The sequence below is a fragment of the Aegilops tauschii genome, chromosome 5 (genome assembly GCF_002575655.3).
Source record: "Aegilops tauschii subsp. strangulata cultivar AL8/78 chromosome 5, Aet v6.0, whole genome shotgun sequence".
Lineage (NCBI taxonomy): Eukaryota > Viridiplantae > Streptophyta > Magnoliopsida > Poales > Poaceae > Aegilops > Aegilops tauschii.
In genome coordinates this window covers 294,830,853-294,902,618 of record NC_053039.3, presented here as the reverse complement: position 1 = coordinate 294,902,618, position 71,766 = coordinate 294,830,853, and the positions used below count along the sequence as shown (strand labels likewise).

General features: G+C 45.1%; 3 protein-coding genes across 3 annotated transcripts; all 3 read left to right on the top strand.

The window, feature by feature from the left end:
• The first annotated feature begins 34,596 nt into the window (after positions 1-34,596).
• On the top strand, positions 34,597-44,028 carry LOC109779848 (sodium/hydrogen exchanger 6). Its single transcript, XM_020338470.4, has 22 exons — positions 34,597-34,921; positions 35,679-35,730; positions 35,864-35,923; positions 36,085-36,109; positions 36,176-36,261; positions 36,339-36,450; positions 37,719-37,781; positions 37,876-37,895; positions 37,974-38,071; positions 39,536-39,564; positions 39,958-39,989; positions 40,084-40,131; positions 40,207-40,267; positions 40,359-40,456; positions 40,936-41,011; positions 41,096-41,115; positions 41,855-41,952; positions 42,047-42,156; positions 42,573-42,650; positions 42,987-43,084; positions 43,170-43,252; positions 43,436-44,028. The coding sequence occupies exons 1-22, from the start codon at positions 34,708-34,710 to the stop codon at positions 43,477-43,479; spliced, it is 1,605 nt and encodes a 534-aa protein (XP_020194059.1). The 5' UTR covers positions 34,597-34,707; the 3' UTR covers positions 43,480-44,028.
• Positions 44,029-45,825: 1,797 nt separating this feature from the next.
• Positions 45,826-49,242, top strand: LOC109779847 (uncharacterized). Its single transcript, XM_020338468.2, has 6 exons — positions 45,826-46,794; positions 46,893-47,012; positions 47,432-47,548; positions 47,646-47,735; positions 48,564-48,671; positions 48,788-49,242. Exons 1-6 carry the CDS (start codon positions 45,841-45,843, stop codon positions 48,833-48,835), a joined length of 1,437 nt encoding a protein of 478 aa, XP_020194057.1. The 5' UTR covers positions 45,826-45,840; the 3' UTR covers positions 48,836-49,242.
• A 2,148-nt stretch (positions 49,243-51,390) lies between these two features.
• LOC109779850 (uncharacterized) lies at positions 51,391-55,585 on the top strand. The gene is made up of 6 exons (XM_020338471.4): positions 51,391-51,739; positions 51,907-52,109; positions 53,072-53,181; positions 53,879-53,964; positions 54,965-55,075; positions 55,194-55,585. Exons 1-6 carry the CDS (start codon positions 51,630-51,632, stop codon positions 55,324-55,326), a joined length of 753 nt encoding a protein of 250 aa, XP_020194060.1. The 5' UTR covers positions 51,391-51,629; the 3' UTR covers positions 55,327-55,585.
• The last annotated feature ends 16,181 nt before the right edge of the window (positions 55,586-71,766 follow it).

The window sequence follows — 71,766 nt, the reverse complement described above, 5'->3', positions numbered from 1 at the left end:
TCTTTGAAGGACTCCGGTAGCGCTTTTCTTGTAGAGCTCTCCGTCGTGAACCTTGTAGGCCTTCGAACGCCGGACAATGCGGCGGGCCTCATTCTGATCCTCAGGGAGTTCTTTCCTATTAAGGTAGGCCAAGAAGGGTTCGGTCCATGGGGCAATGACTGCCATAATGAGATGGGCCGACGGTGTTATTTCGGTGGCTGAGCCCCCGAGGATATCGGTGTGTTCGGAATCTAGGGTTGTGTTCGAATCCGGGCTGGTGTTGCCGCTCTCCCCTTGCCACACCACGGATGGCTTAAAAAGCCTTTCTAGAAAGATGTTAGGTGGGACGGGGTCGTGCTTGGCACTGATGCGAGCAAGGACGTCCGCCGCTTGATTACTTTCTCGAGCCACGTGATGAAACTCGAGCCCCTCGAACCGAGCCGACATTTTCAGGACGGTGTTGCGATAAGCCGCCATCTTCGGATCTTTGGCGTCAAAATCTCCATTTATTTGAGATATTGCGAGGTTTGAGTCCCCGTGCACTTCCAGGCGTTGTATGCCCATGGAGACGGTCATCCGAAGACCATGCAATAAGGCCTCGTATTCGGCTGCGTTGTTGGAGTCTGTGTATAATATTTGGAGTACGTACTGGACTACGTCTCCAGTGGGGGACGTTAAAACGACGCCCACTCCTAATCCTGCCAGCATTTTGGAGCCATCGAAATACATAACCCAGTCGGAATATGTGCCGTACTCTTTACGGAGTTCGGCCTCTATCCATTCGGCGACGAAGTCCGCCAGTACTTGGGATTTAATGGCCCGACGCGGTTTGTATGTTATGTCGAATGGAAGGAGCTCAATGGCCCATTTGGCAATCCGACCCGTAGCATCGCAGTTGTTTATTATATCATTGAGTGGTACTTCGGAAGCCACCGTGATCGAACACTCTTGGAAGTAGTGTCGTAGCTTCCGGGATGCCATGAAGACTGCGTATGCTATTTTTTGATAATGGGGGTACCGGGATTTGCATGGTGTGAGGACAGTGGATACGTAATATACCGGCTTCTGAAGCGGGAATTTGTGTCCGTCCTGTTCTCGTTCTACGACGAGCACGGCGCTTACCACCTAGTGTGTTGCCGATATGTATAATAACATGGGTTCGCCGACGTTTGGCGCGGCCAGGATTGGGTTGCTTGCTAGAAGGGCCTTTATTTCTTCCAGCCCGGCCGTTGCCGCATCCGTCCACTCGAAGTGATCGGTGCGCCTTAGAAGGCGATAGGGTGGCAATGCCTTTTCTCCCAATCTGGAGATAAAAGCGGCTTAAAGCTGCCACGCAACCGGCGAGTTTTTGGACCTGTTTAAGGTCCGTTGGCGTAGCCAATTGTGACAAAGCTCGGATTTTGGCTGGATTTGCTTCAGTTCCTCTATTGGAAAAGATGAAGCCCAGCGGTTTTCCAGCAGGGACGCCGAAAACACACTTTTCCGGATTGAGCTTGATGTCATATGCACGGAGGTTGTTGAATGTGAGACGTAAATCGTCTATCAGTGACTCGACGTGCCTGGTTTTGATGACGACGTCATCCACATATGCTTCAACTGTCTTGCCGATCTGCTTCTCCAGGCATGTTTGAATCATGCGTTGGTAGGTGGCGCCAGCGTTTTTGAGCCCGAAAGGCATAGTGTTGAAGCAGAAAGGCCCATATGGGGTAATGAATGCCATTGCGGCTTGATCGGACTCCTTCATCTTGCTCTGATGGCATCCGGAGTACGCGTCGAGGAAACACAGTGAGTCGTGTCCTGCGGTTGCGTCAATAATCTGATCGATGCGAGGGAGGGGGAAGGGATCCTTAGGGCAAGCCTTGTTGAGGTCTTTGAAATCGACGCATAGGCGCCAGGATTTATCCTTCTTTGGTACCATCACCAGGTTTGCTAGCCAGTCCGGGTGTTTTATTTCTCTGATGAATCCGGCTTCGAGTAACTTGGCTAGCTCTTCTCCCATAGCTTGTCGTTTGGGTTCGGAAAAACGCCGCAGTGTTTGTTTGACCGGTTTATATCCTTTAAGATATTGAGGCTGTGTTCAGCTAGCCTGCGTGGGATTCCTGGCATGTCAGAAGGGTGCCAGGCGAATATGTCCCAGTTCTCACGCAGGAACTCTCATAGCGCGGCATCGACCGTTGGGTCGAGTTGTGCCCCGATAGATGCTGTCTTGTTGGGGTCCGTTGGATGGACTTGGAATTTGACTATTTCTTCTGCTGGTTTGAAGGAGGTGGACTTGGGTCGTTTGTCCAGGATTACATCGTCCCTATCCACCGTGGAGCGCAGTGCGGTTAACTCTTCGGCCGCGAGGGCTTCAGATAATGCCTCAAGGGCCAGGGATGCGGTTTTATTTTCGGCGTGGAGTGCTATGTCTAGATTACTGGCGAGAGTGCTTATGCCGTTGGGCCCGGGCATCTCGAGCTTCATATACCCGTAATGAGGTATGGCTTGGAAGCGTGTAAACGCATCTCGCCCCAATAGGGCGTGATATCCGCTGTTGAAAGGGGCCACTTGGAAGGTTATTTCTTCGGACCGATAGTTCTTCGGTGTGCCGAATACCACGTCAAGTGTGATTTTTCCCGCACACCGCGCCTCCCGACTGGGAATGATTCCTCGGAAGGTCGTGCTACTTTGCTTGCTGCGGCTCCTGTCTATTTCCATTTTGTGGAGTGTATCCTCGTAGATGAGGTTTAGTCCGCTGCCACCGTCCATGAGAACCTTGGTGAGCCGAAAGCCATCCACGATTGGACTGAGGACCAAGGCGGCTGGTGCTCGGACTGTCCTGTATTTTGGTTTGTCACCGGCATTAAAAGTTATAGCCGTGTCGTTCCAAGGGTTTATTGCTGCGATTTGGCAGACTTTGGCGAGTTCGCGGAGTGCCCTTTTGCGCCTATTGTTTGAAGCAAATGTCTCGAAGACCGTCAATACTCTAAGGTCATCGTCTTCTGGGGGGTGTTATTCTGGGGTATTCTTGGTGAGGATATCCTCGCCGCTTTTGGCCACTTGCCGGAGTATCCAACATGCTCTAAGGCTGTGGGTTGGTGTGTTATCCGGTGTTGTATGTATTTTGCATGGCCCATCGAGCCATCCTTCGAGAACGGTTCCGCGCCCCATAATGGGCCTATATTTCTTTACTGTTGGACCGGGCGTGCCACGAGGGTGCGCCCTTTTCGCCTGAATGAGGGGTTGAGTGGGGATAGATGGTTCCGAGTGGGCTGCCTGAGTTCTCTAGGCGCTTTCCATTGCATTGTACTTCTGTACCATAGTTGCCAAGTCAGCGAAGTGTAATATGCGACGGCGGTTGATGGCGTTGAGGATCGTCCGTGCATTTGTTGCGGAACACTGAGATCGCGTCTTCGTCGCGGCAATCTTTAATCTTGTCTTTGACAAGGAGGAATCTGGCCCAGAAGTGGCGGACCGTTTCGTGCGACTGCTGTTGTATGCTCATGAGAGTGCTCATATCTGGGTGGGTGGGTGGATTTAAATCCGAACCCTGACCCAATTTTGGATCCGGAGTTTGAAGATCTTCCGGACTTGACAGTTCGGGCTCCGGGATATCGACTGATTTTTTAGGCTCGTCGTCCGACTCTATGTTCGGAGGACAAGGCATGTCTTTCCGCCGGAGGGTGTCCGGCTCTTCGAGATCGCAGATCGGAACATAGTTCGCCCTCAATATAGAGGAAGAGTTGTCTTGCTCCTCAACTACCGCTATCTCGTGGGTGATCGGCGAAGTTTTAATTTCTCTCTGGTAGGGTTTAAGCCCAATCCGATCGTAGTCTATAGCAACCCCCAAGGCGGCAATGCGATCTAGGAGTTCGTTTAAAGACGATAACTCCGTCGGATCCATCCGTTTGGAGTATTCGGGATCAATGCGGAAGCGATTTTCGATGACTCGAGAGGTCATCGTCGGCTTAAGGGCCGAACAGGCGGTCATGACAAAGCCGCCCAGCCGGAGGGTTTGGCCTGGGGCCAGGGCTCCTCTGGAGGTGATATTTTCCCTGACGACAAGGTGAGCCGTCAACCCTTTTGACGACGGCACAGTGGAACTCTCAATGAAAGCACCAATGTCGGTGTCAAAACCGGCGGATCTCGGGTAGGGGGTCCCAAACTGTGCGTCTAAGGTTGATGGTAACAGGAGACAGGGCACACAATGTTTACCCAGGTTCGGGCCCTCTCTATGAAGGTAATACCCTACTTCCTGCTTGATTGATCTTGATGAATATGAGTATTACAAGAGTTGATCTACCACGAGATCGCAATGGCTAAAACCCTAGAAGTCTATCCTGTATGACTATGATTATGAGTCTTCGCCTGTACAGACCTAGCCCTCCGGTTTATATAGACACCGGAGGGATCTAGGGTTACATAAGGTCGGTTACAGAGAAAGGAATCTTCATATTCGGTCGCCAAGCTTGCCTTCCACGCCAAGGAGAGTCCCATCCGGACACGGGTAGAGTCTTCGGTCTTTGTATCTTCACAGCCCATCAGTCCGGCCCATGGCTAACAGGCCGGACGCCCGAGGACCCCTTAGTCCAGGACTCCCTCAACGGGCGCGCACGTCAGTGCACGCGCAGGCGCATGCACTGGCAGGTGCACGGGCACCGGCACGGGCGTGCGCATCAGTGCACACGCAGGCGCATGCGCTGGCAGGTGCACAGGCGCGTGAAAGTTAGCGGGGACCTCGTGGAATCCTGTGGCATCAAGCTCGGCTACAATGTGCGGCTCCCAACCCATCAATGCCACGGGGATGGGCGCTGGCACAGTCGGGGCGACGGGAGCCGGAACGGGAGCGGGGACAGGCGCGGCGTCTTCCCGCAAGGCCGGTTCAAGCTCGTCCCAAAGCGCCTTATGTTCTTGAGACTCCGGCTGGGTGTCTTCCTCAGGAAACTGGAAGACTAAGGGCAGACCATCGTGATGCGGCATGGCGTATGTTTATGTCAGGCTGGTTGGAGGTAGACGACAGGAGAATCGGAGAGGAAGAGAGAAGATTGTAGCGATACCGGGTAGTGTGGGGGTTGATTTTAAACTGCGGCGCTGGCAACATTAAAAGTGGGAGCAGTTGGGACGAAGGTGGGCGGCGGAACCTGGTCAAAGGGCTCACCTCCCGGTGAACCTGCGCAGCGGTCTGCTCGCACGCCTCCCTGTCAGCCGGCGCAGCGGTCTGCTCGCACACCTCCCGTCGACTCACACGCTTGCTCGGACGGCACCTGCCGATGAGAAGCGGGACTCGTGGCGGCACGTAAATGTCCACGGTTTCAATAGTGAAAGTGTTCGCCTTAACATGACAGGTCTTTGTTCCAAAATACCTTGGCTCTTCATTTGTGCAACTTGTCATAAGCAGCTTGTCTCAAATTGAAGAAAAAAATTACGAAGGAATATTTGTGCCATATCACGTGCCCATGCTCCGTTTCATGAATTTCTGGTCACTTTTGGATTTTCTGAAATTTAAAATCCAGGATTCGAAACAAGATCATAACATGCATCATGCAATAAATTTTCAAGCGATACATCTGTCCTGTTGTATTTCTTAAGAAAGGACTTGGTCAAACATTTTGCTTAGTTAGACTTCAGACAAGTTATATATGCAGAGTAAAAGGATAATCCGTCCGTACCAGTGCATTGCCTGATATATTAACTCTTTTTTTAGGGGTCCCTGATATATTAACTCAAGTAGTGCTAGGCACGAACAAACGGGATCAATTATGTGCTCATCCTGGTTTAGTAGTAGTAGTACTAGGCAATGCAGTTGACGGGTGACCTTGGGGAGCGGCGACCGAGGGAATTGAACCGTGCTCGGCACGGTAGGTAACGTTGTCTAGTTACTAAATCATCCCTCCATTGTTCATCGGTAGTCATTATGGACCGGGGACATGAGGGGAGTTTCCTAGGGCTGGAATTCTGGCCGCCAGATATTTCGACTCGAAACGCGGAGGCTCGACCGGTTGGGGTTGGCTAATGTGCGTACCACGCACGCCACCAGAAGGACACGAGACTGTTTTTTTTAGGATTAACACGAGCCAAGGTCTGGCTGGTACGCCGTTGGGTACAGTTCGAGAATACGAAAAGAATCTTTTAAATTGCCAAACAAATCTATGTGTATTACAATGCCCGTATTTTCCTTGCAAATAGTAATTTCGACGTGGTAATTGATTTATGACGAGTTCTTGAATTAGAGTGAGTTTGTGATATAGTGATCTCAATGTGGATTTCACATTTCATGGTATCCCTAGTAAGTTTTTCATTGCAAATTCAAATTTAAAAGATGAACAATATGGTGGTGAGAAAACTTTGTATGTATCAAGCATATGCCCACACACACACACGAACACAACAACAATCCAATAAGTATAGTGCATCTATTTTTCCAAACCATGCATGTATGACACGAATTCAAAAATACTCCTTCTGTTCCTAAATATTAGTCTTTTAGAGATTTCAACAAGTGACAAATACGGAGCAAAATGAGTGAATCTACACTCTAAAATATGTCTATATACATCCGTATGTGCCAGTCCATTTGAAATCTCTAAAAAGACTAATATTTAGGAACGAAGGGAGTAAAATGTAAGACATGCATGGTCCTCAATTCAATATTTAAAATGAACAGGAAACAGAAACATGAATATTAAGTCTAGTACTACAGTACATGCAAATGTTGTGTTTAGGCGGAGCTATGTAGATTGTCGGGGGTTAACCCCTCGACCTTAGATAAATTTGCGAAGCTCTGTTCAGGATTGTTTAGATTATATTTGTCCCCATCCTAGCTCCCAAACACCGATTGGTTGTGCACCCCCCTCCTCCCTGAGATAATATCATTTGCCCCCACACCTTAGATGCTATATGCTGATAGGAGTTGCTTGGAGCCTGTAGATCTGAGATATAGCAGCTCACGTGATGTCTTAGTATTTTTACAGGAAACCTTAATGATTTTGAGAATTGCACACAATTTGTACAAAAACTACTTAGATGCCCTTGGATCCCATATCCAACGACCTTGAAGCTCGTATCATCGTAGCATCTAAGATGAAGGAGGACATCATATTCTCCTGTATGTAAGAATATCATGTGCTACCACACCTTAGATTCTTTGGTGATAGAAGCTCTTCGGAGCCGTTGGATTTGTGACCCAACTCCTCGGTGGTTCGAATGGTTTTTTGCAGAAAAGCCCCCAAAGTGTTCGGCCATTGCTTACAAGCACAAAGACTGCTCAGATGCCATTGGATCTCAGATCAAACGACCTCGAAGCTCGTATCACCGTAGCATCCAAGCTGCGAGAGCACCTGATGTTTTCTTGCACGGGTGAATATGAGGTGCTCCCGCACCGTAGATTCTATGGTGATACGAGTTCACGGAGATCTAACGGCCCACAGTAGGAGGTTTGAATGTTTTTGCAATATACGACTGAGAGAGTTTGGGAATTGCGCAGAAAGTACAAGTACTACGCATGTGCCATCTGATCACAGATCATACGACCTAGATGCTCGTATCGCCGTAGCGGCTAATTAAGCTACGGGGAGCACCTAATATGAGCAATGGGGAGCCATTGGATCCAAGATGCAGCGGCACACACGAGGCCTGAATATTTTATTTGCAAAAAAACCTTTGGAGAGTTTGGAAATTGCGCATAATTACAAAGACTACTCCCAAGCCATTAGATCTCACTTCCAACGATGTAAAAACTCGTATCCAAGGTTGTTAGAATCGCGATTCTGTTATACGATTCTACGACTTTATGATCCAAACTTACCCATCTGATTCTACGATTTTAGTTCATAAAATCTACGTTTCTACGATCCTGGTAGTGAAGATTCTATGATTTACGATTCTACCATCAGAGCTCCGATCCGATTCAAAATCACGATTCTGACAACCTTGCTCGTATCACCATAGCATCTAAGCTGCGGGGTGGATGTGATATTCTATGTCGTTGTCATTTTTGTTTGTAAACTTGCAAAATACGTGTAACTCGTGCCGTTACTTGTCTAACCGCGCAAAGTGTTTGTTCAAAAAAACCATCCTACACTGAAATATCGGAACAACACACGGGGGTCCCACTTGTCATTGATCAAATTTGGACCTAAAACTAACAAATCTGAAAGACGAGATTCGAACTGGCAACCTGGACTACAAAGCGCAAGTCGATAGCCTAAACAACAACGGTTGTTGGCTTTGTCCCATAACTTGATTTTATACAGTATTACATTGAGTAGAGTAGAGGGAGTGCCTCGTCAACACGTGCATGACCGTTGACTCACTTACTGGTGGGTCCCAGGTCTGCGATCTCTCTCTCCTCTCCATCGTCTAACCTTTAGACGCACGGGCACACACGAAGAGCGGCGCTAGCTTGCCGTGGTGTTATTATAACTAAAAAAAGCTTGGAAAAATAGAAGAATCGCCTAGAACAAGAGACGTTGTGTCTGGTCAAGACGGAGCTAACCACACCTATCCTTCGTGCCACGTTAGCATGATGAAGCTATGTGGCTAGTGGGGTGTTTTCGACCAACTGGCTGGGTCCCGAGGTCGAACCATAGGTACTACTGCGTCTGATATATTTTTACACGCACATTTTTCCTCCATGCCGAGATGTGGCACACCCTACCGCGCGGTTTCGGGGTCCTCCCGGGTGGTGCACGCATATATTCTTCCTTGCCGAGACGTGGGACGCCCTACCGCGCATTTTCTGGGTCCTCCTCGGTCGTAGCGCTGAAGCAAGTAAATGAGTCATCAAATCACGAAAGACCACCTTTCCCGCCGAGTACATCAGTGAAGCACGGTGGCTAGCTAGTTGGGCTAGTGCGACCGATTAGCTAGGCCGCCGCCACATTTGTTTTTTCACCCTTTTTTATCTCCTTGCCGGCAGGTAAATTTAAATATCCACCGCGGCGTTGCTCTAGTCTTTGGGTGCGGCAGGCGTGGCGGGATTTTTAATTTTTTGATTGACGGGAGCAGGCACGGCAGTAATTAGTCATGATGACTCCGCCTGTAAAACCCACTGCTCCCTGATGTGAGAAGTCGTCGACTGGTGTTTTCCCATGGTGAAAACCTAAAGATTCCCCGCTCCTCGGCTGGCCCTCCGCCTTCTAGTAGATTGCATTGCCTTTCAGCCGTTTCGCCCCCTTTGCTTCCTCTCCCCATTGCTTCTACCTGGTGCCATGGCGGCGCAGCAAATCACGGAGTCTGAGGTGAGGCGCCTGACACAGGAGCTCGAGGCCAAGGATGCGGAGCTCAGGGCCAAGGACGTGGAGCTCCGTGAGCTCAAGGAGGAGAGGAGTGCCATGCTCCTCCGTTATGTGCGGGAGTTCACGGAGCTTTAAAAGCAGCAGGCGTCCACCACAAAGATGCTCGAGGCGTTGGCGGCGTTGCTGCAGAAAGCGGGAGATACGATAGGCCGTCAGGGGAGGCGGCTGGAGTGCGAGCGGGCCGATCGTGACGAGGTCCAGGATCGCCTCAGCCACTTGGTGGACCAAGTTGCCACGCACGTGTTGCGGCTGCGCGATGCCTACCATCGTGCCAGCGCGACCATGCCGGCCGTCGGGCTAAACCCGTTCAACCACCCTGTCGACTTCAACGAGCTGCGGCTTCCTGACCTGGTCACCTTCTTCACCTATATCTCCGAGGAGTTGAGCCGTCTCCGCGCGATGGTGGAACGTAGCAATAATTCAAAATTTTCCTACGTGTCACAAAGATCAATCTAGGAGATGCTAGCAACAAGAGAGAGGGAGTGCATCTTCATACCCTTGAAGATCGCTAAGCGAAAGCGTTACAAGAACGCGGTTGATGGAGTCGTACTCGCGGCGATTCAAATCGCGGAAGATCCGATCTAGCGCCGAACGGACGGCGCCTCCGCGTTCAACACACGTACAGCCCGGGGACGTCTCCTCCTTGTTGATCCAGCAAGGGGAGAGGAGAAGTTCAGGGAGAACTCCAGCAGCACGACGGCGTGGTGGCAATGGAGCTCGTGGTTCTCCGGCAGAGCTTCGCTGAGCACTACGGAGGACGAGGAGTTGGAGGAGGAGAGGGCTGCGCCAAGGGAAGGGGTGCGGCTGCCCTCCAACCCCTCCACTATATATAGGGGCAAGGGGAGAGGGGGAGGCGCCCTAGGGTTTCCCCTAGGGGGCGGCGGCCAAGCAGATTGGATCTCCGTAGGGAAAATCCTAGGGAGACTTGCCCCCCAAGCCAAGCAGGTGGAGGCTTGCCTCCCAAGCCAGGTGGAGGCGCCCCACCTCCCCAAGTAATGTGGGAAAGGGTGTGGGGGGGACACCACCCCTTAGTGGGCTGGTTTGCCCCTTCCCCTTTGGCCCATGAGGCCCTCCAACACTTGTCAGGGCTCCCGAAACACCTTTCGGTCATGCTGGCCATAGCCTGGTACCCCCGGAACACTTCCGGACTCCAATACCCTTTCGTCCAATATATCGATCTTCACCGCCGGACCATTCCGGAACTCCTCGTGATGTCCGGGATCTCATCCGGGACTCCGAACAACCTTCGGTAACCACATACTATTTCCCATAACAACTCTAGCGTCACCGAACCTTAAGTGTGTAGACCCTACGGGTTCGGGAACCATGCAGACATGACCGAGACACCTCTCTGGCCAATAACCAATAGCGGGATCTGGATACCCATATTGGCTCCCACATGTTCCACGATGATCTCATCGGATGAACCACGATGTCGGGGATTCAATCAATCCCGTATACAATTCCCTTTGTCTATCGGCATGTTGCTTGCCCGAGATTCGATCGTCGGTATCCCAATACCTCGTTCAATCTTGTTACCGGCAAGTCTCTTTACTCGTTCCGTAACGCATGATCCCGTGGCTAACTCCTTAGTCACATTGAGCTCATTATGATGATGCATTACCGAGTGGGCCCAGAGATACCTCTTCGTCATATGGAGTGACAAATCCCAGTCTCGATTCGTGCCAACCCAACAGACACTTTCGGAGATACCTGTAGTGCACCTTTATAGCCACCCAGTTACGTTGTGACGTTTGGTACACCCAAAGCATTCCTACGGTATCCGGGAGTTGCACAATCTCATGGTCTAAGGAAACGATACTTGACATTAGAAAAGCTCTTAGCAAACGAACTACACGATCTTGTGCTATGCTTAGGGTTGGGTCTTGTCCATCACATCATTCTCCTAATGATGTGATCCCGTTATCAATGACATCCAATGTCCATGGTCAGGAAACCATAACCATCTATTGATCAACGAGCTAGTCAACTAGAGGCTTACTAGGGACATGTTGTGGTCTATGTATTCACACATGTATTACGGTTTCCAGTTAATACAATTATAGCATGAACAATAGACAATTATCATGAACAAGGAAATACAATAATAACCATTTTATTATTGCCTCTAGGGCATATTTCCAACAGTCTCCCACTTGCACTAGAGTCAATAATCTAGTTCACATCACTATGTGATTGTAATGAATCCAACACCCATGGGGTTTGTTCATATCTCGCTTGTGAGAGAGGTTACTAGTCAATGGGTCTGAACCTTTCAGATCCGTGTGTGCTTTACAAATCTCTATGTCATCTTGTAGATGCAGCTACCACGCGCTACTTGGAGCTATTCCAAATAACTGCTCTACTATACGAATCCGGTTTACTACTCAGAGTCATCCGGATAGTGTCAAAGTTTGCATCGACGCAACCCTTTACGACGAACTCTTTCACCACCTCCATAATCGAGAAAATTCCTTAGTCCACTAGTTACTAAGGATATGTTCGACCGCTATCATGTGATCCATTCCTGGATCACTCTTGTACCCCTTGACTGACTCATGGCAAGGTACACTTCAGGTGCGGTACACAGCATAGCATACTGTAGAGCCTACGTCTAAAGCATAGGGGACGACCTTCGTCCTTGCTCTCTCTTCTGTCGTGGTCAGGTCTTGAGTCTTACTCAATACTCACACCTTGTAACACAGCCAAGAACTCCTTCTTTGCTGATCTATTTTGAACTCCTTCAAAATCTTGTCACGGTATGTATTCATTTGAAAGTACTATTAAGCGTTTTTGATCTATCCTTATAGATCTTGATGCTCAATGTTCAAGTAGCTTAATCTAGGTTTTCCATTGAAAAACACTTTTCAAATAACCCTATATGCTTTCCAGAAATTCTACATCATTTCTGATCAACAATATGTCAACAACATATACTCATCAGAAATTCTATATTGCTCCCACTCACTTCTTTGGAAATACAAGTTTCTCATAAACTTTGTATAAACCCAAAATCTTTGATCATCTCATCAAAGCGTACATTCCAACTCTGAGATGCTTACTCCAGTCCTTAGAAGGATTGCTGGAGCTTTGCATACTTGTTAGCATCTTTCAGGATTGACAAAACCTTCAGCTGGTTGTATCACATACAACCTTTCCTCAAGAAAATCGTCGAGGAAACAATGTTTTGACATCCTATCTGCAAGATTTCATAAATGATGCAGTAACTGCTAACATAATTCCAACAGACTCTTAGCATCACTACGAGTGAGAAAGTCTCATCGCAGTCAACTCCTTGAACTTGCCGGAAAACATCTTAACGACAAGTCGAGCTTTCTTAATGGTGACACTTACCATCATTGTCTGTCTTCCTTTTAAAATCCATCTGCACCCAACAGCCTTACGACCATCAAGTAGTTCTTCCGAAGTCTACACTTTGTTTTTATACATGGATCCTCTCTCGGATTTTATGGCCTCGAGCCATTCGTCGGAATCCGGGCCCATCATCGCTTCTCCATAGCTCGTAGGTTCATTGTTGTCTAGCAACATGACTTCCAAGACAGGATTACGTACCACTCTGAAGTAGCATGCATCCTTGTCGTCCTACGAGGTTTGGTAGTGACTTGATCCGAAGTTTCATGATCACTATCATAAGCTTCCACTTCAATTGGTGTAGGTGCCACAGGAAAAACTTCCTGTGCCCTGCTACACACTAGTTGAAGTCATGGTTCAATAACCTCATCAAGTCTCCACCATCCTCCCACTCAATTCTTTCGAGAGAAACTTTTCCTCGAGAAAGGACCTGTTTCTAGAAACAATCACTTTGCTTCCGGATCTGAAATAGGAGATATACCCAACTGTTTTGGGTATTCTATGAAGATGCATTTATCCGCTTTGGGTTCGAGCTTATCGGCCTGAAACTTTTCCACATAAGCGTCGCAGCCCCAAACTTTTAAGAAACGACAGCTTAGGTTTCTCTAAACCATAGTTCATACGGTGTCGTCTCAACGGAATTGCATGGTGACCTATTTAAAGTGAATGCGGTTGTCTCTAATGCCTAACCCATAAACGATAGTGTAATTCGATAAGAGACATCATGGTATGCACCATATCCAATAGGGTGCAGTTATGATGTTCAGACACACCATCACACTATGGTGTTCCAGGCGGTATTAGTCGTGAAACAATTTCCACAATTTCTTAATTGTGTGCCAAACTCGTAACTCATATATTCATCTCTATGATCATATCACAGACATTTTATCCTCTTGTCACGACGATCTTCAACTTCACTCTGAAATTACTTGAACCTTTCAATAATTCAGACTTGTGTTTCATCAAGTAAATATTCTCAGCATCTACTCAAATCATCTGTGAAGTAAGAACATAATGACATCCACTGCGTGCCTCAGCACTCATTGGACTGCACACATCAAATGTATTCCTTCCAACAAGTTGCTCTCTTGTTCCATCTCACTGAAAACGAGGCCTTTCAGTCATCTTGCCCATGTGGTATGATTTGCATGTCTCATGTGATTCAAAATCAAGTGAGTCCAAACGATCCATCTGCATGGAGTTTCTTCATGCGTATAAACCAATAGACATGGTTCGCATGTCTCAAACTTTTTCAAAAACGAGTGAGTCCAAAGATCCATCAACATGGAGCTTCTTAATGCGTTTTATCCCAATATGATTCAAATAGCAGTGCCACAAGTATGTGGTACTATCATTACTATCTTATATCTTTTGGCATGAACATGTGTATCACTACGATCGAGATTCAATAAACCATTCATTTTAGGTGCAAGACCATTGAAGGTATTATTCAAATAAAAAGAGTAACCATTATTCTCCTTAAATGAATAACCGTATTGCGATAAACATAATCCAATCATGTCTATGCTCAACGCAAAAACCAAATAACAATTATTTAGGTTTAACACCAATCTCGATGGTAGAGGGAGCATGCGATGCTTGATCACATCAACCTTGGAAACACTTCCACACATATCGTCATCTCATCTTTAGCTAGTCTCCGTTTATTCCGCAGCTTTTATTTTGAGTTACCAACACTTAGCAATCGAACCGGTATCTAATACCCTGGTGCTACTAGGAGTACTAGTAAAGTACACATTAATATAATGTATATCCAATATACTTCTGTCGACCTTGCCTACCTTCTCATCTACCAAGTATCTAGGGTAGTTTTGCTTCAGTGACCGTTCCCCTCATTACAGAAGCACTTAGTCTCGGGTTTGGGTTCAACCTTGGGTTTCTTCACTAGAGCAGCAACTGATTTGCCGTTTCATGAAGTATCCCTTCTTTCCCTTGCCCTTCTTGAAACTAGTGGTTTTACTAACCATCAACAATTGATGCTCCTACTTGATTTCTACTTTCGTGGTGTCAAACATCGCGAATAGCTCAAGGATCATCATATCTATCCCTGATTTGTTATAGTTCATCACGAAGCTCTAGTAGCTTGGTGGCAGTGACTTTGGAGAACCATCACTATCTCATCTGGAAGATTAACTTCCACTCAATTCAAGCGATTGTAGTACTCAGACAATCTGAGCACATGCTCAACGGTTGAGCTTTTCTCCCTTAGTTTGCAGGCTTAAGAAACTTGTCAGAGGTCTCATACCTCTTGACGTGGGCATGAGCCTAAAATCCCAATTTCAGCTCTTGGAACATCTCATATGTTCCGCGACGTTTCAAAATGTCTTCGGTGCCTCAATTCTAAACTGTTCAACTTTACGCACTGAACTATCACGTAGTCATCAAAACGTGTATGTTAGATGTTCGCAACATCCACAAACGACACTCGAGGTTCAGCACACCGAGCGGTGCATTAAGGACATAAGCCTTATGTGCAGCAATGAGGACAATCCTCTGTTTACGGACCCATTCCGCATAATTGCTACTATCAACTTTCAACTAAATTTTCTCTAGGAACATATCTTAAACAGTAGAACTAAAGCGTAAGCTATGACATAATTTGCAAAGACCTTTTGACTATGTTCATGATAATTAAGTTCATCTAATTATTTAATGAACTCCCACTCAGATAGACATCCCTCTAGTCATCTAAGTGATACATGATCCGAGTCAACTAGGCCATGTCCGATAATCACGTGAGACGGACTAGTCATCATCGGTGAACATCTCCATGTTGATCGTATGTACTATATGACTCATGTTCGACCTTTCGGTCTCTTGTGTTCCGAGGCCATGTCTGTACATGCTAGGCTCGTCAAGTCAACCTAAGTGTTTCGCATGTGTAAATCTGGCTTACACCCGTTGTATGCGAACATTAGAATCTATCACACCCGATCATCACGTGCTGCTTCGAAACAATGAACCTTCGCAACGGTGCACAGTTAGGGGGAACACGTCTCTTGAAATTTTAGTGAGGGATCATCTTATTTATGCTACCGTCATTCTAAGCAAATAAGATGTAAACATGACAAACATCACATACAAATCATAAAGTGACATGATATGGCCAATATCATCTTGCGCCTTTGATCTCCATCTTCGAGGCGCGGCATGATCACCTTCGTCACCGGCATGACACCATGATCTCCATCATCGTGTCTTCATGAAGTTGTCTCGCCAACTATTACTTCTACTACTATGGCTAACGGTTAGCAATAAAGTAAAGTAATTACATGGCGTTTTCATTGACACGCAGGTCATACAATAAATTAAGACAACTCCTATGGCACCTGCCGGTTGTCATACTCATCGACATGCAAGTCGTGATTCCTATTACAAGAACATGATCAATCTCATACATCACATATATCATTCATCACATCCTTTTGGCCATATCACATCACATAGCATACCCTGCAAAAACAAGTTAGACGTCCTCTAATTGTTGTTGCATGTTTTACGTGGCTGCTATGGGTTTCTAGCAAGAACGTTTCTTACCTACGCAAAGCCACAACGGTGATATGCCAATTGCTATTTACCCTTCATAAGGACCCTTTTCATCGAATCTGATCCAACTAAAGTGGGAGAGACAGACACCCGCTAGCCACCTTATGCATCAAGTGCATGTCAGTCGGTGGAACCTGTCTCACGTAAGAGTACATGTAAGGTCAGTCCGGGCCGCTTCATCCCACAATGCCGTCGAATCAAGATAAGACTAGTAACGGTAAGCAAATTGAACAAATCATCGCCCACAACTACTTTGTGTTCTACTCGTGCATAGAATCTACGCATAAACCTGGCTCATGATGCCACTGTTGTGGAACGTAGCAATAATTCAAAATTTTCCTACGTGTCACCAAGATCAATCTAGGAGATGCTAGCAACAGAGAGAGGGAGTGCATCTTCATACCCTTGAACATCGCTAAGCGGAAGCGTTACAAGAACGCGGTTGATGGAGTCATACTCGCGGTGACTCAAATCGCGGAAGATTCGATCTAGCGCCGAACGGACGGCGCCTCCGCGTTCAACACACGTACAGCCCGGGGACGTCTCCTCCTTCTTGATCCAGCAAGGGGAGAGGAGAAGTTGAGGGAGAACTCCAGCAGCACGATGGCGTGGTGGCAATGGAGCTCGTGGTTCTCCGGCAGAGCTTCGCTGAGCACTACGGAGGAGGAGGAGGAGTTGGAGGAGGAGAGGGCTGCGCCAAGGGAAGGGGTGCGGCTGCCCTCCCACCCCTCCACTATATATAGGGGCAAGGGGAGAGGGGGAGGCGCCCTAGGGTTTCCCCTAGGGGGCGGCGGCCAAGCAGATTGGATCTCCGTAGGGAAAATCCTAGGGAGACTTACCCCCCAAGCCAAGCAGGTGGAGGCTTGCCTCCCAAGCCAGGTGGAGGCGCCCCACCTCCCCAAGTAACGTGGGAAAGGGTGTGGGGGGCACACCACCCCTTAGTGGGCTGGTTTGCCCCTTCCCCTTTGGCCCATGAGGCCCTCCAACACTTGTCCGCCAGACCATTCCGGAACTCCTCGTGATGTCCGGGATCTCATCCGGGACTCCGAACAACCTTCGGTAACCACATACTATTTCCCATAACAACTCTAGCGTCACCGAACCTTAAGTGTGTAGACCCTACGGGTTCGGGAACCATGCAGACATGACCGAGACACCTCTCCGGCCAATAACCAATAGCGGGATCTGGATACCCATATTGGCTCCCACATGTTCCACGATGATCTCATCAGATGAACCACGATGTCGGGGATTCAATCAATCCCGTATACAATTCCCTTTGTCTATCGGCATGTTGCTTGCCCGAGATTCGATCGTCGGTATCCCAATACCTCGTTCAATCTTGTTACCGGCAAGTCTCTTTACTTGTTCCGTAACGCATGATCCCGTGGCTAACTCCTTAGTCACATTGAGCTCATTATGATGATGCATTACCGAGTGGGCCCAGAGATACCTCTCCGTCATACGGAGTGACAAATCCCAGTCTCGATTCGTGCCAACCCAACAGACACTTTCGGAGATACCTGTAGTGCACCTTTATAGCCACCCAGTTACATTGTGACGTTTGGTACACCCAAAGCATTCCTACGGTATCCGGGAGTTGCACAATCTCATGGTCTAAGGAAACGATACTTGACATTAGAAAAGCTCTTAGCAAACGAACTACACGATCTTGTGCTATGCTTAGGATTGGGTCTTGTCCATCACATCATTCTCCTAATGATATGATCCCGTTATCAATGACATCCAATGTCCATGGTCAGGAAACCATAACCATCTATTGATCAACGAGCTAGTCAACTAGAGGCTTACTAGGGACATGTTGTGGTCTATGTATTCACACATGTATTACGGTTTCCAGTTAATACAATTATAGCATGAACAATAGACAATTATCATGAACAAGGAAATACAATAATAACCATTTTATTATTGCCTCTAGGGCATATTTCCAACACCATCGCCGTTGCCGGGCGAATCCTCTCAGGGCTCCATCACCAGAATCCATTCGTGCCATTGGACGCCGTCTTTGACGAGTTGGCTCCCATCGACCGAGAGCGGGCTCTGCGGGCTGTTGCACCCTGCATCACCAACGTCGTGCGCCTCGAGAAGCAGAGGGACTTCGGTGGTGTTTAGGCGTCCTCTGCATGGGCATGTCCATGTCTCGGTGCAACATGACCATTGGATCAAAATCAGACGATGCAGACCAGTCACTGTAGCACAAAGCGTGTGGGTGTGTTTGGTTGCATTCTCATCTCAATATAGTTACATTACTGTTCATATAGTTGACATGCGCACAACATCATTCGTTATCATCATATCTTACTCCTACACTAGCAACAAGATTATGTAGTACTGACGTATGAACCACTGCACATGCCTAGTAGTAGGAGCATTGTGTATGTTCAAGTGGCTACCGTGTTTCGCACTCCTCCTTCGTAAGAGTGGAAACGCTTGCTGTAATCATTTTTCTTCTTCAGAAAAAACAGTGGACTCGCTCTACCATGCGCATCCTCCTCGACGATCGTCGGGAACTTTGCTACTCACTTTCGCCGACGTGTGGGACAACCATCATCAGGGTCCACCAGCCATGCACTAAATTACTCCGTAGTAGAGTGCCCAACTGCACGGTAGACTTCCCCGATCGAAGCGCCGCAGTAATGCCCAATGAGCCGTCGAATCACAAAACCCCCTCCTTTCCGGCAGTAAGTTGGACGGACGAAGCAACCATCATTTCACTCTTCTCTCTCAGCTTACTCTCTACCCAACCCTCGCTTCTCCCTCATCTTGTTCCTCATTTCTTCAAGAAAACCCCGACCTGCTTCTGCCATTGTTCTTCTCTCCCAAAGAAGGGAAGGTGAGCGCATCAATGGTGTTGATTCTGGCCAAGGCCCGGTCTTGCAACCCCGAGACTGATCCTATAACTCCCTCTCTGTTCTTCTTTTGGGTTTGTGATTATGGTTTCTTTTCTTTTATTTCTATTTGACAGTTTCTTGATGGACGCTGGAGCACCGGTCGAAGTGATGTCTATGGCTCTGGCAAAAACCGCCGAGGCTCATGGTATGAAGAAGCGCAAGCACCCCGCCGAGACTACCGCAAACAAGCTCAAAGCCATCGCCCTGTCGAAGCCCCCCTCTCTGGGATCCCTCATTAAGCAAGTCCAGGTAATATCTCTTCTTGACGATCTTTTTCTCGATCTTGATCGTGTTTTTTCATCTAACACGTAGTACTAGTACTAGTAGTACCACTTTCTGGGTGATCTTGCATGTGATTTTTGTGTGCCAAATGGTGGTTCTAAATTCCTCTTTTGACCAAAACATGCGAGAGGTTGACACTGATTTCTTAAGATTACTTTCAACTACTTTATGAACATCAATGCTACCTTTGAAGAGGGTATATTTGCATCAGTAACTTGTGTTATGGATATTGCAAGTAATCCCTCTGCTCTCATGCCTTTGAAGACATGTTCTAGTGTCTTTGTTCACTCATTTTTGTGCGTATATGTAGTCATATATGGAGTAAAATAATAAGAATCATCTTATATTTCTGAACGGAGGTAGTAATAAAATATTTGGTTTCTGTTTGAATTAGAACCAGGTCTGCGGCGGAGATGAAGTTCTCAAAGTCATGCCGTGTGAACTGGAAGACCTCAGGATGATTTCTACTGCTAAACTATCTAGCTGTTGTGTCCTTGTCGCCACGTGTCTTGAACTAGTGTTTTCCTGTAGCATTGTTGTCAGGCGTGTTCTCGAGGCTGTACTTGACCACAACAATTTCCTAGTTGTGCCTTCGATTACGAAGGGTGTGGTCTGTAAAGCTTCCCAACAAATTTGATGCGGCATGTCTTCATCGTCATGTTTATGAGTGGAAAGACCACTCTGTTAGGTTCTCCAAGGTTGAGGAGATGGTGATGGTGTCGGTAGACATCTCTCACAAAGTCCATGGCCTAGTCAGTTATGCGGGGTTCATCCCGTAGGTCGGTGGCAAGAAATAGTCTGCAGAGTTTAATTAGTGCAACTTTGCTTGTCTATAGTAAGTACTATTGTTCAGTACTTGATTTGTGTTTGTGAACCCTGTATTGTTTAGTACTGCCGATTTTGGTGTGTGGTGAGTCCCGAGAACAGTCTATGTTAATGTCTGTCCACTCAATTTAGTCTGTATATTTTCAAGTATCCCGATCATCTTTTTTGTGAGGACGGTTTATCAATTATGGTTACACTCCAATATCTGTATGCATTGTAGGGTTTATCGCACCCACCAGGATTTCCAGTCCCATGGATGTTCGGTCCATACGATTTGTCACGACCTTTGGACTGTCCTGCTTGTGGGAGTAGGCGGGGGCCCTGCATGCCACGCGTAATTGGACGACCAATCTTCTGTTTAGTACTTCAACATAGTGATTTCCTGGTAAGGATTCACTCATGTCACATCAAGTAAATCTTATTGATTTACTGTCTAAATCTTATTGATTTAATGTCATGTTTTCTTTCTTTTGCCGCAATTTTATGATGCAGGTTTTGCCATGTCACATTCATTACAGAATAAACCATTTGGTTTGCTCTACGATGGATATTTTTGCAGGTTTCACTTCTTATGTCGTGTTAGTAACGAAGGCACTGTCCATCACTTATATTACTGGAAAATTTTGGATTAGTTTGTTGTCTGAGTACAAGCTGGATCCCTATGATGAACTGCAGTTTGGTTTAACAAACACGCCACAATTAGTCCTTCTCGCGTTTAAAAGAAATGAAGAAAAAGACTGGATCACGGTCACGGAGCCTAGTCACGTTAGAAAGCTGATCATAGCAGACCAGACACGATCGCCACTCTCTCGCACATCGGTACCACCTTCAGCAACGAATCGAGCACCGGCAGTTGCTCTTGCATTGACAGCGGCAGCAACTCAGTCTAATCTAGCTGAGGATTGGGCACCGACTGCGTTAGCAGATCAGGCTGATCTACCGGAGGATCGGGCATCGACACCGGCACCTGCTCCGACACCGGCACCAGCTCTACAAGGAGCACCATCTCCGGCAGCAGCAGCAGCAGCAGCAGCACTACCAGTCGCACCGGCACGGGCACTAGCAACGACTTCGGCACCTGCACCAATACTTGCACTTGTATTTGCTCTGGCCCGTGCAGCGGCAACGGAACCAACAGTTGCACCGGCAATAGACTGGGCTGCAGTTCACACTTCATATACCAAAGTCCTTACAAAAACCGACATGTCCACCTTCTTGGTAAGCATTTGCCGCCCAAGTGCTTCGTTCTTTTTTCTTTCCATGTTGTTTCACATGATTCACTGTGTTGATCTAACTGTTTGTGTATGTATTCTTGTTTGCAAACAGAGAATTCCTAGAGCAACGAGGGAGTCGTTCAACAATCCGGGCGACCGTGGCCAAGTTTCTCTTACCATGCGCAGCCTTGGTGTGAATGAACCTGCTCAATATACCGTATGTACAAAGGATGGTCGCATGATGATTGATGCTAAAGGATGGTCAAGGTTCAAATCTAAATCATATCTTGCGGTAGGGGATGATGTCAAAATTGAACTTTCTCGGCAAGGAGAGCTGGTCCAAATCAACTTTGAAATTCTTCAGTACTGTCGAACTGATCTATCTGCCGAGAGATTTTGATGTAATACTCTGGCATAGTGAAACAAGTGTCCTGTGTGTATAAGTAGTACGACAATATCGTTGATAGAATTGCAACTCTGATTGCTGGTTAGGAACTGTCGTTTGATTTCATTCCAACAGCTGTCGTGCTTTATTCAATTTTGTGTATTCGCCTTGCGACAGCATCTAAAACCAGTGCCGTACCGACCGCTTGCAATATGAAAAGCGCTGAGGTAGAACACATGGGCCCCCAAACATGCAGGCCCACCGGCCTATGGCCCAAAGTCCAGAACCGTGCGTTTGTTTGAGTATTTCTCAGCTGAACCCCCATAATGCCCGTGCATTGCACGTAACATCAAGATGCATTTGTATGAGTATTTTATCTTGTGAGAGAAAAGGATGAACGAGGGAAGGCCTTATTTGCAGATGTGGAGAGGTGTGTGGGTACCCTTTTGCAAAATTGTCGTAGTTTCCTTCCTATCCGTCAGATATAAATCGGACGGCCTATATTGCAGGATGACAGGCACACCATCATCACCAACTCGTCTATACCGTGTTAAAAAAACTCTATTTTTTATAATTATATATGTTATATATATTCCCCTTGATTTTTCTTATGTATAAAGTTGTGATATAAAAGATCTTTATATTTCTTTACAGAGGGAATATCTCTCTATCAAAAAAATATTTATGTGTAATAACTAGTTACTCTTGTCTTTCTACTTCCCTGCGTTGATATGTGGGGCATCCGGCAACGGGGTCCACGTGCCATATGCACCAAATTAGAGTGCACAACTGCATGGTAGACACACCCCGGTCGTAGCGCCGCATTAATGCCCAATGGGCCGTCAAATCACAAAAAAAAACCACCTTTCCAGCTTTAGCAGTAAGCTGGACGGACGAAGCGGCAATATTTCACTGGGCCTGAATCCCTTCTCCCTCATCTGCTTGTTCAGATAAAACCCCCGCTCGGCGATTGCATAGGGTTTTCTCATGGAGAACCTGGTACGAATTCTTCATCCATCCCCGATAAATCCACGTCCCTTGGTCGCGGGTACTCCTAGGATGGCAGCCGCCGCCGTTGATGCATTTTTCTTCCTACTGAATCTAGTGTGTTTCATTTGCAGTGCCCAAAGTGCGAGGACCCTACAGGTTTCTGCGCCCTCGGCGAGACGCCACACTTGTTCCTTCTCATCCTAACACATGATTTTAAAACGCGCACAGTATGTTCCTAGAATCCTCTTTTCTATCCGGGAGGGTGGGGATTTTTGAACATGTTGTCGACTAATTTGGAAACTTGGGTTGCTATATTTGGATAAAAGGTACTAGTACCATGGTCAACACTGACGTGAAGGAGGAAATTATTTCTAGATTTGGATATAGGGAATACATTGTGTTCTCATATTATTTTTCCTGCAGTGCATTCCTTGCTCTGCCAGAACACATGTACTCAAGATGCTCGGCCTTGCCATAACTGAATGCACCAGTTTAATGGTAACAGTGAAGACAAGCCATGGATATAAGTTTCGAGTTGGGTTCATGAACCAAGAAGATCACTGCTTTTTTTATAGCCGAACTTGGATAAACTTTCTCAAGTGTTACGGACTGAAAGTTGGCGCACGAATGTTGATGGAAATAGCAGAACCTGGTCTCATCTTCACTGCGGTCTTCCACCCCGACGTCGTTCCAATTGTTCATCCATGTTAGTTTTGTATCTGGTTCTTGCTTCTTGCCTCGATTACTTCTTAATCCACCTATTATGTCTAACTAATCACAATTTAACTTTAGAAGTAGCAACGAATCTCTCACGAAGATGCTACTTCTAACTAATATTTTCTTATATTGGTGGCACGTGTAGGTTTTGTTCAGAGTTAAGCAGGCTACTCGTTTGTTATTCTATAAGAACTCGGCTGTTACTCATGGCACTGAAGTTGACTTGGACGACATCCACAAGTTCCTACACTTTATTGATCGCCTTGAGGTCCTTGTGGGGCGTTTAAATGGTGGAATGCCACGTGGGATATGTGTGCCACTGCGGCACTCGTTGAACAGGTCCAACTGTGTTGAGAAACTTATGGTACGAGATGTTTTCTGTTATATATGTTGTTCATAAACTCTTGCTTATGCACAGTTTTACAGTTGTGATCTTCTTGAAACAGGAACTGCCCAGTTCTATTGTTCCTATACAGATGCCTGACCATGGTCGGGTCAGACTTGCGCTTGGTCACAACATGATGTTTATGTTGACCTACTCCATTCCCCTTGGAGGTGAAAAGATACTTATTCATGGGTGGTCTCAAATAATGAAGGCCCGTCCATCTTGGAGAATAGGACAGAAGATTATGTTCCTGCTTCTCCATGGCTCTAAAGCGAATATCCTGTGTATTGACCACATTGCGAGATGAAGCCGCTTTCAGAAGGTTGTGGATGCGCGGGGTGGCGCCTGGGCCTTGTCCTGGGGCTTGGCGGCCTCACCCTTTGGTTAACTGTAGGCAAAGTAGCACTGTTCGAGGCGTGCTTTGTACGGTTGAACCTGTATAAGTGCTCATACTGCTTTCAGCTATGGTTGTTAAGTGCCCCTGCTGGTTTAAGTTAAGGTTGTTAAGTACTCCTGCTGCTTTTACAGTCTGTCGTGTTTCTTCAGTCATGTCTTCCTCCAGCCGCCAAAACCAAACCAGCGTCGGCGGGGCCGCGTGCTTCCGCCTCGCACGGCTCGCTGCACCTCAGCGCACGCATCGCCGCCCCACCATCTCCTAAATCGTTAACGCCGACCTCCGAGGCCTCGCCGTCGTCCTCCGCGCGCTTTGCTGCGCTTGCCGCGGCGCCGCCCTCTCGCGTTGTCAACATGGTCAACAAACAAGAGGAATCACCAGAGGACTGTACGTGGAGAGGATGACAGTAGGGGCCCACCATGTCCATGGCCGGACGCAAGGAAGTTCCTCATTTTTTGTTATATATATACTCCATTGTCAGCGTATGGAAAAAGAAAATGCTTCCTGCTAGTGGTTTCCTGACATCTGGGACCCACGACATTGTCAGCGTATATAGTCAATAGACAAGAGAACAGCACAAGATCGGCTGACACCTGAGACGTAGCTGCTCGAGCAGTATTTTTTTTGTTATTGTTGAGACGGAGCAGGGTTTCAACTGGGCTGTGGCCCGTCTAGCCCAGGCTTATATTTTATGTTCACCACATGACCAGCCCAGCTATTTTCTTTTGTGAAAATGAGCCCAGTTTATTTTTTCTGAAGAATACCCAATCCAGGCCTACTTATTTTTCTATGCCCTAATGGGCTGCAACTCTTTCAAGACGCCTGCAAATCTTGAAAGTAACATGAAATGGGCTGTGAATATAAAAACAGATGACAAATTGGCAATTACTTTATAATTTCTGATTTTTTTTCACATTTTCATATTCCAATTTCATTGGGTTGTAACCTAATTTAAATATATCTTCAAAGTACTTTAAATCTGGCTCGACATTTCAGTATTAAAAATAGTTTGGAACCCACAGAAATATGCGAAATTTCATTTAAATTTTTAACCCTGGCCCTGGCCAACAAAAAAACGGACTGCAATAAATTGAATAAGAAGTTGCAATGAGCTATATATAAATTATTAAAAAAATAAGGAATGGTCTGACTTGTGGGCCTATTAAGTTGACGCGTATGCAAGATTTTTTTTACTTATTATAGACGACAACAAATGATTCTAGCAGACGTAACTGTTGGATTGGCCATCGTGTTTCTTCATTCTCTGATCTTCTTGCTCCAGCCGCCAAATCCAGCGCCGGCGGGACCGCCTGCTCCCGCCTCCCGTGGCCGGCTGTGCTGTCGCGCAGGCCTCACCGCCCTACTACTCCCATCGCTGGCCAGGCCATCCCTCCACTGTTGTGGCTTCGCCGCCTTTGGGCCATTCCCTTCCCGGGCCTCGCCGTCGTCCATCGCGCTGGTGTTCTCGGCACGGCGTGGTCAACGTTGTCAACAAACGACAACATCAGAAGAGGGACATACATGGAGAGGCTGACAGTTGGGACCCACATGGTCCATGTCCCCGCGCAAGCAAGTACCTCCTTATTACGCCAAAAAGAATGAATACTCCCGATGACAGCTCGGACCCACCAGCTATATCTTCGCACGCAAGGAAGTGCCTCCTTAAGACGCACAAAAAAATGAATACTCCCCCTGCTAGCTGGGACCCACCATAGTGGTAGGCTGACTTGTGGGCCTACTAAGTTGACGCGGACGGCGGGCTTTGTCAACTTAGTCAACAAACGATTCTATCACCAGTGACCGTTGGATTGTTAACATCCAACGGTCGTCCTGCTTCTTCAACCTCTGATTTTCTTGCACCAGCCGTCCAAACCACCGCATGCTCTTGCCTCCCATGGCCGGCTATGTTGCCGCGGAGGCCTCACTGCCCCCTACTACTCCCACCGCTGGCCAGGCCCTGCGGCGACGGCAGCCTCACACCGCAGCCGAACCAGTGAAGAGTGGACCCTCGTGCTCCTCTCCGCGTGGGCATCCACTGCCGCATCTTCCCCGGCTCCGTGTTGTTCCCTTCCTAGGCCTCCCCGTCATCTACCGCCTTGGTGCTCTCCGCGCGGCGTGGTCAATGTGGTCAACGAATGACTTCCATCGGAAGAGTACTGTACGTTGAGAGGCTGACAGCTGGGTCCACGGCCGCAGCAAGGAAGTGCCTCCTTATTACGTGCAAAATAATTATTCCTCCACCTGACAGCAGGGACCCACCGGACGGGCCACCGTATTTTGCAAAAAAAAAAACATTTCCCTGACTGCTGGGACCCATCAGCTATATCTTCGCACGCAAGGAAGTGCGTCCATATTACGGGCAAAAAAATGATTCGCCCCCTAACTGCTGGGACCCACCAGCTACATCTTCGCACGCAAGGAAGTGCCTGACAGTCGGGACCCACCCGATCGAAGCGTACGTAGCGTTGTCATTCTGGTCGCGAACGTGTACGTACATACTGATAGATCAGTCTGTCTGCAGGCTGCAGCGATGAACCGTGGTTGTGCAAGGAAGGGCACGTGTCGTAGTAGAGGCGGGCACGTGTGTAGTAGAGGCGCGCACGTAGCATGTACACGTACGTACAGCGACCAGGGTGCAAGAAAGAAAATACGGCCACGTACGTACATACGGGCGGGGTCTCGAACGCCTACTCGCGCATACGTACGGCCATGGCTTGTGTACATGGCTGGGTCGGAACGGAGAAACTGCGTTGTCGTCGTGTTCATGGGGAGCCAACCGGCTAGGTCGGAACGGAATGCGTCACGGGGTTCATGGGAGCCAACCGGCTTGGACGGAACAGGCGATGGAAACAAGGCCTGGCGTACCGCAGAACGGAGGAAATGGCCTTGTGTTCGACCGGCCACGGTGGAAACGGGATCCTGTTCATCGGGAGGGTCTGGCGTACCGCAAAACGGAGGAAACGGACATCCTACGGTCGAAAGGGGGTCCTGTTGATCGGGAGGGGTGTGGCGTATCCCAAAACGGAGGAAACGGACTTGTGTTGGAGCGCTATGGTCGAAACGGGGATCCTGTTCATCGGGAGGGGTGTGGCGTACCGTAAAACGGGACTCCACGGGATACTGTTCATCTCCACCGTCGACCTCCTCCAGCCTCCACGGGCTACTGTTCATCCACCGTCGACCTCCTCCAGCCTCCACCTGCGACTGTTCATCCACGGGCTCCTGTTCATCCAACCTCCACCGCGCGCTCCTCCACCGGCTACTGTTCAACCAGCCCTCTCCATGGGGTCCTGTTCAACCACCCCTCCACGGGCTACTGTTCATCCAGCCCTCTCCATGGGGTCCTGTTCAACCACCCCTCCACGGGCTACTGTTCATCCAGCCCTCCACTGGCTACTGTTCAACCAGCCCTCCACCGGCTACTGTTCAACCAGCCCTCCACGGGGTCCTGTTCATCCAGCCCTCCACGGGGGTCCTGTTCATCCACCGGCTCGATCGATCGGGGTACTGTTCATCCAGCGGCAATGGCCTCTACTACCACGGGGTCCTGTTCATACAACCCCCACCGGGAACTGTTCATCCAAACCCCCTCAACAACGCTCACTGTTCATCAAGGGAAGGAGGCAGCAATGTTCGACCGGCTTCAGTTAGCAGCAGTAGCGAAGGAATCACTCGGGTTCAGTTAACAGCAAGGGATCGATCGATCGCTCAGGTTCAGTAACAAGTAGCCTGCAGTGCAATCGCTCGGGTTCAGTTAGAGCCCAGCGCCTCGCTCGGGTTTAGTTAGAGTGCAACGCCTCGCACACACACGCGTACGTACGAGAGAAATGCACATCGCTCGGCCCCCGACCAGCCACCATAACCGGGGACTCCCCGATATTTTCCTCGCCCTCGCTTCTACCACGGGTTTTTCCGTCATGGACGGCCCAAAGAATGTCATGCAGCTGCGTCTCCGACCCGCCCAGGACGAAAAGCCCATTTTCTGTCATGATTTTTTGTCATAGAAGTAGGACCCCACCACATCTATGATGATACCTGGTTTTGTCACAATTATTGTCATAGAAATGTCATAAGTATGACATAATTTTTTTTCGTTCGGCCCAGAATGTCACGGATGTGTCTTTTTTTGTAGTGAAGCTATGTGACTAATGAGTTAGTTGCGGGATGATGCATTACGGAACGAGTAAAGAGACTTGCCGATAACGAGATTGAACTAGGTATGATGATACCGACGATCGAATCTCGGGCAAGTAACATACCGATGACAAAGGGAACAACGTATGTTGTTATGCGGTTTGACCGATAAAGATCTTCGTAGAATATGTAGGAACCAATATGAGCATCCAGGTTCCGCTATTGGTTATTGACCGGAAGTGAGTCTCGGTCATGTCTACATAGTTCTCGAACCCGTAGGGTCCGCACGCTTAACGTTCGATGACGATTGATATTATGAGTTTATGTGTTTTGATGTACTGAAGGTTGTTCGGAGTCCCGGATGTGATCACGGACATGACGAGGAGTCTCGAAATGGTCGAGACATAAAGATCGATATATTGGATGGCTATGTTTGGACATCGGAATGGTTCCGGGTGAGTTCGGGCATTTACCGGAGTACCGGGAGGTTACCGGAACCCCCCGGGGAGTACATGGGCCTTAATGGGCCTTAGTGGGAGAGAGGAGGAGGCGGCCAAGATGGGGGCACCCCCCCCAAGCCCAATCCAAATTGGGAGGGGGCCGGCCCCCCTTTCCTTCTCCCTCTCTCCTCCTTCCTTCCTCTCCTACTCCAACTAGGGAAGGGGGAATCCTACTCCCGGTGGGAGTAGGACTCCCCCTTGGGCGCGCCATAGAGAGGGTCGGCCCTCCCCTCCTCCACTCCTTTATATACGGGGGAGGGGGGCACCCCATAGACACACAAGTTGATTGTTTAGCCGTGTGCGGTGCCCCCCTCCACAGATTCCCACCTCGGTCATATCGTTGTAGTGCTTAGGCGAAGCCCTGCGTCGGTAACTTCATCATCACCGTCATCACGCCGTCGTGCTGATGAAGCTCTCCCTCGACACTCAGCTGGATCTAGAGTTCGTGGGACGTCACCGAGTTGAACGTGTGTAGATCGCGGAGGTGTCGTACTTTCGGTACTAGGATCGGTCGGATCATGAAGACGTATGACTACATCAACCGCGTTGTCATAACGCTTCCGCTTTCGGTCTACGAGGGTACGTGGACAACACTCTCCCCTCTCGTTGCTATGCATCACCTTGATGGATCTTGCGTGTGCGTAGGATTTTTTTGAAATTACTGCGTTCCCCAACAGTTGAGCAGACTCGAAACAGGACAAGGGCGTTGCCAATAGCGGAAGGGTCCCATTGCGTGCAGGTTTTCCATACAAAGAGCAAGAACTTTCGAGGAGAATAGCCTTATATCAAAAGGAATTTCTCAAAGTTTTGCGTGACTTAGCTTTTCGTGGTCGCGCGGATGGTTGTTGCGGCTGTGGACGGCACCAGAATGCGGCTGATCGACGCCGCCTTCTCCTTTCTAGTCATCCCCATGAGGGAATCGATGCACCGGCTTTGAAACCAGATTTTCACAGCTTGCGCCCCCTACCTGGCGCGCCAAAGATGTCGGGGAAAATGACACCTATGGGATCACGGGGAATCCCTTCTACGGTTGGGGGCGCGGGGCTGTGGAAAGAGCGGGTTTCAAAGATCAACGCAGGGGGGTTTATCCAGGTTCGGGCCGCAAATGATGCGTAATACCCTACTCCTGCCGGTTTGTGTTTATCTGGTGTTCTTGGACTAGCTACAAAGCGTGCATGGTCCAAAAAGTCTGAATCCTCTCTCAGTACGCCGCGGGCCTCCTTTTATAGTCAAAGGGGCTGCCACAGTGGCACACAGGAGGTGGAAAGTTTGTACTGTATACAAGTCTATCGCATGGCACCGTAGGACAAACGCATTTAATGCGCTGCCGACATTCCCTCTCACTTTATCGGGGACGGCAAGGAAGCTTGTTCCGCTCGTCGCCGCTTCGCCTCGCTCCGATGCGTGTCCAGGCTGACGAGGCGCGCAGCGCCACGCTGGCTAGCTGGCTGCTGAGCTGGTGCGGTGGCAGAGTCTTCACGAAGATCTGCATGCCACCACGTAGGTGCTTGCTCAGTTGGCCTGGAAGCCGCACGCCGCCACGCAGATGCCTGCCTAGTTGGCGGGCTGACTGCGATGTTGGAACGGCGGTGGAGCCTTGGCAGGTGTGAGCCTGGCTGCGGCCCTGCGGATGTCCTTGGCATGGGTCTTGTCAGGGCCCCGGCAAGGGCCTTGCCGGGGTCTTGTAGGCGTCTCCGGCAAGGGCATTGCCAGGGTTCTTGTGGGCATCCCCGGCAAGGATCCCGCCGGGGTCTTCGTCTTCTGGTCCTCATCTAGTCTTGTAGGTCTTTGGTCTTCACAAAGATTTGCATGCCACCATGGAGGCGCCTCCCGAGCCTTGGTTCCACCGTTGTCGATGGTGTCGGAACTCTTAGGCTCAAGGGTAGCGGCCTTGCTGGTGTTGGGCAAGTTGCCCCGGCAAGGCCCTTGCCGGGGCTGTGGAGGCCGCCCCGGCAAGGCCCTTGCCGGGGGGGGTTCACCTTGCCCTCCTGCTCTTTAGGCTTCTAGCTTGAGTGCTGCTCTGGCGACCTTGTGTCTTTGCTTCCTCTGCCCCGCCAAGCGTGGCCGCAGGCGTGGCTGCAACTGCCCGCGCACAAGTAAAGGGGTACCAAAAGGACCCCTACCTTTGTACACTGACACCTTGAATTGGACCGTAGTTGCTTTCCCTAGCCGGCTTGCCGAGCGGCGGCGATCGGCAGATGGGTGAAGGGAGCGGCGAAACGGAAGAGACAAGAGTCTGCCGATAGGGAGTAACCGATCGCGTCAATTGTGGAGGCGTGCGGCGTGGTGCGTTATGTGCGTACATTGCATTATGTCCAGTATGGATGGAATCGAGTAAATCTTGCGATGGATTCAGCTTTAATACGTTAGAATGGGCTAATCACGTTAAGAAGATTAATGGGCATGGAGACAATTGGCTTGTGGGCTTCTGGGCCTTTCGATGGGGTCAGTTTTGATTTTTTAATGGGTTCAAACCACTAAATACCTGTACGTATAGACGTGGCAGTCAAAAATCATTGGGTTCAGCTGAACCCAATGACTATACGCTGGCTCCACCCCTGAATCTCGGGCAAGTAACATACCGATGACAAAGGGAATGACGTATGTTGTCATTACGGTTTGACCGATAAAGATCTTCGTAGAATATGTAGGAACCAATATGTGCATCCAAGTTCCACTGTTGGTTATTGACCGGAGATGTGTCTCGGTCATGTCTACATAGTTCTTGATGAGGACATCCCAGCCATGGATACCACACCAACAATAATCAACAGTCCAATCACAAGAAGTCACGCAATGCAAATACATGGTCAGGTGAACGCTAACTTAAGTTTATCATTTAACCTTGAAAACATGGTTGTGCCTTCACCTCCTTTGTTGTTGGTTGAACTCAGGGGCAATATCGAAGAAGGCCAAACACATATCAGTCCGTGCAAAACAATGTTTTATGGCGAAGAACAAAGTTAGGAGTTCATGAAGAAATGAGTTGTCTGCTGAAGAAACATTGTTCCGATTCTGACGAAACAATGTTTTGCACGAGTTTGGATATCCCAACTTGCGAAAGGTTTCCAGAACTCGACTATGCTGCTGAAGGAAACATTGTTTGACTCCAGTGAACAATGTTTGATCGGGAACTGCCAACCACCTCCAGCGAGAGTTTTCCAGAAGCTACCTCATTAAGTCTCGAAGCCATTTAGTCAAACAAAGCTGGTTCACTTTCACACCTAAGCTGGTTCCAGAAGCTAGTTCTCTTTCACACCTATCCAGGGGGGTTGTCCCGGTTGTAAATAGGGTAGCTCTTCCCTTGTTGGTGACTTTTGCCATTTCTATCAAAGACCAAAGACATAGACTCCTCCTGAGATTGAAGAGCTCTTGTTATCCTTATTCTCATGATTCCTTGAGAAATTGCTCCTAATTCATGCTCCACGACTAGATCATGTTGTGTGGATTAGAGTTCGTGGTTTCCCTTGCGGATTGCACCTATCCCGTGCTCCATGACTTGAGCGTGGTTGTGTGGGGTAGTATTGCGGGTTGTGGATCGGCGAATGTTCGGATTGTAAGCTTCGGTGAGCATCCTCCTCGTCGGGTCATAATCTCTTATTTTCCATTTTCCGGCTGCTTGCAGCTAGTTATCCCCATCCATTTATCGATCCTAGGCCGTGAAAATCGGACCTTCCCTTGTACTCCCTCTTCTCCGAAGACGGGGTCATATCAGTTCTCGAACCCGTAGAGTCTGCACGCTTAACGTTCGACGATTTGTATTATGAGTTATGTGTTTTGGTGACCAAAGATTGTTCGTAGTCCCGGATGAGATCACGGACATGACGAGGAGTCTCGAAATGGTCGAGAGGTAAAGATTGATATATTGGATGATAGTATTCAGACACCAGAAGTGTTTCGGAATGTATCGGGTACGTATCGGAGTACCGGGGGGTTACCGGAACCCCCCGGGGGAAAGATATGGGCCATATGGGCCATAGGAGGGAGGCAAGGCAACCCACAAGGGGTGGCGCCCCCCATGGGGAGTCCGAATTGGACTAGGGGAGGGGGCGGCGCCCCCCTTTCCTTCTCCTCCTCTTTCCTCTCTCTCCTTTCCCCTTTCCTCCCCCGATAAAAGGAAGGGGCGGTGAATTGGACTAGGAGCCCAAGTGGGACTCCTCCCACTTGGGGCGCCCTTAGGCCGGCCTCCTCCCCTCTCCCTCCTTTATATACGGGGGCAGGGGGACGCCTCTAAGACACACCAAATGTTCTTAGCTGTGTGCGGCGCCCCCCTCCACCGTTTGCTCCCCCGGTCATATTTGTCGTAGTGCTTAGGCAAAGCCCTGCGCGGATCACTTCACCATCACCGTCACCACGCCGTCGTGCTGATGAAACTCTCCCTCGACACTTTGCTGGATCAAGACTTCGGGGGACGTCATCGAGCTGAACGTGTGCTGAACTCGGAGGTGCCGTACGTTCGGTGCTTGATCAGTTGAATCGCGAAGACGTTCGACTACATCAACCGCGTTTAACTAACACTTCCGCTTTCGTTCTATGAGGGTACGTGGACACACTCTCCCCTTCTCGTTGCTATGCATCTCCTAGATAGATCTTGCGTGATCGTAGGAATTTTTTTGAAATTGCATGCTACGTTCCCCAATAGTTGATATATCCTGAATGTATCTATATTTTTGGACACAACTACAAATTTGATGTCAGATTTTTGACAATGGCAAATCGAATTTTTATGGCAATTTGTGTTTGTCGATGATGATAGGTCTAGTAGACAAGCGTGACAAAATCTGCCTCAGTTCGTGCTTACAAACTAAAATTTTCATCCTCGCGCCAACATAAATTGTCATAAAAGACGTTTAATTTTCCATGCTTGAAAATTTGAAGTCGGCTTTTCAACATTATCAATATCTTTTGTTATATTCATGTCATACGAATTAAGGGTTTATAGTAAGTGAAATAACATTTGTTGCCCTAAGTGGGTTTTGGTATAGCAACATATGGATTAAGCACTAACCATGTGTTATTAAGTGTGTATAAGGCTTGTTAGTCCAAAAGGCGGCAGTCAAAGGTGGATGGTCACCCCCCACATCGCTAAAAGAGAGAATAGGGACGTCCCACTTAAACTATGCATCTTTTTTCCTTTGATCACCAGCCATAGGATAGCCTCGGCTTGGCTTTGGATCCTTGCAAAGCGGAAAACCTTGCCCGGAAGAAGCGCCGCCGGAGGCAGCGCGAGCGTGAGGCGGCGGAGAAGATAGCGTCAGTGCTACACCATCTTTGTATCGTTGAATATATGATGAATTTGCATTGTATGATCGTTGTGTATGGATTTCCACGAATTTGGGTATCAAAATTTCAGTAGTGCAGTTGTGGAGAGGGCCAAATTAAGACCTGCCGGACGCAGTCCGCCGGTGTACAGGGCTCTGGTTAGGCAATTTCGGTTGTAGATGTTCTAAAAAAGTTGAAGTTGGAACTTTAAAATTCAAATGTTATAAAATCTCGAACACACAAATCCACAGTGACGATAGAAATTTGTGGCATCGCCTCAGGCTAGGCACGAACAAAACAATGCCCATAAACATTTTTTTTATGGAATGCCCAGGCAACTCCAGGAAGTGAACGAAACACGCTCGCTGTGCTAGAAAGTGGCGGCCCCACCAGCAAGCCGCACTTTCCAAGCTTCCTCCCAGTCGTAGCCCGGCAGTCTTCCGGAAGGCCCCGATTGACTGATCCCCGCGTCGCCGGCCGCCGCCCCCAGCGTTTCTCGCCGGCGGGCATGTCGCTGGAGCTGAGCATGGCCCTGGCGGCGCCGCCGGGGGGCGGGCTGCTGGCCCCGCCCCCTCCCGCCCCGCCCGGCAAGGAGCAGCAGGTGGCGGGGGTGGGGATCCTGCTGCAGATCTCCATGCTCGTGCTCTCCTTCGTGCTCGGCCACGTCCTCCGCCGCCACCGCTTCTACTACCTCCCCGAGGCCAGCGCTTCGCTCCTCATCGGTATGTTTATGTCACATCACGCACGCACGCCTCCGCGGCCGAGGCGACTGCCTGACCCTTGCGTCTGAACCCTAACCCTTGTCGCCGGCTGCTCGCACGTCTGATCATTTCGTAGATTCTGGAAACCTCCGTTTTAGTTCTGATCATGTTAATTCTCAGCCCCGTTTCTTCCTTGTTTGGCCTTAACTGCACAGAAGAACGGGATAATTAGTATTTCTGCTAACTTTAAACTAGGCTAGTGGCAGGGTCTGTTGCCTTGCTGTCAAATTGAGTATACCTGGGGTTTAAATCCATCATATGATGTCATGCCCCTGGGAGTGTGCAAAACGTATGTTGGTGAAATTCATTGGAGGGCTCCCCCCCCCCCCCCCCCCCCCCCCGACTTATTATAACTGTAAATTCCAGTTTCGAGTTCTTTGAGATATATCATTAGAAAATGGCAGCTAGTTTGATGTTCTGTGTTTTAGAGTGACCCAGTTTAAGATAAGATAATTGTTTAAAATGTGCCATCAATTTTATGCAGTCCATCTGTAGCTAGCTCCTCATTTGATAAAGGAGAACCATTGCATAAATATTTGCTTCCACGAAGTCTTCCTTCAAATGGGCAAACTAATATTTGAACAAGAAAATAAATCGAGATCTCCGATTGCTCTATTGTATATTTTACACCAGTTTCATAGTTCCTGTTTTCATTTCATTTCATTTGTTATATTGTGGGCATTCTTTGACTTACGGAACTTTCATGACTGTATTACAGGACTAGTTGTTGGTGGGCTTGCTAATATTTCGAACACAGAGACCAACACTAGGTTCGTGTTGATTGTGTAGTTTTGTTCTTATTTGGACTTCTGCATCATTTGCGTTGTGCTCACTGTAGCCTAGACCTTACACATAATGTTCACATGTTCCACTTGATCATGCCTTGTTCCCTCTGATTCGCAGGACATGGTTCAACTTCCATGAAGAATTCTTCTTCTTGTTCTTATTACCTCCTATAATATTATATCCTTTTTCTTCAGTCTTCTTGTTTTTAACATTGCTAGTACCTTGGTGACCAAAATAGGCTTCCTAACTTGTAACTTCCCCAAATACTTCTCTAACCCTCCTTACTGGAATATTTCTCTTTTCCAAATTGAAACTTGTATTCCTTGACTTCGGTGAACCCAATCAGGATTCAGCTTATCCCCAGTAAGTACTATACATTGATAATACTTCCTTTATCTAAGCTACTTTTCCTAAGACGTCTCTTTTCAGAAACCATTCTTTGCCAACTTTGGGGCCATTGTAACTTTTGCCATTCTTGGGACATTCATCGCTTCCATCGTAACAGGGATGCTTGTGTAAGCATAACATACTTTATTTGTCTACTTCTATTAAAATCTCTCATCTTCTAAGCCTGTATCTGTTTTCACTGCAGCTATCTTGGTGGACTCACATTTCTAATGTATAAACTTCCATTGGTTGAATGTCTTATGTTTGGCGCTCTTATATCCGCGACTGATCCTGTCACAGTATTATCAATATTCCAGGTGCCTAGCTTTTCTTTTCTCCATCTCATTCTCGGACCTTTATAGTTAGCTATATTTGTTCCGAGTCAGTTTAACTCTGTAGTGATTTAACTGTTGTTGTGGGCCTTTGCGCCTTTGTTCCCAAGGATTTTGGAATGGTGTAGTGATTTAACTGATGTTGAATGCAAATCTTAGTCAGGAACATATCACTATATCAGTAAATAAGTAACTAAAGTTGTCTCTGTTGTATGAAGAAATGCGAAGGATCCTATTTCCTAGTTTTCTGCTAGAAAACGGACTTCCTCATGCTTGAAAAGTGAAGCATCATTGCTTTGCTAATGTATAGGTAATACTTGATAAGTATGTTCCATGGGCTAGTTGTAACGCCCAGCCACAACCATCGGTTCCTGTTACGACCGGTGGGATCTAGAGTAGTCCCACAGAACAACACTGGTCTTTCTTACACACTTTGTCCTCGCTCGTGCGCACCCGGGATCAACTTCCCAATCAGTCACCCATCCTTAAATTATTTCAAGCCAAGCACACTTAACTTTGAGGTTCCTTGCGGATGGGCTCCCAGAAAAGAAGGATTTCCTTGTTGACATGAATAGTCCATCATTCCTATTAAGACATGATGTCATATACATCCCCACTCAAAGGAACCGGCGTCCTCGTACACCAGTGCCAGCATCCACATGTGCCCATGCGGTGTGCCACGATGGGTCACACACGCCATGTACATGTCTGCGCCACTGATCAGCACAGGCCTGTGTAACCGCGAGGGACGACTCTGATACCATTTGTAACGCTCCGGCCATAGCCCACTGATTCCCGGCCGTTACGCCTTGCGGGATCTCGACTGGCCCCACAGACCAACACTGGTCTTTCCTGTGCACTTTGTCCTCACTCGTGCGCACCCAGGATCAACTTCCCAGTCGGTCACCCATCCTAATGTTGCTCCAAGCCAAGCACACTTAACTTTGAGGTTCCTTGCGGATGGGCTCCCGAAAAAGAAGGAATTCCTTGTTGATATGAGTAGTCTATCGTTCCTATTAAGACAGGACGTCACACTAGTCTGGAAGTTCATATTTCCTCTCACGGTCTCGCATGCAAGATGAAGCGTCATGGCATATAAATATTATTAATGTCAGCATTTAAAGGTTCAGTTGTTACATTGATGGTCAATATTTAATGCCACATTTATTGAAGAGGTAATGCAAATGTGCGACCCTGAGTATGCTGAGTCCCTGAACTAATGACATGAAATTTGTGCTATCATTTCTGTGCAGGAACTGGGAAGTGATGTTAACTTGTATGCTCTGGTGTTCGGCGAATCTGTTTTAAACGATGCGGTCTGTTTTTACTTGTTTCCAGTGCATGCAAGTATAGTCAGTACTTCCTCGTGCCTATGACTAACTTATATGTCTTACTATTTGGGGAGTGCAGATGGCAATTTCTCTTTACAGGTTTGTTTCTATCAATGAGCCTGTTACATAATTCTTCCAAGATGTGCACTTCTTGCTTATGTCCATTATTTTCTTCAGGACAATGTCATCGGTCAGGAGTAATGCAGCAGGAGGCGAGAACATTTTTATGATGATTCTACAGTTCCTTGAGATCTTTGTTGGTTCAATGTCATCAGGTTAGCACCAGTGCCGAAGATAACACTTTTCAATTGGATGTAAGACTGGCAGACTGCCATGACGATACATACTTAGTTACACATTTTGGGCACTTACTAGCTAGAACATTTTAGTAATGACTAATCACAACTCTACTATTAACTTTTTTCAATATGCAGCATTCATTATTTCTTCATTTTCTGGACGTACAATGCATGACCCTTAAGGGATTACTGTTACTTAGTTACTCAATTTGACCCATACAACTCTCCTAAATAATCAGACTCAATCCGTATTTTCTATTGAATAACTGCACGATTTGCTGAGAAATGGCCAACCCCGGATCCATCGATCTAGATCATGGTTGGAATTACCCTCAGTTCTCTGTCTCTCTGTGTTCGCAACTTGCATGGACCCATGTAAGTTTCCATGTCATTCAACGTACTGCTGCCCTTGCTGTTTGGTTATGGTGCTTCCTTTGCCACTTTATCGTCTTGGTGCCATCGCCGAGCACAATCTCTATCACCGTCTTATCGCCATCGGTGTCGTCCTTGAGGAGTAGCAGGTATGGCTGCGAGAAGGGAGATGCAATGCAAGGGTGGATGGCACGGTGGGGAAAAAGCAGCAGGGAGGCAGTAGGAGTGTGGGAGATGGGGAGTACATGTGGAGGTGGCGTGGTATAGCAGATGGCTATTTTGGTGTTTGTCCATGTATTTCATTCCTGATTTGCGAATCAGAGTGTATACTCCTCATAAAACTCGATTCATAGGAAATAAGAATGAATGGCGAAACCAAATCATCAACCGAGCGAACCGCAGATCTGGTAATGTGCTAAACATGCTTCCCAAGCACGAGTAATGCTGGAGCAATACTGCTATGCATCACTAGTGCTGATCCATTGCAGTTCTTGTGTCACTTTCATGATATACAATTGTATCTTTGATGAACGAAAATTGGGAGAATAGTTAATTCGTTGTTGAGGTTCAGTTCACGTCCCTTTATAGGGATGACTCGATGCACTGCAACCATTACAAGTTTTGAGCAGCAAAATTGGCCCAGCTGCATTTATGCCATTTGACTTATGATTTCTACGGTACATGTCAGTACCTGACCTCAGCCTCTATGCCTACTTGTGAGCTTTGGAACTCTGTTCCTAGTAGCAGGACTTAATTCTTATATTGCTATTCTTTCTACGGATGTGCTGATTTTGTATTCCTCCTGGACATCTTGAGGATGTGGATTTAACATGTATTCTTCCCTCGTACGCATGAGAGACATTGGTACGCTGCACAGAGTTATAATATGTTTGGATCACAGCCCCTCTTTGATGTTCCTTCTCGTTAACAATACATGTGACCCCAGAGGAGATGCATCAGTATCTTAACTTAGGGATATTTTTTCTGGATAATAATATATTTCTGTATTTTTAGTTCTTTCGGATTTAGTAGTGTCTCATGTAATCATTCCATTTCTATGATTTGCAGGTGTCGGAGTTGGATTTATCTCTTCTCTTATATCCTTTCTCATTGTCTTGCATACAAAACTCTATTTACTAGTTTGCCTCATATGATGTCTATAATTCATGTTCTGTATGTTCTAGTGAACTTCACACTGTTGCTTCTAGTCCTAGACAACTGTTACTAGTGAAATGTTGTTCTTAGATAGCTGCAACCAAGAAAATTTGGTACAATCTACATAATATTATCTCGCTTCCCGTTGTTGGCATCACATACCCTTTTTTTGCCCTACTGTAAGATGCGTCGTCGTTCTTGTTTGCTGCTTTTGAGTGTGTGCGCTGGGGGGTAGGGGTGGAATGCACGATGTGAATTTGGATTATTTAGGCATTATTCCATCCTCACCACTTCCTATACTGTGTTGATGTTGTGATGCCTTGACCACCTGGTACCTATTTAAATATGCGGGATTGGATATTGACAAGTAAGTCATATCATGTTACCTATTTTCAGTCTTCACTTTAAATAAATTGACATATGTTGCCAGTTCTAAATTTGTGGTATGTTTACTATTTCAGTCTTCAGAACTTGGAGTGCTGCCTTTTTGTTCTCTTCCCATACTTCTCGTAAGGACATTTGAAACTTCACTCTTTCCATTTTGGGGTATTTTTTCATTGAACTGTTTCACTTTTAACTTTTAGGTATATGTTAGCAGAAGGACTTGGCTTGTCAGGAATTGTTTCTATACTATTCACAGGGATGGTAGGAACAATATGGAGTTTATTATGTGATATATAGTCATGTTTCTACTGTGGCTAGGTCTCCTGACATCATATTTGCTATTTCTTCTCAGGTTATGAAGCACTATACATACTCTAATCTGTCAGATAACTCGCAGCGCTTTGTTTCGGCCTTCTTTCACTTGCTATCATCTTTGGCTGAAACATTTGTGTAAGCTCCGGGACACTCATAATGAGCAACTAGATAATGCCCTGCGTGTTGCTGCGGATTTTTAAGCAATGAACTTATCAAAAATAAAATTAAAATATATGAGAATAGTACCGCACCACATTCAACCTAGAGGTAAATGTAGGGTGTATGCATGTTATATTGTTGAAAAATAAAAATAAAATTTATTGTTGAAAAATAAAAATAAAATTTAATGATGTGGAGGGCTTTCATGTTCTTTGATGATGTGGAGGGTTTGCATGTGGTGGAAAGTGGAAACTGAAAAGTTGAATGATTGCATGAGCGCTTGATGTGGGGGGCTTGCATGTGCATTTAAATGGGAGATGGCATGTGTGGGACATATGTGAGGAGGTGGATAGGCTGCATATTAAGATAAATAAGATAGTGGGAGTGAACTTCTTAGGTGTATAGGATTGGAATATAACTGCGTTTTTTCGTCCTAATTGACTATTTTTTTTCAGCTTCATTTATATGGGCTTTGATATTGCCATGGAAGAGCATAGCTGGTCACACGTTGGGTTCATCATCTTCTCGATTGTATCCTTTGTTTTACTTTCACATATCACCAGTTGGGTCTATTCAATTCTTTGCTTGGAGTTTGGTTCCTTGACTTAACAATAGATATTTATAATTGTTGCAAGGTACTCCTACGGCTATGCCCTTATTTCACATATATAGTACTGCCTCCATACCAAAATATAAGACGTTTTTGTAGGCTAAACTAGCCTACAAAAACGTCTTATATTTTGATACGGTGGGAGTACCTACTAAGGCCTCCTTTGGTTCATAGGGTAGGAAAATTATAGGAATAGAAAAGTCATAGGAAATGAGATGACATGCATCTCAAATCCTATGATTAGGAATAGGAAAGGAGATGTCCTTTGTTTCACATCATAGGATTTTTTCCATTGAGTCTAGGCTAATGTTTATTTTCCTATGAAATGTGGAGGATAGGAAGATTTTTCCTCCATAGGAATAGGATTCCATTCCTACAAACCAAAGAGCTCTATAGGATTTTTTTTCCTATAAAAATCCTACCCTATGAAATTCCTACAAAATTCCTCCAAACCAAAGGAGGCCTAAGTTACTAGACACTACAAAGTAGAAAGCATGTTTCGTTTAGATCTGACAACTGTGTCCTGCACTGTTTGGGCATTTAGCAGTGGTCATATTTTTATCTGTATAAAATACTCATGCCTTGTTACCGTGTTGTTAGTCACATACTTGAATTGAAGTCAAACTGGGTCTGCAATGATGTAGAACATGTAGAAAATAATGCATAACTTATCCCAACTATCGATTTTGTCATACCCAAGTAAGTTCAGTGGTGAAACAAGCACACTCTCTGACATTCTTTCCTGCAATTTTGTTTCTTTGTAGGGCAGCAAATGTCTTTTCTTGTGCCTACTTGGTTAATATATCGCGGCCAGAACATCGGCGTATACCTCTAAATCACCAGAAAGCTCTTTGTTTTAGTGGTGAGTTTCATTATACTGTAGTTGGCAACTTTAGACATATATGATAAAGGCTTCTATAAAGCCAATTTTCATTATTTGGATTTTGGACAAATAGGGCTTAGAGGAGCCATGGCTTTTGCGCTTGCTCTCCAATCTGTGCATGAACTTCCTGAAGGACATGGAAAGACGATATTAACAGCTACCACAGCCATTGTCGTTTTAACGGTATTTGCACATTTTCCACATTCTTTAATTTTGGGCACTAGTCAAGAAATGATGAAGCTACCAATTGGGATGGCATTTTTTATATTTGTATTGCATTTGTTTGGATGTCATGATGTGCTGCTTATAATTTTTGCTAGTTGGTCCACTTCTATATTAATTAAGCTTTTATTTTGCTCTGATGCGTATTACAAATATAGTTTCATAGAACAAACTATTTTGCCGAAATAATTAGGTAAACCTAGGAGCACATAATCAAGTTGGTACATCCTTTCTGTGCAGTAAAAGTTCTTTGTAAGTGTTGCATACATGACATTTCTGTGCTCTATTCTGGGATAGTTGGCACGTAATTCCATATTACCATCAGATACTCTTAAAGTGAGTTGCACAGCTGTCATGAATTACTTGAAATCATGCAGGTTCTTCTTATTGGAGGGTCGACAGGCACCATGTTAGAAGCTTTGGATGTAATTGGTGATGAAAATACATCAATAGAAGTAAGCATTGATTTGGTTTTCTGTTCTCACTACTCTTATCTATTTTCTGTGTTTCTAAAAAAACTCACATTCTTTCTGAAAATATGCTAATTTTTATGCTATTAATTTAATGCTGGCATCCACTGGAATTCATAGTTTTTTGGGGTAATAGCTACTCAGGGTCGTATTTTGCTATGGGCCTACAAAACAATTGCCCTCTAGCTGGGCAGCTGATCATGATTTGTAGGTTCTTATTTATATTGTATTATCATGCTGTGTGGCACAGTTTGCTTGCTTTTGATATTTCCAAGGATAATTTTGGATTTAGGACTAATTTCTGTGTGCCACCATTCTCAGACTTACGAGGATAACAATGGTTACATTCCCCCAACTTATGAGGAAGGTACATCGTCTGGAGGAGGATTGAGAATGAAACTCAAGGAGTTCCACAAAAGGTACTCGTTGTCAGATCATGTATTTCCATTTACATACAAATGATTACTCCACAAACAACTGATTACTGTTCAAATGATGACACAGCACAACATCGTTCACCGCCCTTGACAAGAACTATTTAACTCCATTTTTCACCAGTCAGACTGATGAAGATGCTGATGATTTCGGTAAGTAAAAAATATTTCGTCATTCGGTGGCCAGAGTGCCCACATACATGATTATTATACTACACAATGAATTCTTGGGTTGAAGCGTGTTATATTGTGTCATTAGTCTTAGTTTTTCCATCTGAATAATTCACTCAGAGTGTTCCTGGAATCGCTGATTACTCTCTGCTTGGTTCACGGCAGGTGATCAACCCCAAAACCAGAGACGAGGATTCTATGATCAATAGCAGAGTTTGAGCATGGCTAGCTATTATACACGGTGCCAAGTGCCAATGGACTTAATGATATCGTAGAACGTGGGATCCAGATTGGAACCATACACACACCTTTGCCTTAGTTGAGTAGCATATGGCAGAGCATACTGTAGGATAGAAATCATAAGCCTGATCAGGACAGCGTGCCTCCTGTATATATTTACAAGGCTCTTGGATGGTACATGGTGGAGCTCCAGTTGGAAAGGCAAAGTTCTGTGACGAACTTTGTTGACCCAAGCCCTTGTCTTACACCAGATCATTTGTTTCCAACAGCTCAGCGCTGATCATTGCCAACTGCATTGGCTCGAAAACCCTTGCTGTGAAGTGGACGTACCGTGTCTGAGTCGAACATTACTGTGATGTATGTATTCCAGTGAAATCTGAAACCATTAGGGACATAACTACGCTGTCACAGAAATGCCTGTCGTGAAGTGACAATGTATCGAAGGTAAGCCTGTCTTACCTCTGTCTCTGTGGTTCCTGATGCATGTTTGCAGTTGTCTGTTGTTGTGCGCACTTAAATCTGCTGTGTTGCTGTCATGTTCTTAGAGCTTTTGATTCCGTATGATCCTGATGTATGTTTGCCGTTGTCTGTTTTTAATTCAAAAAAGGAAAAAAACGTTTCAGTGTTTCAAAAATTCTGAAGAAAATCCATAGTATCGTGTATACTGCATGTGTGCAAATTTTCATGGGCAAATACATTGACACGCGAGGTACACAAAAATGACTAATTGATGATTCAAAAACAGTGAACAGTAATGCACTGCTCTATATAAAACCAACGATTTTCTCCTTGTGATAGCTCATTAATCAACGCATATTCTCATTAAATTTCACGCACATGTGGTATACATCCATACGTTAATGGTGAATTCTTTTCAGATTTTTTTGAAACTTTAAAATGCGATATTTGAATGTTTTAAAAAAAAGAGGCTCCATGGAATCCGAGCACAAAAACGTTGCACTTCTCTTAACAACCCGTGACTCCATCTCCTCGTTGTAGTATATAAGTTGAAAAGTGCATGAGACATAGACAGGTTCACTCAAATCTACATGCAAGACAAATCCTCTAATCACTCTCACGCATGAGAGGAACACGTCCAAACAGAGGTAGGGTGTTATCCTTAGAATAGAGGGCCCATACCTGGGTAAAACCTCGCCATGGTAGCCTCGCCCTACTGACGAATGTTGCACTGATCCAGAACGATCCGAGTCTCCTTCTCTGCGACGGTCACTATCTTGATCTCAGAGCTGACGAACTCCGCATTGGCATGAGTCTCGATCTCCGGAAAGTTCAGGACCTGCTTTGGCCGGCCTAGCCCACCAACACGCCTTCTTGAAGGCGTTGGCGGCGACGTCCGACTCGTCATACATGCCGAGTTGTCGTGCGTGAGCCCGACCGAGAAACGGCTGAAGTCATGCAGACAAACGTCATGGAAGTCGGTGGAGCTCCTCGGTCGGCGATTTGGTGACATACATTGGCCGAGGAAACGGCGGCACCGGTGAGGTGTTGTATCTACGGCAACGATGGTCGACGGTGGCTAATTTGGCGGCGTCTGGGGCACGCGCTGGTTGATTCGGCGGCGCGAAAAGAGGCTGAGAGAGGCGGGGGGCGCGGGTAGGGTATTGGATCAACGACGGCGTGGCGAGGTGGCGCGCGGGTGAGGGGCTTCTGGGTTTCGCGCGCGCAGGAGGAGGTGTTTGGAGGTTTCACCGCGCGACACACGAGCCGTGGCAGTTTTTACGTTTGGACAGGCGGCTACGTGATCCAAATATGCGTCATTTGGACCAAGTTTTTTGGGCAGCCCTAAATGAGACCCCCAAAAAAATGTTTAGAACTGCTGTTGGAGTTCATTTTTGGTTGAAGTTGGGCAGCTCTATTTTAAGACTGTTGTTGGAGATGCTTTAAGTTTCTGAGTTGAATTCTCGCAAAAGGAAAGTTTGAAGAGCTAAATCATTGCGTAACTTATCGAGACGGGAGATGATGTGGAGTGGTGGAACTGGAATGATCTTGATCTGCCGGCCTTGTTTCTCCCTCGACCCGCCATCATCCATTCATGATCCATCGGCGGCGATCATCGTGATATACAGAGACAAACTTCTTCGGGCCCACCTCCCAGTGGAAACAAACCCACCTTCTCCTCCGCCTTGCGTGCCTACCGTTAAACGCCCTTCCACGCCGGCCGTATTAAACCCAGACCCGCCCCCTTCCCCGAACTAGCCGTTACGCTCCTCTCTATCCCCTCCCACCCCTGAAAATCCATCTCATTACGCCTCAACGGCTATTTACTCCCCCTCCGCCTCCGCTCCGATCGAATCCGATCCCCGCCCCCCATGGCCGCCGCCGCCGCCTCCGTGTCGCCGCACCGGGCGGCCGCCGCCGACCTGCCCCCGCCCCCGCCGCCGCTCCACACCGCCGCGCCCCGCCCGCGCCGCCGCGCGCGGGAGGTCAGCTCCAGATACCTCTCCACCCCCGCCCCCGCCCTCTCTTCCTCCGCCGCCTCCTCCCCGCGCCTCTCCACCTCCTCGTCGCGCGCCTCCTCGCCCACCCCGTCGCCGCGCGCCCACACGCGCGTCGCCACGCCCTTCGCCAACGAGAACCAGCCCCCGCTCGTCCCGCCCTCCACCCGCAGGCGCGCCGTGCAGAAGCTGTTCGGCGAAATCGGCGCCAACCCGCGGGCCTCCGTCTCTTCCTCCTCCGCCGGCGCCCCGCCCCCCAGGCTCCTGCCCCGCGCGTCCAGCGGGCCGGCCCCGTCCACGGGGCGCAGGGGCTACCCGCGCCCCCCGACGCCCGCGCGCGCCTCCTCCTGCCCCTCCGCCGCGGACGACGCCGCGTCCTGCAGCTCCACGGACACCTCCTCCACCCTGACCGACTTCTCCGAGCCTGATGGGATCCTGGTGCCCGCCGCGCCCTGCGAGAGCCCGCCGCTGCTCGGCCCGGCGTCCTGCCGCGGCGTGCGCCTGTCGTCGGAGCTCCGGTCGTCGGTTCCTGAGTCCGGCGGGTCCACGCGCGGGGCGGCCATCCCGCTGTGCCACCGATCGCTTAATTCGGCTCTCTCGAGCTGCCCGGCTCCGGTGGCGAAGGTGATGGCGGCGCCAAGGCCACCGCAGCCACATGGGACGAAACTAGCGGAGATGAAGAAGGCTGTGGTCATTGGGGGGAGAAAGGTTGCCGGGAAGCAGGAGGACGTGCACCAGCTGCGGCTGCTGGACAACCGCTACGTTCAGTACAGGTTTCTGAACGCCCGGGGGGCAGAGGCGGCCAGGGCCAAGGCTGCTGCGGCGGAGGTGAGGCCTTTTTACTGTGACAGAGGATGTAATTTGATCTCCACAATTTGAACGGAGATGCTGATGTTGTTATTGTTTTCATTTTGTTGCGTGTGAAGAACTCCCTGTTCGGACTGGCTGAGAGAATTGCTGGGCTACGAGAATCAGTCGCTGATAAGAGGGCAGAGGCTGAGAAGATCAAGAGGGATCAGAGATTATGCTCAATTGTTGGTGGTCAGGTAACAATTTTTTTGGCATTTTTTGCTATCTGTATATTTTGAAGTGTTGTATAGGCTATCTTAGATAAATCGCATGAGATGAAGCCATCGAAGGGACATGACTCAGCATCACCACCTTAACTGTTTTGATCTCAGTTTGTCCTACTATGAACCAACTGAAGTATGACACTAAATCATATGTTGTCAATTATCTACTCCCAATGGAGTACTGAAATTTTAACCTACAACTACATTCAATATGTGCCCAATGGATATTACGTGTGTGCACTAGCATCGGCACACTTAGGATGATTTATGTGTAAATTTGTTGTTCAAAATAAAAATAATAATCAGCATACATAGTGGGAAATAGAGAATATCAAGTATGTGAGAACATATGCTCTATCAAAAATTAATTTGTTCATTTGCAAAAATGTCAGTTGCCGTATTTGGATCGATGGAGTGATGTTGAGGAGGATTATTCCAGCTGCTTGACAGGGGCAACATCTGCGCTGCATAACGCCTCACTAAGGCTGCCTATAATTGGGGGTGTTCGGGTAAGATTTTGCTTTATTTCACATTCCAGGCATAGATGGCACCAAAATATGTTCGTGATGCAGATAAAATATTATGTTCTAAGACTACTCCTTGCAGGCAAACTATGAGGAAATCTCAGAAGTTCTTAGCTCTGCTGCGCAACTACTGGAGCCAGCGTCGCCTCTTGTTCGAAATTTATTACCAAAGGTGAGAAAACTATCAAATAGCTGTCATGCCTGGATATGTTACCTTTTTGAAATGGTTGTTTTAAATTGTGTTTACTAAATGTTACTACCTCAGATACATAAAAAAGTGTCGCCGTTTTGAACTAACCCCAGCTCAAAACTGGGACACTTATTTTGAATCGGAGGGAGTATATCTTATAGCTGATTGAAAAATAAAATTTGCATATTGATCTTCTATGTGAGAACATATTCAGTATCAAACAACTATATTGTAGTGGATGGAGGTTGTGAAGTTCACCACCATCCAAATTCAATTCTAACTCTAAACACAAGTAGGAAGCTTTATTTGCGATTATGCTAAGCATACAAATCCATGTTCATTTGATTGACAATTGAAAGTTCACACTAAGATATGTTCATACTCCAAAGTGAACATGTATTCGCCCAAAGCTAATGTACTTGATAACTGAGAGTCGCTTTGTTGGCTAGCTGTGCTAGTGTCCAATGATGCCAGCATGCCGTTGCCTTTCTATAAGAAATACCAGGGGAGGCTGGTGTCATTTGTTTTTTAAACTTGTATACTTGTAAGAAATATCCAATCGTTCATAATTGCCAACGCAGTCATATCTGTTTGAAACCTGGAACACCAGAAGTTTTCCCAGCATTATAAATGTCTACTTATATCAATCTGGAATTTTAGACGCGCAAGTAATTTCCTTTATAGATGGCCAAATGTAAAATGTCTTGACTGGTACGAATTCTAAATGAGTTGCATTTTGAATTTGAGGCAGTATCATTTTGAGTTATTCTTGTTATATTGATGCGATCTCATTTTGCTCTTGTCATATAGGTTGAAGAAGTTGATGGCGTGGCCTCCAAACTTGCACAAATAATCACTAGTGAAAGGGACTTGATAGAAGAGTGTGGAAATCTACTAAATCAAGCACACCATATGCAGGTACAATTTTAAATGAATAATTGCACTCTGCTCGGAATATACATCATGTTCTTGTGCGATCCTACCTTTACCACGGAAATATCTAACTGGTTTCTTAAAAATTGCCCGTTACATAGATGAGGGAGTATAGCTTGAGAAGCCAGCTGTTGCAGTTGAGAAGTTGAAGCGATGCCGGAGGAAACGCAAAAAATGAACACGGCACCAAGTCATTTCTTCCGACCAGTGGAGTTAATTGTGCTCACCACTGGAAACATTTTCCAGTAGGAGGGAGAGGTGGCCTGATGATCATATACAAAGTGAAAGGCAGAAGTATCCTTCTGCTCTTTTTCTTGTTGGCGGGAAGAAGTCCTTCTGCTGATCAAGAATTCCTGATTCTTTGTGGTATATATGGTGTTTTTGTCTTTGGTCTCTTGTTTCTCTTATCCTTGTGTAGCCATGGAAAGAATAAACTGATAGAAGCATTGCCCTTTACATAATCAAAATTCGTTGATTCTTTGTGTACTTGTAATATATTGCGTTGCTCAGATAGTGCTGTTACTTTCTTTTTGCTAACAGAACAAATTCTCATTGATGGCTTGGTTGAAGAACGGTGCTCATTTTTGTTTGGATAGTTTGGCATGCACACGTAGCAGTGTTTTTTGCATCTTCCCAGTCAAGTTGCTGGGCAGGGCACCCGTCAGTGGATGTCAAAGAACACTTGCAAGAACTATCCTGGCCCACTTTGGTGGTGTCTGTTGCCTTCGACAGAGGTGTTCTCCTTTGTGATGTAGAAGTATGGGGGTTTTGTGATTGATTGTTGCACGTTGGAAATGTTTGTTGGGTCGACTGTGTGTATGTGGTTTTGTTTGTATTGATTTTTCCTTAATTAACTGAACAATTCTCTTTTGCTTAATTATTATAATCAATGAGAAATGAGACAAAGCTTTTGTCTCTGTTTCAAAAAACGAAGAAGCATCCGGGTCCAACTAATAACCATAGAAATTGAGATCATGGTGACCTGTTGCGAGAAAAAATGTGGACCTAGACAAAACATCGCTGAGAGCTTGCTGGAGACGTTAACTTCTTGGCTAGGATCGTTCCATGAATGTTCTCATCAGTTCGAGGAAGGCAAGGGCACAAAAACTCTTATGAAATCATGTAGTGGGAACAATTATAGCCAACAACAACGGCGTCACGTATATCAACGCTCGACAAATCTCAATTAGGGCAAAAACTATTGTCTAGATCGTAGGGCAAAGATGGCAGACAAAACTACATGTATCTATGCTCACACCAATAAGAACAGCAAGTGAAGGAACAATGCCTTTTTAGAGAGAGGGATAGAGAGAGAGAGAATGTGAAGGAAGGAACGATGCCTATGCCGGCGGCGTTTACTCTAACGATTGATCACTGAACCACAGCTTGCTCGGCCTAATGGGCCGCACGAGCTATCTGATGGGTACAAATCGCTCGCCCGGTACTTCCCTGGCCCTCATGACGAACCATCGGCGCAAGCCATTGTTCAGCTTAAATTATATGTATTTTAGGCAGTTTAAATGATATGTTCATAAATATTAAAAAATATTCATCAATTTGAAAACAAATCACGAATTTAAAAATGTTCCTGAATTAAAAAATACACAAAATAAAATGTTTACGATTTGAATAAACTATTCATGATTTTTTTTTCTTAATTTTGTCGCTTTATTTCCCTTTCCTTTTTATTTTTCACTTTATTTAAATTCATGATATTTTAAAACTCGTGATCTTTCTGAACCAAATATTTTCCAAATTTATGAACTTTTTAAAAGCCCATGAACTTGAAAATTCATAAATTATTTCAAAGTGAATATTTTTAAATTCATTATCTTTTTAAAAATCTATGAACTCTTTGAAAACTCATAACCTTTTTTTCAAAATCATTATTTTTAATTTTTTTTGAACCTTTTCCAAATGCATGAACTCCTTTTAAATTTATGAATATATTCAAATTAATGAACTTTTTAAAAATGCATGAACATTTTTTAAATTCGTATTTTTTACATTATTAGTACATGCTTTTTAATCTATAAAGGGCAAATATGTTTTTTGTTCTTAAACCAGAAGGTGCTAGCAGGCAAGCGGTCTTTTTTTTTTGATAGCTAGCGAGTGGTAAGCTAATGAGAGAGTGGTCCAACTTTTGGGGGGTAAGAAGGTAATGGTAATGTTCATAGGTATAAGAATTGGATCATGAGGGTGACCCAACCACACATGGCCGCCTATTCCTAACATATTAGCATGCTTAGCAAGATTATGAGCTTCAAAACTGAAGTTCCTACACTCGTGTACATAATTGCAAGACTCAGAGTTCTCGATTTTTTTTGGCAAGACTCAAAACCAATCTTTTGGCCTGCAATCTCCCTGAGCACCATAAGGGCCACCAGTTCCTTCTTAAATATCTTCTACCACGCCCTTGCAATTGGAACCGGTGTGAATGTTCCTCAGGCCAACATCGTCAGCGAGTGCCAGAGCTTCCTACAAGCAAGAGCTTGGACTAGAGTAGTTTATTTTTCTTTTATTTTGAGAAGAGGACTAGAGTAGTTTTTTTTTGACAGGCAGGACTAGAGTAGTTTTTCTTTTTGACAGGCAGGACTAGAGTAGTTTTGTTTGGGCTCCCTGCAGCTGCTCCAACAGGAGCCCAAACAAACAGCCCTTTTTGGGCCGGATCCCAGCAGCAGCTTCGCGGGAGCGCTCCAGAAAAACCATCTCCCGCCCCGACTGAACGACACAACCATCTCACGTTAGGGTTCCTCACTCCCGACCGGCGCCGCCACCTGCCCCCATCTCCGGCTGCCACCGGAGTCCCTTCCCTCCTCCCTGAGCCGCCCCCTCCCGCTGCCGAACGCACGGGTGCCACCGACTCCTGAGATCACCGACGCCCAAGCCCTGCTTGGCCACCGAAGGCCCGAGCCGAAGCTCCGACCGCCGCCGCCGCTTGCGATGGAGGCGCTCCGGGAGGCGACGGCCGAGCTGACGGTGTACGTGCACCCCTCCAACGCCGCAGACGTCCGCCTTGCTGTCTCCCGCCAGCTCAGCACCCTCCTATTCTCGTACGTCACCCTCCCCACCGCTCCTTCCCTCGGTATTGCGATGTTCCGTGCGTATCCCAGTGTAGCGTTGCAACGGTGCATCTTTGGGCGCCGGTTTGGTTAGAGAGGTGTAAATTTGATGGGGGAACAGCATGTGAGCAACTTGGATAATGGGCGTTGCTGTTCAGGTATGAAGATCGCTTTGATGGCGTGTTGCTATCACATGAAGTTGAATTCGAAGGTGACAACGAAGATGGCCAAGACAGAAAAGTTGACGGAGACGGGAAAAGGGTTATCAAAGCCAAAATCCTGGATGGTCTGGTACCATATTTTGGCGTACCGGTGACTGCGAACATGCTGCTGTTTTCTCCCCAGCCAGAGATGATACTAGGTAGGTGGACATATAACTCTTCTCAACGTCGCTCTTTCGACGACCTCATATCTGCACGCCAGCTATATGAGATCGTGCGCATTCAATTGTGGTAGAGCGCGTCAGTGCATTTTTCAATGGCTGAATTTGTATGTCATCTCTTGTTCAATCGAGAAAAAGGGAAATTTATAGACACTGCCACTAGTCCCAGCTCAAATTGCTACCATGTCATAACTGCAGTGCTATTTCTGAAAATGCCACTGATATGCCACTAGTCTCAGCTCAAAGTATTTTTACTGAGCTGGCCATATCCCCCCCCCCCCCCCCCCCCCCTAATTGCCCTCAGTCACAGCTGTTATTCTAATGGATGGATTGTATTCTGCATAATCTGATGGACTGTGTTTGCACTTGTGCTTCTCAGAATTTGGATGGATTATTGTTGTTAGATGCCTGCTTGTGCTTGTCAAATTTACATTGCATTAGCTGCCCGTTTGTGCTTATTTTGGTGCAGATTGGCTGCCTTTGCAGCTCAGAACAGGATTAAAACATGTTTTATTTGGATATGCATGTTGCAGAATCAGTTTCCTTGTGTTGCCTGCTTGCTCATCTCTTTCCGCCTCTGATGCAATTCAAGTGAGCACCTAGAGCTTCTGCTCCCAAGTGGCCTTCGGAGCATATCTTTTTTCTGAAAGAGTAGCATATGAGTTAGGAAAATACTCCCTCCGTTTTTATTTACTCCGCATATTAGCTTTGACTTAAGTCAAACATTGTAAAGTTGGCCAAGTTTATAGAAAACAATATGAACATTTACAAAATGTGCATATCTATATGATGTATATAGATATGAACATATATTCAATGATGAATGTATGATTACAGTTTGAACTGAGAGTAGTGGCATTGTTAAAAACTTCCCTTGAAAATAATATTGCGGATGAAGTTTGAAATATGCATGTCTTATGCTTGTTTATTTTTAATTTCAGAAGGGAAAGTTGAAATGCTTGGCAAGGAATCAATTCATGCCATCGTCCTGGGGGTTTTCTCAGCAGCCATTATGGCAGATGATATCCCTGAGATGTTCAAATTCAAAAGAGTAAGATCCACTTTTCTTGATAATCAAGGAATTAGCTGTTCTGATACTAATATAATGTGTTGAATCTTATATTTGGTTTGTTTCATGGAACTTTATAAATGAAACCTTCTCTTTCCAAGTCTCAGTAATTGACTATCAATTTAATTTGTCTTGTTTGGATGCTTCATAAATTGTACTCAACAGAGCTGATGCCCATGGATGTGGAAACTGAACCTTGCAAGAATTGTTTGTTATATTGCGATGCATAACCATTCAGATTCGCTTGTACTCAACAGAGCTAATGCATATTTACTTGTGCATAAAACCATATGGCTTAAAGTTCATCTCTTTTCATGTTGATCTTTAATAGTTGGAACTTGCAAGTATACTGTGTACAGTTCTGAACGTTTTTGACAAATATTACGACCATCATTACTCAATTTTGCCAACTGTTACAAGAACAAGAAGTTAGCTGATGGTGTTCACATTATCAAAAGGTACATGTGACTAAGAAGTCTCTAAAGAAAGTAAACACCAAAATGTGGGAATAGGCCTTGATTTATTGCATCGTAGAGAAAAATGGCTGATACTTTCAACTTGAATGGGTTCGTGAACACAACATGTGATTAACAACTTCTCAATCTTGAGAACTCTGTAGATATAGTAGTTTTAAACACCATCGAATCACTTTAATAAGTTGAGTTTATTGCTTTCACAGAGAGGACATGGAGGAAAATTTATAAGCCAGTCGGACAAGCGGCATGTGATTAAAAAAGGAAGCATGATACGGTTTTCTGTTAAAAGGTATGGGCTCATCCAGTTCCTCTTTTGTCTGGTTCAAATTGCCTTTCCTGGAGTTTTATTTCCAATTTGGCCAGCAACTCTACATATTTTAGATATTTGTATAGCTTTTACTTTGCTTGTGTTACTTATACTGCTGTATGTTGGTGTTATACATGCGTACCTTAGTGTATTAATATTTTTTTCCCTGCTGTGCTGATGAGGGGGTACCCCTAAACCCACCTTGCTTTGAACTTTCAACGATAGCATTCCATAATAACATATAAGGAGTTTGATGGTGTACAAGATGATGGCTTTCTTTAATGCATGAAACTATATACCAGCATGGTGATACTAGAGCTATATAAGGAGGAAGAGGATTTGTACCACCTGGGCGCTCCACCCCCTATATGAACATTAAGTTCAAAAATACCAAGAAATTTGAAAAAAAAAACTGACAGTATACCGATATCAAACTTGGGTGTACGATCTACTTTCGTGTGAAATTTCATGGAAAAATACCAGGAAACGTATCCGTGGCAAAAAAGACAAAAATCCTATGTATAGAAAAAAACAGTTTGGATGGATTTTTGTTCGGACAGTATTTCCTTCACCATGGATACCTTTCCGGGTATTTTTTTTCACGAAACTTCACACGGGAGTAGATTGGGAACCCAGGTTTGATATCCCCAAATTTCAGATTTTTTTGGTATTTTTTTACATTTAATATTTGTATAGGGGTGTGGAGCACCCAGGAGCTCCTGTGTATTTTCCTATATAAGGAGCATTAGTTTTGAGCTTATTTAATCATGTACTATGATAACTTCAGAACAAATAATGTATTAGAAACGGACTGAAGCTCATCCCCACAATACATTGAGCTGCATGTGAGAACTATATGAGCATTCACTAAGCGATTTGAAGTAATTTGTATGTTACTCTACTCTTAGTCAAATAGTCATGTGACACTGTATTTTGGGTCAAATAAACTAACCATGTGCCTTTGCCTGATACTCATTTATAGGGTGGACACGGAAATGAATTGTCACATAACTGGATCTTTGATGCCACCTCACACAGGATGCATGCGGTGGCTATCAGTACATGATGCTGAATACGCATCGGAAATTAGCAGGTCTGGTTTTCTAACACATGCTTCCGCGCTATTTTTTAAACTGCCATTTCAATCGGTAGTTCTGTGCGGCAGTTTTCAAAGCTTGAGTAATAAAATGTGTGCTGCTTGAAATTTCCAGTGGTAAAAGGAAACCAAGGGATCATACTAAGAGCGAGCAGAAGGTACAAGGTCGCACAACTGCGAACCGCGAAGATAGCATGGTGAATTCTGAACGACCACGCAAGTCCCGAAAGAGGGCTGTTGGGGAATAATGATGCCCATTTGAAGTAAAAAAAAGCTCATGGACTCACTTGCAATCTTGCTGACTTCTTTCTGGAAACATGGTTTTGCTTGGCTCGGAAGCTGCTTCCCAGTTGCTTCGTGCCAGTAATTTTTTGCGTAGCATCAGTTGTATGATGATGATGTAAAATAGGACAGGTAGTGAGCGCGTAGTATGTTTATCTGGTGTTTTCTGATCTTCCAGGGGTGATCTTGTTTATGAGCAAATCGACAGATTTCAGTTTTGTTTTAGCTGCCAGCTTCTATACCAAGTGGGTAAGTAGTGTCTTTTTTTATCAGGAAGCGACCTTCCCTGGTGCCTGCATAAAGGGTTCATCAAAATGCTAGTATTGCTTGGTGCCTGCATAAAGGGTTCATCAAATGCTAGTATTGCTGCAGGGTGCCATAGGGGTGAGTAACGTCTTTTTTGCCTGCATGAACATTCAGGAGCTATTGGTATTGGGGCATGTAAATTCAGGGCGCATTTTGGAGCCGATAGTGGCGCCAACGAGGAGGCGTTAGTGGAAGGATGAGCCTCCAGGGCTTGTGGCTCCTTTTTCTTTTCTAAACACACCAAGCTCCATTTTTCGTTTGTGAAAACCACACGAGGAGTGTGCGATAATCTGAATTGAAAGGCTGGTCCGTGTAAGAATAGAAGTGGATAACGTGGGTATGGCTCAAGCCATGATCACCAGCGTGTTTCAGCAATTGCTCGATTTCTTGCTCCCGAAGCCTGGTTTCTGAGGAAAAAATATCATATTATGACTTTTCAAACAGAACTTAAAAAAACACAAGTATATTACATTTCTGTAAAATTTCATAATGAAATGCTTTTTGGTGTGAGCTGCAAACAAAGAAAATCATGGACTTATACAGTAAATAAAACAAAATCATGGAGGCAATTTCCATCAGGTCCGGTCTCTAAGTACTTGTATTTATTTTCAGATTTTTTTAACTTAAGAAGTCGACTTTTGCACTTTTGAAAATATACCACTATACTACTTAAAAAGAACGTAAGGTTCTCATTTCACCTTTCTTCTCACCACCCTTTCATCCAACCTTTCATGTATATGATAATAAATCACCTTCATTTACGTATCTTCTGAACCGATTCCACTTCAATTTACTTACCAAAATTATAATCAAAATATAAGGTAATTTACGGCCAGAATTTGATGAACATTTATTTACACAATCGCATTATTATTGACAGGTAAATCACGAGCTAAAGTATTAGAATATTTATATCCCGTTGCAACGCACGGGCATTGTTCTAGTGTCTCTAAAAACACATTGTTCTAGAGGCCTATAGCCAGCTTTCACACCGATGGGTAGATCAATGCAACAGTAATAAAGATCAGATATAAAATTCAAAAATAAAGATCAAATATGTGAATTCGCGGTTGTTTGCTTTGCCATGAATTAATCTAAACTAGATGACCCATTGTGCCCGTGGCGTGAGGATCAATTGCAGCCAAGAAGCCAAGCAACTTATGAAGAACATGTTTTATGAATGATCCCAAGTCCATGAACATGTCAACACGCCTACAAAGACCACAAAACAAGGGAAAATTAAATAAAAAATAAAAAGTGTGCAACGAATTTGGTAAAACAAGTAAATACCAAAACTATGCATTGGAGACATGAATAAGTGCTAGATGGGTATGCTATGAGGGATTTTGGCACTAGAATATATTCTAAAAAGTATGCATAAAATCCAATTGTCGGATTATATGGGGCATTTTCCTTTCTCTAATGGGTATGCTCATATTTTAGTTGATGCTGATTATGTTACTAAATGGGTAGAAGCCATTCCAACCAGTAGTGTTGATCGTAACACATCTATTAAAATACTTGAAGAAGTTATCTTTCCGAGGTTTGGAGTCCCTAGATATTTAATGACTGATGGTGGTTCACATTTTATTCATGGCGCATTTCGTAAAATCTTGGTTAAATATGATGTAAACCATACAATTGCATCACCTTACCATCCTCAGTCTAGTGGGAGAGTTGAATTAAGCAATAGAGAAACAAAATTAATCTTGCAAAAGACTGTTAATAGATCTAGGAAGAACTCATATAAGAAACTTGATGATGCAGTGTGGGCATACAAAACTGCTTACAAAAATCCAATGGGTATGTCCCCGTATAAAATAGTCTATGGAAAAACATTTCATTTACCTCTCAGTTAGAACATAAAGCTTATTGGACAATTAAAGAACTCAATTATGATTTCAAACTTGTCGGTGAAAAGAGGTTATTTGATATTAGCTCTCTAGATGAGTGGAGAACACGAGCTTATGAAAGTGCCAAGTTATTTAAAGAAAAAGTTAAAAGATGGCATGATAAAAGAATTTAAAAATGAGAATTTAATATCAGTGATCAAGTTCTATTGTACAATTCTCGTTTTAGACATTTTGCAGGCAAGCTTCTTTCCAAATGGGAAAGGCTATACATCGTTGAGGAGTTCTATCGTTCTGGAGCCATCAAGATCAGTAATGCCGATGGGACTAGTCCGAAGGTGGTTAATAGGCAAAGAATTAACATTATATTCCAAGTACCCCATTAACGTTGAAACCAATATTATTCAAATAATTACAGCGGAGGAATATCTAAAAGAGACCTTCCAGAATGTTCGAGAATCCTGAAAAGGAATAGGTGTGTGACACCGTAAGTAAACCGACTCAAAAAATTCCATATAAATATTTTCTGTCAGTTTGGAATATTAGAAAATTTGGAAATTGGAAACAACTGAGAAGGTCCACGAGGAGACCACAAGATAACAGGGCGCGCCCTACCCCTTGGGGGTGCCCAGATGTCTTGTGGGCCCCTCGTGTACTTTTCCGACTCCGATTTCTTCCCAAATATTTGTTTTGCAAGATAAAAATTCATTGTATATACTTCCCGATGTTTTGACCATTGTATTGCAAGTTTCTCCTTTGTTCTTGTTTCGGGCTATTTTCCTGGCAAGGTCATGAAGCCAAGCCCATAATGTCTTTACAAGATTCGGATGGGTAGAGCTATGTATCTCACTACACCTCAAATCCTTGGGTCTAAGGTGATGTTGATCCTTACGAGTGGCCAACAGATGAGGAGGAGGATGCTGATTCGGAGATGCTGGATCACTCAAGCGGGGAGGAAGAGGACTTCTCTCTACCTCAACCAGGAGACATGAATGTGGAGTTCAAGAAGTCCAGTCTGCCAAATATGATGAAGGCCCATAAGGTTCAATTCACCCCTTTTCGCCATGTGCAGGAAGATACGGACAAATTGCGCCGCAAAATTTGGGATCTTGAAAGAGAAGTCGATAAGCTGAAAGAGGACATTCGCATCCTCAAGTGGAAGGACAAGCCTACCACTTCATCACCATCATCACCAAAGAAGAAAACATGAGTACACGGGTATGGGCACCACCCTTGGCTTGCTCCAAGCTTGGGGGAGGTGCCCCGGTATAGTATCACCATCACTTTTATCATCATTACCTATCTTAGTTCGATCCTTAGTTATTTCATGATTTAGAAAAATAAAGTATTATTATGAATTAGTTTTGAGTGCTTGTTTTGCAATCTATCTATCTATCTAATCGAGTGTGAGAGTTATATAATAAAGAGTAGTTTGAGTTTTGTTGCTTTACTTTCTTGTTTTAATCTACGCAAAAATAAAATTTCATATGATAATCCCATGGGGAGTAATGACTTCACATATAAGAGGTATAATTGATAAAATTTATTAGAGGCTTGCAAACATAGCATTGGTCATTGATCCAATTCATGAAAGATTAATGAAGGAAGATAGGTTTTACATATAAATACACTTTGGACATATTTTATGATTGTGAGCCCCCATCAATTATTTTCAGGTTGACCAAATAGTTTATGTTGGACAAGGAAGAATTATGTTTGCTTATATTCGTATAGAAGTTATATTGTCATGGATCCTCTAACATGTGGTGCTTGCTCATAATCTTTTGCTAGCCAAAACTTTGTCCTAAGTAGAGATGCTACTTGTGCATCCAAAAGCCCTAAACCCAGTTTCTTGTCACGAGAGTCCATTATATCTACCTATGGATTGAAGATCCATCAAGTAAGTTGTCATCGGTGCAAAGCAATAAAAATTGCTCCTAAATATGTATGATCTTTTATTGTATGGGAAAATAAGCTTCGTATGAACTTGTGATGGTAAAGAAATAAAAGCCACAAGCTGCATAATAAAGGTTGCTATCACAAGGGGCAATGTAAAGTGACATTCATTTGCATTAAGAGCTTGCACGTCCAAATAAAAAGAAGCGCATGACAACCTCTGCTTCCCTCTGCGAAGGGCCTATCTGTTTAATTTCCAGTTTTTGTTATTATGCAAGAGTCAATAATTTTCATCCTTGTTTCAATCTTAATCATTCTCCACTTGGCAAGCATCATGTGGTAGGGAAAGATCCAGGCACACATATCCGGTTGATCATGAGTTAGCCAAGTCGCACCCTTGTAAACGAGATCATCATCATCAATATCAATCAAGCAGGAAGTAGGCCATTACCTCCATCAAGAGGGGCCAAACCTGGGTAAACCTTTGTCTTCCGATTTCGACCAACCTCGTTCAAGCTACTACCTCGCAGCGATGGCCTCACGACTAAGTCCTTTCACGAGGACATCTGATACGTCCATTTTGCATCATGCTTTTATGTTGATATTTATTGCATTATGGGCCGTTATTACACATTATGGTACAATACTTATGCCTTTTCTCTCTTACTTTACAAGATTTACATGAAGAGGGAGAATGCCGGTAGCTGGAATTCTGGACCGAAAAGGAGTAAATCTGAGAGACCTATTCTGCACATCTCCAAAAGTCCTGAAAATTTATGGAGAATTATTTTGGAATATATAAAAATATTGGGCAAAGAAATACCAGAGGGGGACCCACCAGTTGGCCACAAGCCTGGGGGCGCGCCCCTAGGGCTTGTGGGCCCCCTGGCAGGTCCCCGGTGCCCATCTTCTGGTATATGGAGGCTTTTGACCTGGAAAAAAATTAGAAGGGAGCTTTCGGGACGAAGCGCCGCCGTCTCGAGGCGGAACCTGTTCTGCCGGAGAAACTTCCCTCCCAGAGGGGGAAATCGAATCCATCGTCACCACCAACGATCCTCTCATCGAGAGGGGGTCAATCTCCATCAACATCCTCACCAGCACTATCTCCTCTCAAACCCTAGTTCATCTCTTGTATCCGATCTTTGTCTCAAAACCCCAGATTGGTACCTGTGGGTTGCTAGTAGTGTTGATACTCCTTGTAGTTGATGCTAGTTGGTTTATTCGGTGGAAGATCATATGTTCAGATCCTTAATGATATTCAATACCCCTCTGATTATGAACATGAATATGCTTTGTGAGTAGTTATTTTTGTTCCTGAGGACATGGGAGAAGTCTTGTTATAAGTCATCATGTGAATTTGGTATTCGTTTGATATTTTGATGAGATGTATGTTGTCTTTCCTGTAGTGGTGTTACGTGAACATCGACTACATGATACTTCACCATGATTTGGGCCTAGGGGAAGGCATTGGGAAGTAATAAGTAGATGATGGGTTGCTAGAGTGACAGAAGCTTAAACCCTAGTTTATGCGTTGCTTTGTAAGGGGCTGATTTGGATCCACATGTTTCATGCTATGTTTAGATTTATCTTAATTCTTCTTTCGTAGTTGCAGATGCTTGCGAGAGGGGTTAATCATAAGTGGGAGGCTTGTCCAAGTAAGGACAACACCCAAGCACCGGTCCACCCACATATCAAATTATCAAAGTAACGAACGCGAATCATATGAGCATGATGAAAACTAACTTGACAGTAATTCCCATGTGTCCTCGGGAGCGCTTTGCTTTATATAAGAGTTCATCCAGGCTTATCCTTTGCTACAAAAAGGATTGGGCCACCTTGCTGGACCTTTGTTACACTTGTTACTTGTTACCCGTTATGAATTATCTTATCACAAAACTATCTGTTACCGATAATTTCAGTGCTTATAGAGAATACATTACTGAAAACTACTTGTCATTTCCTTCTGCTCCTCGTTGGGTTCGACACTCTTACATATCGAAAGGACTACGATAGATCCCCTATACTTGTGGGTCATCAACATCTGCTGTGACAAAACCACGAGAGTTGGCACCCACCGTGGGGCTATCGCTCGGTGGTGTTGAGTTCTTGGAGGGAGCTCTCCCAGGGATCGAGGGATATGCTATCAGCCGCATGACCAAGAGTCACCGTGGCAAGCTCTACATCGACGATTCAGGCTGGGGCCCCGAGGGCGACTCAATCAAGTGTGGGTACCGAGTCCCCTTTGGCAAGATCCACGTCTTCATCGGCAAAATTGGTGAACCAGGACCCGAGCCGGATATCTGCACCGACACCGTCGAGCCGGCTCGGGGCAGCAACCCGCCCGGGCTCAAGCCGACTGGAACCATGTTTTTGTCAGTTTCACCTAGGGGGTCGATCTCGCAGATAATTCCGCGTCTAGTGGGGACACCCTTGTCTACTCCGACGACGAGTCATCAATCGGGGACACGGAGTCGATCCGCCCGCTGTATGATGGTAGACTTGGGGGCTACTCTGATGATGAGTCAGCCCTGGACGACCATGAGCCGCTCCATCGGACCACCATCTACATGGCAGGCACTGCGCCGGTCCTCAATTCTACTGCAGCAGGCACCATTGAAGGAACCGACGCTTCAACAACCGATCCAAATGCATCTGGCCCGGTCAAGCCACCGGCTCAAGTCCTCTCTGAGTTGGTCATTTCGTTAACAACGCTCCTTGAGTCGCCATTGATGGCTGAGAACCAAGTGGAGCGCAATGCCACGGTAGCTAAGCTTCGAGAGCGGATGGCTAAAGCTCGGGAAGACATCAACGCTGAGAACGCTCGCATGACACAGCTACAAGCCCAGATTCATAATGAGATGGAGGTCCTGAGGACGGAAGCCTGGCGCATGGGCCTACGATAGAATTCTTTAGATGTGGTTCATAGGAGAAGGCATGAGACTCGCCTACCCACTGATCTCGAGCCGAGGCATCTATTTAATACACTGGGGCTGGAACGAGCACCCCAGGGGCCCCGGTTATACCCCAATTGAACCGAATTGTGTCCCTAGATGGAGATGGGCGGCCATCTCTGATACTCTCCAACGTATCTATATTTTTGATTGTTCCATGCTGTTATATTATCATTCTTGGATGTTTTACAATCATTTTATAGCAACTTTATATCATTTTTTGGGACTAACCTATTGACATAGTGCCCAGTGCCAGATGCTGTTTTTTGCTTATTTTTTACATCGCAGAATATCAGTACCAAACGGATTCCAAACGCAGCGAAACTTTTTGGAGAATTTTATGGACCAGAAGGAACAAGAACGGCCAAAGAAGTACCAGAGGGGTGCCCTGAGGGGGGCACAACCCACCTGGGCGCGCCCCTGGTGGGTTGTGCCCACCTCGGTGGCCTCCTGCACCGCCTCTTTGCCCTATAAATACCCAAATATTCCAGAAACCCTAGGGGAGTCGACGAAACACAATTCCAGCCGCCGCAAGTTCCAGAACCACGAGATCCAATCAAGACACCATCGCGGAGGGGTTCATCATCCTCATTGGGGCCTCTTCGATGATGCGTGAGTAGTTCATTGTAGGCCTACGGGTCCGTAGGCAGTAGCTAGATGTAACTCTTTTTTGCGGTGTGTGTTTGTTGGGATCCGATGAACTTTGAGTTTATGATCAGATCTATATATCCATGAAAGTTATTTGAGTTTTGTCTCTTATATGCATTATTATTTATAGCCTCGTATTTCTTCTTCGAATCTTTGGTTTAGTTAGGCCGACAAGATCAATTTTTCTTGCCATGGGAAGAGGTGCTTTGTGATGGGTTCGATCGTGCGGTGTTCTTTCACAGTGATAGAAGGGGCAGCAAGATACATATTGATCGTTGCTATTAAGGATAACAAGATGGGGGCTATTCCTACATGAAAAGATCTTGTCTACATCATGTCATTGTTCTTATTGCATCACTCCATTTCTCCATGAACTTAATACACTAGATGCATGCTGGATAGCGGTTGATGTTTGGAGCATTAGTAGTAGATGCATGCAAGAGTCGGTCTACTAATCTTGGACGTGATGCCTATATATTGATCATTGCCTGGATATCATCATAATTATATAAGGTTCTATCAATTGCCCAACAGTAATTTGTTTACCCACCGTGTGCTATTTCTTGAGAGAAGCCACTAGTGAAATCTACGGCTCCCGGGTCTATTCTTTATCATATTTGCTTTGAGATCTATTTTTATTTGCTTTTGTTTTTAGATCTATTATTCCAAAAACCCAAAAATGCCTCGGTGCACTTTATTATTATTATTTATTTTATTTTGCGTTTTATCAAGATTTATTTATCCAATCTACCACAATTTTATCCCGTCAACTTGACAATTTCTGGCGCCGTTACCCGTAAGAGGGATTGAGAACCCCTCATAAGCGTCGGGTTGCAAGTATTTGTTCTTTGTGTGCAGGTACCGTTTACATAGTGTTGCTTGGTTCTCCTACTGAATTGATAACCTTGGTTTCATAACTGAGGGAAATACCTACCGTAGCTGTACTGCATCATCCCTTCATCTTTGGGGAAATACCGACGTAGTTCAAGCGACATCAAAAGGAATTTCGAGCGCCATTGCCGGGGAGGATCGAGTCAAGATAGTCTCCCGACAACTCGCCAATTTCTGGCGCCGTTGCCGAGTAGACACCATCAACATCTATTAGGTTCCTAATCACAAATCTCCTCTCCTTGCAATTTACATTATTCACCATTTGCCTCTCGTTTTCATCTCCCCCACTTCACAAAAATTTGTCGTTTTATTCGCCCTCTTTTTCGTTCGCCGTTTTCTCGTCAGGTCTGTTTTTGTGTGCAATCTTGTTTGCGTAGTCATGATATCTCAAGAAAATACCAAGTTGTGTGATTTTTCCAATACCAATAATAATGATTTTATTATCACTCCGATTGCTCCTCCCGCCACTAGTGCGGAATCTTGTGATATCAATGCCGCTTTGTTGAATCTTGTTATGAAAGATCAATTTTCCGGTACTCCTAATGAGGATGCCGCGTCCCATCTAAAAACATTCATAGAATTATGCGATATGCAAAAGAAAAAAGATGTGGACAATGACATTGAAGTTGAAATTATTTTCGTTTTCTTTGTGAGATCGTGCAAAAATTTGGTTTTCTTCTTTGCCTAGCAATAGTATCGATTCTTGGGATAAGTGCAAAGATGCTTTTATTACTAAGCATTTTCCACCCGCAAAAAAATATTTCCCTTAGAACTCAAATCATGAATTTTAAGAAACTTGAGCATGAACATGTTGCGCAATCTTGGGAAACAGTGAAATTGATGCTAAGAAATTTTCGTACTCATGGTTTAAATCTTTGGATGATCATACATTTTTTTATGCGGGATTGAATTTTGTTTCTAGAAATCTTTTAGATTCCGCTGCGGGTGGTACTTTTATGGAAATTACTTTGAGTGAAGCTACTAAATTGCTAGACAATATTATGGCAAATTATTCACAATGGCATACCGAAAGAGCACCTACTAGTAAGAAAATTAATTCGGTTGAAGAAATTAGTACGTTGAGTGAGAAAGTTGATGCTCTTATGAAATTGGTTGCTAATAAAAGTGCTCCTATTGATCTTAATGATGTGCCTTTGTCCACTTTGATTGAGAAAAATAGTGATCCTGTAGATGTGAGTTTTGTCTCGCGAAACAATTTTAATGACAATGCTTATAGAGGTAATTTTAATCCTAGGCCGTTTCCTGGAAATTCCTCTAATAATTATGGTAATTATTCTTAAAATAATAATAGGAACACCTCTGATCTTGAGAATAATATTAAAGAATTTATCAATGCTCAAAAGGCTTTCAATACTACGATAGAAGAAAAATTGAATAAGATTGATGATATGTCTAGAAGCATTGATAGAATTTCTCACGACGTAGAAAATCTCAAGTTGAAATTTTTTGTGCCTAAGGTTGATGAATCAATTAAAGCTTTATATGTTTCTATGGATGAAAGTAAGAAAAGAACCGCTATGCTTAGAGCTAAAAGAGAATTTTTAGAAAGAGCGTTTTCTAGTGATTGCTTTCATAAAAATGATGAAGATCTTAAAATGATTGGTGTTTATTCTATTGAGTCTTTGTTTAGTAAAACTAAAATTGATGATAAAGGGACTGAAGAAGAGTCAACTTTAGCTAGAAGGCGTCCCGATAAATCAGAGGGTGAAAATTTTGTTGAGAAAATTGATAAAAGTGGGTTTGGAGAGGCCAAAACTTTAACTAGTGATGTGCCCACTCTTTTGGATTACAAAGACTTTAATTATGATAATTGCTCTTGTTGCAATCCATGATAAATTCACCCCATGCTTATGAACAAAATAAAGCTTTTACTAAACATATCATAGATGCCATGATGAAAGCTTTAGAAGAAAAGTTGGAATTGGAGATTTCAGTCCCTAGAAAATTACATGATGAATGGGAACCTGCTATCAAAGTCAAGATTAAAAATTATGAGTGTTTTGCTTTATGTAATTTGGGGCTAGTGTTTCCACAATTCCGAAATCTTTATGTGATGTGCTTGGTCTTACCGATATTGAAGAATGTTCTCTTAATTTGCACTTGGCGGATTCTACTATTAAAAAGCCTATGGGAAGAGTTAATGATGTTCTTATTCTTGCAAATAGGAATTATGTGCCCACAGATTTTATCGTTCTTGATATTGATTGCAATCCGTCTTGTCCTATCATACTTGGGAGACCGTTTTTACGCACTATAGGTGTCGTGATTGATATGAAAGAAGGGAATATTAAATTTCAATTTCCACTAAGAAAGGGTATGAAAAACTTCCCAAGAACAAGAATTAAGCCACCATATGAATCAATCATGAGGGCATCCTATGGATCTAAAGCCAAAGATGATAATACTTGAATCTATGCATTATGCCTAGCTAGGGGCATAAAACGATATCACTTGTTGGGAGGCAACTCAATGAATAAATTTTATTTTTGCCTTTTTATTTTTGTTCTTGAGTGTTTGCACAATTATGCTACTGTTATGATTGTGTTTTTTGTGTTTTAGCTAGTGTTTGTGCCAAGTAAAGCCTTTAGGATCATGCTGGGTGATAGTTGTTTTGATCTTGTTGAAAAACAGAAACTTTGTGCGCGAGTAACAGAATTGTTTAAAACTACAGAAGCACGATAAAATTCTGAATTTTTTACACAAGATTTATATACAAATTTCCTACATTGTCCTAATTTTTCAGAATTTTTGGGAGTTACAGAAGTATACAAAGTTTTCAAATTACTACGGACTGTTCTGTTTTTGACAGATTCTATTTTCTTTGTGTTGTGTGCTTATTTTGATGAATCTATGGTTTGTATTGGAGGGTATAAGCCATGGTAAAGTTGGAATAAAGTAGGCATAATGCAAAAAAATAAAATTTGAATGGGTTTGCAACAGTACTTAGAGTAGTGATTTGCTTTGTTATACTAACGGATCTCACGAAGGTTTTGTTGAGTTTTGTGTGATTGAAGTTTTCAAGTTTTGGGTGAGATCACGATGGATGAAGGAATAAGGAGTAAGAAGAGCCTAAGCTTGGGGATGCCCCATGGCACCCCAAGTTATTATCCAAAGAGGAACAAGCAACTAAGCTTGGGGATGCCTCGGAAGGCATCCCCTCTTTCTTCTAACGACCATCGGTATTTTACTTTGAGCTATATTTTTATTCATCACATATCATGAGTTTTGCTTGGAGTGTCTTGTATTATATGAGTCTTTGCTTGTTTTGCTTTTTAGTTTATGTCATCAATCCTTGCTGGACACACCTATTTGAGAGAGCCAAAATTATGCTATGATTTGTTAGAATTGCTCTATATGCTTCACTTAAATTTTTTAGCTATGGAATTGCTCTAGTGCTTCACTTATATCTTTTTGAGCATGGTGTGCTTTAATACTTCTGAAAAAATGCTCTCATGCTTCACTTAGATTTATTTGAGAGTTAGTAAAATTCTTGAAAAAATTCTATCATGCTTCACTTATATTATTTTGAGAGAAGAAATTTTTATGCTCATGTTCTTCACTTAAATTTGTTTGAGCTTATCAAAAGCAACATATGAAACTAGTCCCAAAGTGATAGATATTCAAGAGGGATATAATAAAAACTTTCATGAAGATCATTCGACAAAATAAACTTGATTCTTTGTAATAGTTTTGAGATATGATGATAGTGATATGTGAGTCGTGTTGGTGAGTAATTATGCTTTAGTAAGAACTAGCAAACATGCCCTTGCGTTGCAACGGGAGACAAAACTACAACATACGACCCTAATCTAATAAGCATGCTGTAAGACCCCCCCCCCCACACACACAAACAGGTCCACGTGCTCTATTTCTCATATCCTCCTCGTCCTTCCTCTCTCTCCCTCTGGGTGTTATGTAATTACAATGAATGATAACAAGTTAAAAGCTAAAGTGATAATTAAAAATCTATTATTCACAATATGTATGTGCCTGCAATTTGGCATTTCAAGTTTACACAACAAGTGCCATGAAAGTTCAAAAGAACCGAAGCATAGGTCAGATAGATAAATCTATATAAACAGACATTGACATTTTTACATACTGTAGGAAAGAGAATGCAAAACCTACTTCTTCCTGCTTGTGCTCTGGGATTTTCTTTTCCTTCCTTGCATTTCCATGGAGATGTAGAAGTTGTTGCTTCCGGATCGTTGCCTTGCAATAGATGCTATCCACTGCATGTCTTTCTTCTCAAGTGTCAACCTTCTACTCGGTTTGACCTTCAAGCTTCCAACTCTATATATGCTAGGTGGCCTAAGCTTCGAGGCTCGTCAAGTATGACCATCAACAACCTCTTTTGTTTTGGGGCGCACCTCCTCGACTGGCCGCTCCGTCGTAATAGTATATTGCCCTGCTGCAGGCTCCTCCTGATCCTTTTTTTATGTCCCCCTTTTTCATTCGCTCCTTCCTTAGGCTCGATTCTGGCCAAGAGACGCTCATAATTCCCTCGTTAGGCATGATTCCATGGACACATGTATCCCACGAGCAAGCTCATAATTTCTTCATTTATTCCAAGCCTTTGTTTTTGTAGGTTATACAGGACCCACAGCTCACCCTCCTTAGTTGGTTCTTAAGGCTGCACGTCAACCGTACATCTCACAGACGCATATAAACTGATTGAATTGGATGCAAAAAAGCGATGTGGGACAAATAAGCTGGCAAATCAAATTTCAGCACACAACCAGACATGGCTCGGTTGGCTCTAGGTTCTGGGACTGAAAAGTGAGGTCATGACTTCGAGACCCCCAAGAGAAATTATTTTTTGCTGCTTGCCCAATCCGCCATGATAAAAATTGCATACCTGGGCTAGCTCGGCCCAGCAGAGGACAAAACTCAATGACGCACGAGAAAAAACCTGGGGTAGCGACATAACGTATGAAGGGACACGACAGACAAAAATGGATAAAAAATTACGTGTAAAAGCGTATTACGAATGGGGGAAAGCGTATTGTGACGGTGAACCCACGGAGTCAATCCGTGATTTATTATTAGGGAAAGATATTGGTGTTAAGGTTTGTGATTCCCTATGAAAGCATGAAAGTCAATAGTTCTACTTATGGTGCATTATTCGGTGTTATTTATGCTTAATGTTCTCTTACGTGATTTTTCTTTTCTTGGTTGGTTGCTTCTCAATCTATTTGCTAGCCTCCGCTTGTACGAAGTAGAAATACTACTTGTGCATCCAAAATCCTTAAGCCCAGTTTTGCCATATGAGTCCACCATACCTACCTATATGCGGTATTCTCGTGCCGTTCTAAGCAAATTTGTATGTTCCACCTCAAATTTTCAAAATAAATTTCCTTTTTATGTGCTCGTACCTCTCATGAAGCATCAGGGGGTGGCTAATATTTTACATGCTAGATGTGTTATTCTCAAGATGAGTGTTTATTCACTTCTCATTGCACGAGAGTGCGGCGGTAATAGGGATGCATAGTCCTAAAATGAAAAAGAAATTTACTTTATGTTGTCAAATAATAAATTCCTTGGAAAGTGTTGGTATGGAAGGCACCCGTGGATACGACTAGCCATGGATTATGAAAGAATGGTGGAAAAAGGAATAAAATTTATTTTCTATTTGGGAACCGCCTATGATATATCTAGCATGGAAAGTGTTGGGAATTACTCGGTCGTTTTCATTGACGGGAAAAGTATGCCTGTCAAAAAAAATCTTTCAATTTTTGCTTTGAGCTCTGGCACCTCTACAAATCCCTACTTCCCTCTGCGAAGGGCCTATCTATTTACTTTATGCAAATTTTTATTTTTATTTGAGTCTCCATCTTCTCTTATAAAGCACCAACTAAGGGGCACTATGATCGTACTTGAGCATTGGATGTAGCTAATACGTCAGTGTGTTTCATGAATGGATCAATGATTGAGGATGATGGGGTAGGGATAACTTTCTTTAGTGTTGATATTTTGAAAGACATGGTTGCTTATTGATATGCTTGAGTATTGAAATCTTCATGTCAAAACTAGACTATTGCTTTGAACCATATAAAAGTCCAAATGTCCATGCTACAAAAGAAAAGAATATTTGATGAACATGTTAGTCAGTAGTCCACATAAGAAATTATGTTTTTATCATTTACCTACTCGAGGACGAGCAGGAATTAGGCTTGGGGATGCTGATACGTCTCCAACGTATCTATAATTTTAGATTGTTCCATGCTGTTATATTATCATTCTTGGATGTTTTACAATCATTTTATAGCAACTTTATATCATTTTTTGGGACTAACCTATTGACATAGTGCCCAGTGCCAGTTGCTATTTTTGCTTGTTTTTTACATCGTCGAATATCAGTACCAAACGGAGTCCAAACGCAACGAAACTTTTTGGAGAATTTATATGGACCAGAAGGAACAACATGGGCCAAAGAAGTACCAGAGGGGTGCCCCGAGGGGGGCACAGCCCACCTGGGCGTGCCCTGGTGGGTTGTGCCCACCTCGGTGTCCTCCCGCACCGCCTCTTCGCCCTATAAATACCCAATTATTCCAGAAACCCTAGGGGATTCGACGAAACACAATTCCAACCGCTGCAAGTTCCAGAACCACGAGATCCAATCAAGACACCATCGCGGAGGGGTTCATCATCCTCATTTGGGCCTCTCCGATGATGCGTGAGTAGTTCATTGTAGACCTACGGGTCCGTAGGCAGTAATTAGATGGCTTCCTCTCTCTCTTTTGATCCTCAATACAATGGTCTCTTGGAGATCTATTTGATGTAACTCTTTTTTGCGGTGTGTGCTTGTTGGGATCCGATGAACTTTGAGTTTATGATCAGATCTATATATCCATGAAAGTTATTTGAGTTTTGATCTCTTATATGCATTATTATTTATAGCCTCGTATTTCTTCTTCGAATCTTTAGTTTAGTTAGGCCGACTAGATCGATTTTTTTTGCCATGGGAAGAGGTGCTTTGTGATGGGTTCGATCGTGCGGTGTTCTTTCCTAGTGATAGAAGGGGCAACAAGATACGTATTGATCGTTGCTATTAAGGATAACAATATGGGGGCTATTCCTACATGAAAAGATCTTGTCTACATCATGTCATCGTTCTTATTGCATTACTCCGTTTCTCCATGAACTTAATGTTGGGAATCGTAGCATAATTTAAAATTTTCCTACGCTCACCAAGATGCATCTATGGAGTCTACTAGCAATGAGGGGAAAGGAGTGGATCTACATACCCTTGTAGATCGCGAGCGGAAGCGTTCCAATGAACGTGGATGACGGAGTCGTACTCGCCGTGATCCAAATCACCGATGACTGAGTGCCGAACGTATGGCACCTCCGCGTTCAACACACGTACGGTGCAGTGACGTCTCCTCCTTCTTGATCCAGCAAGGGGGGAGGAGAGGTTGATGGAGATCCAACAGCACGACGGCGTGGTGATGGATGTAGCGGGTCTCCGGCAGGGCTTCGCCGAGCTTCTGCGAGAGAGAGAGAGGTGTTGCAGGGGAGGAGGGAGGCGCCCAAGGCTGTAGATGTTGCTGCCCTCCCCCCACTATATATAGGGCCAAGGGAGAGGGCGGGGGGGGGGGGGGGCGCAGCCTTGCCCCTTCCTCCAAGGAAGGGTGCGGCCAGGGGGGGAGTCCTTCCCCCCCAAGGCACCTCGGAGGTGCCTTCCCCTTTTAGGACTCTCCCTTCTTTCTTATCTCTTGCGCATGGGCCTCTTGGGGCTGGTGCCCTTGGCCCATATAGGCCAAGGCGCATCCCTTACAGCCCATGTGCCCCCCCGGGGCTGGTGGACCCCCTTGGTGGACCCCCGGACCCCTTTCGGCAC

Excerpts from the sequence above, each read along its gene's own strand:
- LOC109779850 (XM_020338471.4), top strand. The coding sequence starts at position 51,630 with ATGGAGGCGCTCCGGGAGGCGACGGCCGAGCTGACGGTGTACGTGCAC. Across the intron at positions 52,110-53,071 it reads CCAGCCAGAGATGATACTAG|AAGGGAAAGTTGAAATGCTT; the intron begins GTAGGTGGACAT and ends TTTTAATTTCAG. Across the intron at positions 53,182-53,878 it reads AGATGTTCAAATTCAAAAGA|AGAGGACATGGAGGAAAATT; the intron begins GTAAGATCCACT and ends TTGCTTTCACAG.
- LOC109779847 (XM_020338468.2), top strand. The coding sequence starts at position 45,841 with ATGGCCGCCGCCGCCGCCTCCGTGTCGCCGCACCGGGCGGCCGCCGCC. Across the intron at positions 47,013-47,431 it reads GCTCAATTGTTGGTGGTCAG|TTGCCGTATTTGGATCGATG; the intron begins GTAACAATTTTT and ends CAAAAATGTCAG. Across the intron at positions 48,672-48,787 it reads ATCAAGCACACCATATGCAG|ATGAGGGAGTATAGCTTGAG; the intron begins GTACAATTTTAA and ends CCCGTTACATAG.
- LOC109779848 (XM_020338470.4), top strand. The coding sequence starts at position 34,708 with ATGTCGCTGGAGCTGAGCATGGCCCTGGCGGCGCCGCCGGGGGGCGGG. Across the intron at positions 35,924-36,084 it reads TTATTACCTCCTATAATATT|CCAATCAGGATTCAGCTTAT; the intron begins ATATCCTTTTTC and ends ACTTCGGTGAAC. Across the intron at positions 42,651-42,986 it reads ATGAAAATACATCAATAGAA|ACTTACGAGGATAACAATGG; the intron begins GTAAGCATTGAT and ends CACCATTCTCAG.